This window comes from Salvelinus namaycush, chromosome 18 (assembly GCF_016432855.1).
Source record: "Salvelinus namaycush isolate Seneca chromosome 18, SaNama_1.0, whole genome shotgun sequence".
Lineage (NCBI taxonomy): Eukaryota > Metazoa > Chordata > Actinopteri > Salmoniformes > Salmonidae > Salvelinus > Salvelinus namaycush.
In genome coordinates this window covers 23,562,090-23,632,816 of record NC_052324.1, presented here as the reverse complement: position 1 = coordinate 23,632,816, position 70,727 = coordinate 23,562,090, and the positions used below count along the sequence as shown (strand labels likewise).

The window sequence follows — 70,727 nt, the reverse complement described above, 5'->3', positions numbered from 1 at the left end:
CTTGAAACATGTTGGTATTACAGACTCAATCAGGGACATGTTGGAAATGTCAGTGAAGACACCTGCCTGTTGGTCAGCACATGCCCGGAGCACATGTCCTGGTAATCCGTCTGGCCCCACAGCCTTGTGTATGTTGACTTGTTTAAAGGTCTTACTCACGTCGGCTACGGAGAGCGTGATCAACAGTCGTCCGGAACAGCTGATGCTCTCATGCATGCCTCAGTGTTGCTTGCCTCGAAGAGAGCATAGAAGTGATTTAGCTCGTCTGGTAGGACGGGTCACTGGGCAGCTCGCGGCTGTGCTTCCCTTTGTTGTCTGTAATAGTTTGCAAACCCTGCCACATAAGACGAGCGTCGGAGCCGGTGTAGTATGATTCAATCTTAGCCCTGAATTGACGCTTTGCCTGTTTGATGGTTCGTCGCAGGGCATAGCAGGATTTCTTGTAAACTTCCGGGTTAGAGTCCTGCACCTTGAAAGCGGCAGCTCTACCCTTTAGCTCAGTGCGAATGTTGCCTGTAATCCATGGCTTCTGGTTGGGGTATGTACTTAGTCTCTGTGGGGAAAACGTCCTTGATGCACTTATTGATAAAGCCAGTGACTGTGGTGTACTCCTCAATGCCATCGGAAGAATCCCAGAACATATTCCAGTCTGTCCTAGCAAAACAGTCCTGTAGCTTAGCATCTGCTTCATCTTACCACTTTTTTTATAGACAGAGTCACTGGTGCTTCCTGCTTTAATTTTTGCTTGTAAGCAGGAATCAGGAGGATAGAGTTGTGGTCGGATTTACCAAATGGAGGGCGAGGGAGAGCATTGTACGCGTCTGTGTGTGGAGTACAGGTGATCTCGAATTTTTATCCCTCTGGTTGCACATTTAACATGTTGATAAGAGATTTGGTAGAACTGATTTAAGTTTCCCTGCATTAAAGTCTCCGGCCACTAGGAGCGCCGACTCTGGGTGAGTGGTTTCCTGTTTGCTTATTTCCTTATACAGCTGACTGATTGCGGTCTTAGTGCCGGCATCTGTCTGTGGTGGTAAATAAACAGCCACGAAAAGTATAGCTGAAAACTCTAGGCAAGTAGTGTTGCCTGCAATTTATCACAATATACTCTACTTCAGGCGAGCAAAATCTAGAGACTTCCTTAGATTTCGCGCACCAGCTGTTGTTTACAAATATACACAGACCGCCCCCCCTCGTCTTACCGGAGTGTGCTGTTCTATCCATGTCGTCATTCAGCCACGATTCCGTGAAACATAGGATATTACAGTTTTTGATGTCCCGTTGGTAGGATATTCGTGATCGTACCTCGTCTAGTTTATTGTCCAATGATTGCACGTTGGTGAGTAGTATTGACGGTAACGGCAGCTTTCCCACTCGCCATTTCCAGGTCCTGACCAGGCATCCGGCTCTTTGTCCCCTGTACCTGCGTTGCTTCCTCTTGCAAATAACGGGGATGTTTGCCCTGTTGGGTGTTTGGAGAATGTCCTGTTCATCTTGCTTGTTGAGGAAAAAATCTTTGTCTAATCTGAGGTGAGTGATCACTGTCCTGATATTGTCACGCTCTGATCATAGAGAGCCTGTGATTTTCTATGTTGGTTAGGTCGGGGTGTGACTAGGGTGGGTCATCTAGGCAATTGTATATCTATGTTGGCTTGGTATGATTCCCAATCAGAGGCAGCTGTTTATCATTGTCTCTGATTGGGGATCATATTTAGGCAGCCATTTCCCCTTTGTGCTTTGTAGGATCTTGTCTAGGTATAGTTGTCTGTGAGCACTACTCTGAGCTTCACGTTTCGTTTGTTCGCTTTATTGTTTTTGTTCTTTAAGTATCTCTTCTAAATAAAAGGATGGAAACATACCACGCTGCATCTTGGTCCACTCCTTATAACGATCGTGACAGATATCCAGAAGCTCTTTTTTGCCGTAAGATACGGTTGCAGAAACATTATGTACAAAATAAGTTACAAATAAAGCAAAAAAAAACACATAATCGCACAATTGGTTGGGTGCCCGTAAAACTGCTGCCATTTCTTCCGACGCCATTTTATCCGTGATATGAGGCTTGTGTTTAGCCGTAATCAGCAAGTTTTTGACCAACCTTTACTTAGCAACACCTTCTTTGTTCTCTGAAGGCACTGGTGTCTAAAACTTGTCAAATTGCAGGTGGTATGTTGGAGTTGTGAAAATCCGACAATTAGTCTGTCTTCTCTCATTGATCGAAACAGGTGTCATTCAAAGCAACGCTTAATTTCTGAGACAAGCACATGACATGGACACATTTACATTTTAGTCATTCAGCAGAAGCTCTTAACCCTAATTGCTCCTGTAAGTCACTCTGGATAAATGCCTTTATCAAGGGCACGTCGACAACTTTTTCACCTAGTCGGCCATTAGGCTACCTACTGCCCTGACCCATCTGATCAATGAGATCACTTAATGGAGCAAAATAATGTTTTATTTAACTGAGCAAATTCTAAATGCCAACGTTCCCCCTGCAACTATCCATGGGAGTTAAGAAGAGAATGAACAAAGTATCGCTTTAGCTCTGCCGCTGAGGTTCGTGTTTACATGGCTAACATTCTGTAAGTTACACTATATATAGAAAAGTATATTTATGTGGACACCCCTTCAAATTAGTGGATTCGGCCATTTCAGGCACACCCATTGCTGACAGGTGTATAAAATCAAGCACACAGCCATGCAATCTCCATAGACAAACATTGGCAATAGAATGGCCTTACTGAAGAGCACAGTGACTTTCAATGTGGCACAGTCATAGGATGCCACCTTTCAAAGAAGTCAGTCAAATGTCTGCCCTGCTAGAGCTGCCCCAGTCAACTGTAAGTGCTGTTATTGTGAAGTGGAAACGTTTAGGACCAACAACTGCTCAGTGCGAAGTGGTAGGCCACACAAGCGCACAGAATGGGACTGCTGAAGTGCGTAAAAAATTGTATGTCCTTGGTTGCAACACTCACTACCAAGTACCAAACTGCCTCTGGAAGCAACGACAGCACAAGAACTGTTCGTCGGGAGCTTCATGAAATGGGTTTCCATGGCCGAACAGCCACAGGTAGGTAGCCTAGTGTGCGGCAGGTAGCCTAGTGGTTAGAGCGTTGGGCCAATAACCGAAAGGTTGCTAGATTGAATCCCCGAGCTGACAAGGTAAAAATCTGTTCTGCCCCTAAACAAGGCTGTTAACCTACTGTTCCTAGGCCATCATTGTAAATAAGAATTTGTTCTTAACTGACTTGCCTTGTTAAAGGTGTAAAAGAAACACACAAAAAAACAAGCCTAAGATCACCATGCGCAACACCAAGAGTCAGCTGGTGATGTGAAGCTCATCACCATTGGACTCTGGAGCAGTGGAGACACGTTCTCTGGAGTGATGAATCACACCTCACCATCTGGCAGTCCGACGGACGAATGTGGTTTGGCGGACGCCAGGAGAACGCTATCTGCCCTAATGCATTGTGCCAACTGTAAAGTTTGGTGGCGGAGGATTAATGGTCTGGGGCTGTTTTTCATGGTTCGGGCTAGGCCCCTTAGTTCCAGTGAAGGGAAATCTTAATGGTACAGCATACAATGATGACCAGTGGTGGAAAAAGTACCCAATCGTCATCTTTTAAAAGTAAATATACCTTAATAGAAAATGACTCAAGTAAAAGTCTAAAAGTAATTGGTTAAATATACTTAAGTATCAAATATAAATGTAATTGCTAAAATATACTTTATCAAAGGTTAAAGTATAAATAATTTCCTTATATTAAGCAATTCAGACGGCACCATTTTCTTGTTATTTTAATGTACGGATAGCCAGTGGCACACTCCAACACTCAGAAAATAATTTACAAACGAAGCATGTGTGTTTAGTGAGTCTGCCAGATCAGAGGCAGTAGGGATGACCAGGGATGTTCTCTTGATAAGTGTGTGAATTGTCCCTGTCCTGTTAAGCATTCAAAATGTAAACGAGAACTTTTGGGTGTCAGGGAAAATGTATGGAGTAAAAAGTACATTATTTTCTTTAGGAATGTAGTGAAGTAAAAGTTGTCAAAAATAGAAATAGTAAAGTACAGATACCCTGAAACTACTTAAGTAAAAATATTTTAAAGTACTACTTAAGTACTTTACACCACTGATGACATTGTAGACGATTCTGTGCTTCCAACTGTGGCAACAGTTTGCGAAAGACCTTTCCTGTTTCAGCATGACCATGCCCCCATGCACAATGCGAGATTCATAAAGAAATGGTTTGCTGAGATCGGTGTGGAAGAACTTGACTGGCCTGCACAGAGACTTGACCTCAACCCCATCAAACACCTTTAGGGATCATTTGGAACACCAACTGCGAGCCAGGCCTAATCGCCCAACATCAGTGCCCCACTAATGCTCTTGTGGCTGAATGGAAGCAAGTCCCCGCAGCAATGTTCCAACATCTAGTGGAAAGCTTTTCCAGAAGTGTGGAGGCTGTTATAGCAGCAAAGGGGGGATCTTTGTATTAAACAAAGTTTTTCCACTGTTTGCATGTCTCACAGAGACCAGATTTGTGAAGTATTTTTGATTTTAACACCACCATAGCTTTTATTTGTTAGCCTCTTTTGTTGCTCCAGATACATTGCTGTTGCAAATAAAACTGGTGTGGATGAGGAAATTTCTTATCCTGATTTTACACGGAACAAAAATACCAAACGCAACATGTAAAGTTTACATGTTGCGTTGATATAAAAGATCCCAGAAATTTTCCATACGCACAAAGGTTATTTCTCTCAAATTGTGTATAAATTTGTTGACATCCCTGTTAGTGAGCATTTTTCACCTGACAGGTGTGGCATATCAAGAAGCTGATTAAACAGCATGATCATTACACAGGTGCACCTTGTGCTGGGGACAATAAAAGGCCACTTTAAAATGTGACGTTTTGTCACACAACACAATGCCACAGATGTCTCAAGTTGAGTGCACAATTGGCATGCTGACTGCAGAAATGTCTACCCGAGCTGTTTCCAGATAATTAATGTTCATTTCTCTACCATAAACTGCCTCCGTCATTTTAGAGAATTTGGCAGTACGTCCCAACCGGCCTCAAAACCGCAGACCACGTGTAACCACACCAGCCCAGGACTTCCACATCCGGCTTCTTCAACGGCGGGATTGTCTGAGATAGCTGAAGAAACAGAAGTATTTCTGTCTGTGATAAAGCACTTTTTGTGGGGAAAAACTAATTCTGATTGGCTGGGCCTGGCTCTCGAGTGGGTATACCCTCCCAGGCCCACCCATGGCTATGCATATGCACAGTGGTGTAATCCATAGATTAGGGCCTAATTCATATTTCAATTGACTGACTTCCTTATATGAACTGTAACTCTGTAAAATCGTTAATTGTTGCATGTTGCATTTATACAGCTCTGACACACACCCCACCAGACATGCCACCAGGGGTCTTTTCACAGTCCCCAAATCCTGAGCAAATTCAAGAAAGCGTTTAGTATTATATAGAGACATTGTTGCATGGAATGCCCATCTCATACTGCACAAATGAACACCAAACCTGGTTTCAAAAAACATAAAGCAACAGCTCACAGCAACGCCTCCCCCCTATTTGTCCTAGATCACAGGAGGTTGGTGGCACCTTAATTGAGCAGGATGGGCTCGTGGTAATGGCTGGAGTGGAATAAGATCAAACATATGGTTTCCATGTGTTTGATGCCATTCCATTTGCTCCATTCCAGCCATTATGAGCCAACCTCCCCTCAGCAGCCTCCACTGACCTAGATAGTTTCTGTTTGTATTGATATGTAGGCTACGTGTGCCATTTTTAAATTGATGTAGTTCTGTCCTTGAGCTGTTCTTGTTTTAATATTTTGTCGTGTTTTGTGTGGACCCCAGGAAGAGTAGCTGCTGCTTTCGCAACAGCTAATGGGGATTCTAATAAAATACCCAAATAGAATACAGTATATACATAAAAGATGAGAAAAGCAGTTTGTAAAACATTTTAAACATTGAAGTGACTTGTGTCGGAATTTTTTAATTTTTTTACCCCTTTTTCTTCCCAATTTTGTGATATCCAATTGGTAGTTAGTCTTGTCTCATCACTGCAACTCCCGTACGGACTCGGGAGAGGAGAAGGTCGAGAGCCATGCGTCCTCCAAAACACGACCCAACCAAGCCGCACTGCGTCTTGACACAATGCCCGCTTAACCCGGAAGCCAGCCACACCAATGTCTCGGAGGAAACACCGTACACCTGTCAGCGTGCATGTGCCCGGCCTGCCACAGGAGTCCCTAGAGTGCGATGGGACAAGGAGATCCATGCCAGCCAAACCCTCCCCTAACCCAGACGTCGCTGGGCCAATTGTGCGCCACACAGGTCACGGCCTGGACTCGAACCAGGATCTCTAGTGGAACAGCTAGCAACTGTGATGCAGTGCCTTAGAACACTGCGCCACTCGGGAGGCTCTGTGGAATATTCTATTCAAGTGAGACTGTCATTTCTTCAAACAATCATCTTTATTCAATATCGAATAATTATTGCAATAATGAGGCTGGTCGACCCAACACTCTTGAATGTTGGACAGAGAGTCTAACCTTTACAGACAATGCTGGTTCTTATATAGCTGACACTAAAAATGCTTAGTCATGGCTGGTTCCACGCCTCCCATGCAGAGTGGGGGGCAACATAAGCCACTTTGGGTTCATCTTGCGGTTATCTGCACCTGGTGTTATTTTACTCCTCCAGGTTAAGTTTCCCAGATGCAAGGATGAGAACAAACAATTAAATGTTGTTCTATTCCACCAGACTCTCTCTCAAGTCACACATACCACATCTTATCTACGGAATGCAGGCTCAGTCAGACCGGAGACATCTCCCTCACATGCACTACTAATCATAGAATGAAATGTGGTTGTTGGTTTTATTACCTAGCCATCACTTAATCAGTTGCCAGCCCACGCTTCAAAGACTCCTCTCAGTTCACTCAGACACAGATGAGTACTCATCAAAGCTTTGATGCATAAACAGTTATAACAATCTTGTAATTTCTCTAACCCTAGTGTTCCATTATTAAAGTGGCCAGTGGTTCCAAGTCTATGTATACAGGGCAGCAGCCTCTAAGGAGCAGGGTTGCGTAACCGGGTGAGCTGTTCGGCTCTCGGTCCCATCTTTGATGCACCTGTACTGACCTCACCTTCTGGATGATAGCGGGGTGAACACCCGATGTTAAAGGAAGGCCAAAAGGATCAAGGACAACAACCATCTGAGCCACGGCCTGTTCACCCCGCTATCATCCAGAAGGCGAGGTTAGTACAAGTGCATCAAAGCTGGGACCGAGAGACTGAATAACAGCTTCTATCTTAAGGCCATCAGACTTAAATAGCCATCACTATTCGGCTTCCACCCCGTTACGCAACCCTGCATCTTTAGAGGCTGCTGCCCCATATTCATAGACTTGGAATTACTGGCCACTTTACTAAAGTGACTAGTGTTCCATTATTAATGTTTAAATAATGTTTACATACTGCTTCCCTCATCTCATATGTATATACTGTATTCTATTCTACTGTATTTTTGTCAATGCCACGCCGACATTGCTCGATCTAATATGTATATATTTTTTAATTCCATAATTTTACTTTTAGATGTGTGTATTGTTCGATACCAATGCACTGTTGAAGCTAGAAACACAAGCATTTCGCTACACCTGTAATAACATCTGCTAAATATGTGTGCGGCCAATAAAATGTTGATTTGAAAAAATAAAAATGTCAGTATATTTTTGATCTAGGTGTGACAGAAGTATTTTAATTTAACACCAACCATAGTAGTTTTTGTGTTCGGTTTTGTTGCTCCAGATGCATTTGTGTGGATGGGAAAAGTTCTTAACCTGTTAAATTTAGTTTTTGTTTTTTACAGAATGTTTGTGGGGCCATTCCCAAATGTACTGCATGTCAAAGTGATCAAAAAGCTTTCCACTTAAATGTATTGATAGTCCATTAGCTGTGATGTCCCTTCTCTGTAGGCACAGGCCTGGGGTATATTCATTACCTCTTGCAACGGAAACCTTTTAAGAACGAAACGGAAAAACACAGGGACCTACCTAAATATGTCCAATAAACTATTGTTGTTGCAAAATGTTTTCCGTTTGGAGTAAACGGTTTGTTGCAACAGACAAATATTTTGCAACAAATCGGCATAACGAGTACACAGTTGATCGTTTAAAGAAGCACTATGCAGAAATCGTGGCGGTATTTCCTGGTTGCTAAAATTCAAACACCTGATCAGGCTGTTGATTGTGGAATGTTGTCCCACTCCTCTTCAAATGGCAGTGTGAAGTTTCTGGATATTGGCGGGAACTGGAACACGCTGTCGTACACGTCGATCCAGAGCATCCCAAACATGCTCAACGGGTTACACATCTGGTGAGTATACAGGCCATGGAAGAACTGGGACATGCTCAGCTTCCAGGAATTGTGTACAGATCCTTGCGTCGTGGGGCCATGCATTATCAATAGAGATCCCTTTTATAATTGCTGGATTTAACAAAACTTGTAAGAAATAAGGTTGCAAGCAGGAAGAGGTAAGGTGAAATTTGGCGACATTGCATAATTCCTCTTTTCAAATCAAATCTAGGAGAAGTGCCATGCTTTAATTTAATTGAACTGTTCCCATTTATATAAAAACAGTTAATAGTACTACATAAGAATTCCCCAAAACCAAATTTTTCAAGGGAGAGAAATAGAAACTCATTTTCCACTGTATCGAAGGCTTTATAAAAGTCTAATAAGACAAAACTATCTTCGAAGATTAGATCAGAATAGTCTATAAAGGCCTAATACCAGTCGGATATTATTAGATATGTCTATTTCTCATGAAGCCAGATTGGGCCTCTTCTATAATTGATTCTAATGCTGCCTTCAGTATTGGAGGCTAATATTTTGTGTTTGTTATTGAGCAGACAGATTGGATGCCAATCATCGAGCAGAAGCAACTCTTTCTTGGGTTTAGGGATTAATGTAATCAGACTGAGTCAAACTGGGAGGGAGAGCATTATTTGCAATGCTTTCAGAAAAGACCAACAGAAATGGGGCCAACTGTTGAGAAAACGTTTTGTAAAACTCAGCAGATATACCACCAGTCCCAGGAGACTTATTATTTTTAAGGTGTTCAATAGAATAAATGATCTCTTCAACTATAATAGGGTCATCACACTGTTCCCTCTCAGCCTCCCCAATTGATTTCACATCCCCCAGAGAGTCAAAAAAAAAAAGAGGTGAGGAAACCTCACAATACTTAGAACTATATAAATTCCTGTAGAAGTTGCTACTAAAGTTAGAGATTAATTTGGGATCATCTGTGATGAGACCATTAATATTTACTTGTGGTATTTTTCTAACATGAAACAATATGAATTTTGTTCACCCTCTCGCCACTTCTTCCTAGATCTGACAAAGGCTCCCTCTGCTTTCAGTTTATACATATCATCCAACTTGTGTTGTAGCTCAAACAGAACAGATTTGTCCTCAGAGCTTTCAACAGGCTTTTGAACTGGAGGTGATCTTTGTAATAACACTTTCTTCTTCAGCTCTCCTCGTCTTGGCAAAAATACTCCCATATTATAGAGCTATTAAGCTTCCAGTAGGATGCTCTGCCAATGCCATCATCAGAGAAAAAGTTTCATGTCAATATAAATAGCACTATGATCAGTAAGGGGAGTGGCAAGGATGTTAACAGAAATACCCTGTTTATCAAAACATTTAGGCACCAGCCAAAAATCTGTGTGATTGTCTGGAGCGTGCCTCATTACTACATGTGAAAGACTTGTCATTAGGAAACTTTACTCTCCAAATATCTCTAATATCAAACCTTTCCATAAACTGCCTCAAACTTGTATTCATAGAAGTGGACTGTCCCGGAGGCCATCTATCAATTAAATTATTCGGAGAAATATTAAAACCCCCACCTACTATAAGTAAAGCATTAGGGAACTTGGTTAGCCAATAGAGAATATGCTTTTCAAAGACTCAAGTAACTGATCATTTTCAAGTTTGGAATTGTACCCATACATGTTGGTGGTAATAATAATGTTACAGTTGATAACAAGAAAAAGAAAGTGACCAAAAGGGTCACAGTCGGAAAGCACAATACTTCATTTGAAATTATTCTTTAGAGTGATAACGCTTGCAGACTGTTCAGAACCATAAATCATTGCCGCACTGATCTCCAGAAGTTGACGTTGGTAGAACATTCGACACTCATTGACCTCCATACAAAACACCTCGCAAAACATCCAACTGTAAAGTATGGTGGAGGGAGCATCATGGTTTGGGGCTGCTTTGCTGCCTCAGGGCCTGGATAGCTTTCATTGACTGAAAATTTTTTTCCCAAGTTTATCAAGACATTTTGCAGGAAGTTGAAGCTCAACAGATGTTGGGTGATACAACAGGACAACGACCCAAAACACAGAAGTAAATCAACAACAGAATGGCTTCAACAGAAGAAAATACGCCTTCTGGAGTGGCCCAGTCAGAGACCTGACCTCAACCCGATTTGATATGCTGTGGCATGACCTCAAGAGAGCAGTTCACACCAGACATCCCAAGAATATTGCTGAACTGAAACAGTTTTGTAAAGAGGAATGGTCCAAAATTCCTCCTGACCGTTGTGCAGGTCTGATCCGCAACTACAGAAAACGTTTGATTGAGGTTATTGCTGCCAAAGGAGGGTCAACTAGTTATTAAATCCAAGGGTTCACATACTTTTCCCACCCTGAACTGTGAATGTTTACACGGTGTGTTCAACAAAGACTTCAAAACGTATAATTGTGTGTTATTCGTTTAAGCAGGCTGTGTTTGTCTGTTGTTGTGACCTAGATGATCAGATCAAATTGTATGACCAATTTATGCAGAAATCCAGGTATTTCCAAAGGGTTCACATACTTTTTCTTGCCACTGTACGTACGCACACACACACACACACACACACAAACACACCTCGCTTCGTGAGAAAAAAAACGCCACCTGCCGGAGAAGACAGATTTTGGGCCGATTTATCATTCTCGCTTCGCCTCTTCCTCTCTAGTCTGACTTGAGAGCTGCTGCGAAAATGGCGGTGTCTCGTCGCTCATCGCAGCAACAACAGGGCAACCTGCTATCTCCGCCACGAAACGGTTCTCTTTCGGTAAGTCCGCCGGGCTCTCCCTCGCTTGATCTTGTGACAGCGACGTTAGTGCCTCCGGATGGTGAGCGTGGATGCAGCACGGGCATGGAGAACCCTTCGGCCTCCCCGGATCTTCAAACCTCGGCCCTCAGCAGTGGGAACAGCACAAGTCCGACCACAACAACCTCCGGCGGGGGGAGTAGTAGTGTCTCGAGCCCGGGTTCAGGAGACACGACCCCTGGCGACGGTAGTGGGATCGGTGGAGCTTTCAGGGAGCTATTTGAGGCCTGTCGGAATGGAGATGTGTCCCGGGTGAAGAGACTTGTAGACTCGGTGAATGTGAATGCGAAGGACATGGCTGGACGGAAATCTACCCCTCTGCATTTCGCTGCTGGTTAGTTAAGATAGCGCTAATAAGCTTTGTTTTTGTGTTGTCAGCGCGAGCTGGCAGGTTGGAGTGTTTTCAAACATCGCATGGTGCTTGTGAAAAATATCAAAATGCTGGTCTGCCACGACGAGAATGGATAACTAGTTATTAGTTAACTACTGTACTGTAACGCTGTAATGTAATGCTCATTTAATTTGCTGCTGTTAGTTAGCTAACTACTTTGCCAAGATCAAGGCCCATCGAAAACAACTAGCTTAGTTGGCTAACTAGCTAATACTAAAAACAGTTTGGCACACAGACCGATAGGGACAGAAGGCCTCAGTCTCAGCCTTCGTTGTTACTAGCTAAACGTAAACAAAAGTGCATTTTTGGGTGTTTCTCAAGCTATTCCGTGGTGAACCCCAGAGTGTACTTTTTGGTTCCAACCAAGCACTAACACACCTTTGGTTCACTAAATCAATAGTTGCTTACCAGCTGATTTGTTGAATCTGTTCTGTTGCAGGGCTGGAACCAAAATATGCATACCTTTTTTGGCATTCTAGAGCAGGGTTTCCCAAACTCTGTCCTGGGGCCCATGCAGGGTGCACTCATTGTTTTTGCCATAGTATTACACAGCAGACTCAAATAACCAACTCTTCAAGCTTTGATTATTTGAATCAGTAATGTAGTGTTAGGTCAAAAACCAAAACGAGTTTGGGAAACCATGTTCAAGAGGAACTGCTAAAAAGTAGTTTGGTGGTTGTTATTATGCTCTGTTATTATTATTTTTTAATTCATGAACTGACATTACTTTTTTTTTTGGTAATTTAACCTTTAATTAACTAGGCAAGCCAGTTTAAGGACAAATTGTTATTTACAATGACTGCCAAACCTGGACAATGCTGGGCCAATTGTGCGCCGCCCTATGGGTCTCCCAATCACGGCCGTATGTGATACAGCCTGGATTACTGTCACCCTGTATGCACTGACCATGTTTTGTCTGTCATTGTGTCAGGTTTTGGCCGGAAGGATGTGGTTGACCACCTCTTACAGACAGGAGCTAATGTGCACGCCAGAGACGATGGTGGCCTCATCCCCCTGCACAATGCCTGCTCCTTTGGCCACGCTGAGGTGGTCAGTCTACTGTTGTGCCAAGGTGCAGACCCCAATGCACGGGACAACTGGAACTACACACCTCTGCATGAGGCAGCCATCAAGGGCAAAATTGACGTGTGCATCGGTAAGGGTGGATGTCAAAAATACATTGTCTGAAGATGGAGGGTGACATCCACATCCTAAACTTAAGAATATCTGTACTTCGCTAAAAATGAATACTCTGATAAATGAGAGGCCTGCACATGGAATATTGCTGCTCCCAGTGCCTTGTTACTGCACCCAAATATACAGTTTTGTGTCTTTCAACACTCTTAAACCCTGGTAATTTGTCCAGGAAATGTTATGTTGACAATATTCAATCAATCAAATTTACATCAGCAGATGTCACAAAGTGCTTATACAGAACCCAGCCTAAAACATCAAAAAGCAAGCAATGCAGATATAGAATTGACTTTACTAAGGTGATTTATTATAGGTATGTTAAAGTACTGTAAACTGTGCAAGGTATAAGACTATAATTGAATTAAAATAATGAAACTTTCCTATGTCTCCTTCACACAGTGCTTCTCCAGCATGGCGCTGATCCCAACATCCGTAATACGGACGGCAAGTCTGCTCTGGATTTGGCAGACCCCTCCGCCAAGGCTGTGCTCACCGGTGAGTTTCATACAACTACTCCCTTTCAGACAGTTCTCTCCCCCATTACATTGGGTACGTTCCTATGGTGTATATTGTATTTTACGTGACTGCAACTATAATGACCTGGGCCCGCTTTCCCAAAAGCATCTTAAGGCAAAATGAATATTGGAACCATAGGATCCTATCGCTCTAACGATTAACTTAGCCATAAGATGCTTTTGTGAAACTGGGCCCAGGACTGTAACCTTTTGTCTGAATCATGGCTTGTCTTGACTTGGATCTCTGTGCTGTTCTAACCTGATATTTTGTATTCAGGTGAGTATAAGAAAGATGAACTCTTGGAAGCGGCAAGGTGAGTATCTTTATCGACTTGTTTCATTGGACTGATCTGTTTGTAGTATTAGTCTACCTACCACATCTTTAATTATTTTCTAATACAAAATATTTTCTCTCTCTTCTGTTCTCTTATGAACTGTGCTACAGGAGTGGCAATGAAGAGAAGCTGATGGCACTATTGACCCCACTAAATGTCAACTGCCATGCCAGTGATGGCCGCAAGGTAAGAAGGATATCGCCTCCACAACATTACATGCCCACACGCTATATTAATGTTGTATGATATTGTAGCATATGCTTGATTTGTTCTAAAGATTGGTGTGACCAATGGCAAGAAAAGTCTGGAGAGAGACTGTGTTTTCAGCCTACATTCCAAAACAAAGTCACTTGTGTAGGGATTAAAAACACCATCTCATCCTAGGCGGATTATTATATGTAGGACACTATGAAGAGGATTTGTCATTGGATTGGATTTAGGCAGGGGACGCTTTAACTTGACTCAACTTCTGCCCAGGCCATATTCTCTATATACTGTACTGATTTAACAGCGATATCAACATGGGTTTTTCTGATTTTTGACCTAAAGGGTACCCATCTGTCCAAATATTTTCTGTGATCGTTGTTGAAATGTAATCCTTTTCATTGTATATAAATGTATGTTACCCTATTTAACCATTCCCTGTGTGCAGAGGGTTCATTTTGGTACAATGTTTTTGTAAAAAAAACAACAACTGTTTAATGGACTATGGATAATTAGTATTTTTGTTCCTACTCCTTCAGTGTTTAGCTATTGCTCCAAATCGATTTTGCAGATGGATTTTCGTAGGAAATATTTTCACTTTTATTTGGGTCCCTCGGTTACCCCTTAATTCTAGTAACACTGATCCTCGGTCTTCTGCACATCAAACATTTGCTATAACCAAGTTGTCGCCAATATCGATCAAATTTTCCTATCAAAGCTGTTATTTGAATATACTAGCTTGAAGCTCTCAGATCTTTGTTTTTGTTTATCACATCATTAATATTCTATCATGTAGTGCAGAGTTTCCCAACCCTCTCCTTGGGGGTTGTTTTGTTTTAACCCTAAACTGGCACACCTGATTCAATTAGTCAAAGGAGTGATGATTAGTTAACAAATTTAATCAGGTGTGCCAGTTTAGGGTTAAAACAAAAATGTGAAACATCTGGGGGGGTGGGGTGAGGACAGGGTTGTTAAACCATGATGTTGTGCAGTGATTCCCAACTCTGGTCCTTGAACTCCTAACAGTAAAAAAAAAAATATATATATATATTTGTGGCCCATGACAAGCACACCTGATACTACTTGTCAACTAATCATCAAGCCCTTGACAAATTGAATCAGGTTTTCAAAAATGTGCTGTTGGGGTACTCGAGGACCGGAGTTGGAAACATGTATTGCAGCGTGTATATTTTATGGAAATTCAATTTTAGCTTAATGCATTGAATCTCTAGAACTTTCACTGACCACGTTTACATGCACACTAATATCTCATTATTCAGGATACTCATGTATTTGAGTTGACGCATATAAATATCATATCCCGTTTACAATAACCTGAAAAGGCTTGTATCCTGGTTATGAGAAACCTGGATAAGTTGCCTGGGATTTGCTGATCTTAGATGGGATACTGTGGCATGTAAACATCTTATCCCATTTACTGTTGTTTTTCACAGTCTGTGCAGGCTCAGTTTCACATTTCATGGGTGTTGGGCGATGTTTTCTTCTCATTGTCAAACAAATCACTTCAAAATGTAGGCTACCTGCGGAATTCGATCAACCATAATTCCATCATTTATTTTGCTGATACTCTGTACTGAACTATATAGCCTACTGGCTATATAGCCTATAAGTTTCTGCTTATAATTTCCAACATTTGGTAGGCCATTTTGTTTGTCAACTATAGTTAGATACATGCAGCTTCTCTTCTGTCAACGTATTGCACCAGACGACTAAATAAAGTAGTGCTCACCAGAATGTCTTGCATCGATAGAATGAATGCATTAGTAACCTGGTTAACATCGGTTAAGTTGTCTGTTTCGTTTAGGAACTGAAGAGAATATGCAATAACTCAAACACTGTAAAGATTGGTCCTGTGCAAAATGTCCTAATGTCATCAGTTTGACCGGTTTTAAGGAAATGTAAAGCTGAGGACTATGAAACACGTTTCCGATAAGACTTCAGTTCGTCTTGGTTGAAATACTGTCTGCTTGCGTAAGTGTCAAAGATGACAAAGTCATTCGCATTTTCTTGAGATGCTGAAAGAAATCATATTTTCCTGTTTGAGACAAAATTAACATTTGTTGTATAATTTTACTGCAAAAAATGCATAATTCTGCAGGAGTTAATATGATATTACGCTACATGTGAGGTTATAGTCCTACAGTCCGTGTCCATATTTCAGTTACTATTCCATTTAACCCCTATGAACTTAAATTATGAATATTTTGTTCATTCATAGATACAGGGATACTCGTGAGTGGGATATCGAAGGTGAAAGGTAACGGCTTATCCCGAAAAAGACCTCTAGTGGGATATGAGCTACTATCCGGAATACTGTGCACATGTGAACATGGTCATTGGCTTACTGTCATGAATGACTTGTGGTAATAGGATGGTTGTTTAGGATTATTTTAATCTTTGAATTGTTATTAGCTGTTGATGAGTTTAGTGTTTGGATCAGAGGATATTGTGTTTCACCAGAGCACTCCTCTCTCTACTCAGGGTGTCATGACTTGACAATTAACTTCAGTCTGAGGAAAGTGTACTTAAAGTCAAGGCTCTACTTTGCATTGGTAATTGTGGAATAGTATTGGCTCATTAGTAATTGTATTTACCCCTCGTCTTGTTTGGCACCAGTTGTAATTATTCAGTTTATTCAGTTTTTGGCAATGACTTCTCTACTCATGAGAATGCATTGGGCATTCTCATGAGTAGAGAAGTCATTGCCAAAAAGCTAGAATCCATCTCTGAGTTGGCAAGAAACCATATCTTTCTCCTTTTCATAATTTTGAATAATGCATAATCTAGAGTCTATTGGCTAGGATGAGCAGTATTTTTCTGTCATCATAATTCACTCTGGCTAACCAGGTCCATAAAGTGTATATTTTAAAATCCTACTCATTATTCTTTGACATTTAGGTTTTCCAAGCACATTACCTTGTTCCTAACTGACATTTAGGAAATCCTCAACAACAACAAAATGTTATCATAACTGTGTTTCCTCCATCTGTTTTGTTTGGGTTTATATGAATGGGCTGTTTTGTTAAGAAGACTCTTGGGCACACTGTGGTGACAACAAAGCACTCACTGCCTGCACCTCCTGTGTGCCTGTGCCAGTCTGAGGACTTGTGTGGGTGTAGGATAAGCACTTTGGCTTTTCCCGAGGGGATAACCAGGGAGCCTGTATGCCTTATTAAGAATAATACGGCACAACAGTGAGAGTAGTCACATTTCCCTAAAGCTGTGTACTCATTGTACCTGGTGTCACTGAATTTATATGAATGGTTAATTCCGGTGTGTTTCTCACTTCACTTTAAAGGGTGATAGGCTAAAAGTATTCTTTTTTGCTGTGAAATTAAAAATACTAAAATTTTGTAATTTTTTGTTTTGTTTTTTGTGTGACTGGCAACATTGTCGATCAGTCAACATCCCAAAAAATGCTGGTAAGTTTCTCGATAACTGCCACCTGATTGTTGCACTGTTGTGATTTGTATTTTTTCTTTAATCCTTGTTTTATTTGACCAATACGCTGGCTCTCACTTGTAATTGCGCATCATGGAAATGGGTCTACTGGTCACGTTCATATTTCCCACCCCAATGCTCCTGTCCTGTGAATATGTGTGGGTGGGTATATGTGTGCCAGACCTGGGTTTAAATAGTATTTGTTGTCTTTCAAATACATTAGCTGTGCTTGATTTGAGCTTTCCTGCTGCAATGGTACAGATGGAATAGTCCCCAAAGTGGACTACCAAAACCATGCCCATCAAGCACTCCAGCAAGGCTCGATCACATGCTGAAAGGATTTAAAAGAAAACAGATGGGCCAACCTACTATTTGAACCCAGGTCTGGTGTGTGTGTGGTGGAGGTGAGTAAGTGGTTCTGAGGCCACGGCCCGCTTCGCTCGTTGGTTTTGGAAAGGAGCTCGAATATACCACATTGCCTGCTTTTCCAGAGTGCCACCCTCCCCTTTCTGCACTCCTAACTACTTTACACACTCCCACCTCTGCTAAGTTTCAATCACTTCTTTCTCTTCAATCAATATATTTATTGTAGGACTGTGACTTTTCTGTTATGGTCACATGTGCATGTCTGGATGCCGGCACCTGCATTTTGTCAATTGATTCTTGTACTATATTGTATGTTTGTGATTTGACACTGTCCGCTTGTCACGTCTCGTCTTGAATGGGTCATATTCCTTGGTTGAAGAAAAAATATAATTCCTCATCTTTAAGTGCTGTGTCGTCGTTGCTGCTCATGCTTTTTGTATTATTCGATTTCTTTCCGTGTGATTGCCTTCATCAAACATGAATGATATTGTTAGTCTGTCCTGTCTGAGTTGTTCAGTGGTCTTATTTTGTCTTGATACCTACCAGTGCATGAATGCTACTGTTTCTTCCTTTCTGTCCGTGAGGTAAACTGTTGCTAAACTCCTGGGTGGAAAACTATTCCACAGCTTTGTGTACACTAACATTATTATGCTTGGCTCACAAAGGCACTATGTGATTTGGAATGGCCAAACAGATCTACGCAACATATTTTTATGAATAAACAGATTCAAACCGTAGCCATCTTTTTAGCCTCCTGTATATTATGTTTAGGAAGGAAGGGGTCTAGTTGAGGGACAAGTCAGATTTCCATTTTTCATAACTTGTTTGAGGTAAGCAAGCGTTAGTGTGTGGCCTAAGAAATATATTTTAAGATTGATGATCTGAGAGTTCTGTCAGACTTACATAGACAGGGTGGTTGAGAACAGGTTGATTTTGTTTTGGGGTGTAATAGTCAAGAACCATTCTGATCTTGCATCCTTCCACCATTCAACTGCAATGAGAACTCAGACCGCTCGTCCATGCAATTTGCTTCCTAGCATAATCAGCCATTCACTCTCTCTGGCTCCCTGAAGGCAGTGTGTTCTGATGTGCATTGACTCTGAGCTCTGTGTGTCTAATGACATGTCCTCTGTTCCAGTCCACCCCACTGCACTTGGCGGCTGGCTACAACCGAGTCCGTATCGTCCAACTACTGTTGCAGCACGGGGCAGACGTCCATGCCAAGGACAAAGGGTAAGACCAAACTCAATACAGTCCCATTGAAGGCCTGTTTTCCACTGTTTCTTCGTCTAAGACCATTCTCAGCTGAGAAGCGTCTCAACCACAGATTCATAGAATACAAGAACTGTTCATTTGAATGACTATCTCTCTGGCAGTGGCCTGGTCCCTCTCCACAACGCCTGCTCCTATGGACACTTTGAGGTCACAGAGCTTCTGCTCAAGGTAAGGGCTCTAAAAGATTCTAGTTCATTTTACAAAATTGATTTCTGGAGACCCGTCATTGATGCCCCTTTTAATTAGACAATTGTAGAATGTTGGTTTTATTGATGGAGAACAATTAATAAACTCTCCTGTCTGTCTACAGCATGGAGCGTGTGTGAATGCCATGGACCTATGGCAGTTCACTCCTCTCCATGAGGCTGCATCTAAGAACCGTGTGGAGGTGTGTTCGCTGCTGCTGAGCCATGGTGCCGACCCCACCCTTCTCAACTGCCACAGCAAGAGCGCCGTGGACATGGCCCCCACCCCCGAACTCAAAGAGAGACTAACCTGTGAGTTCATTGGGAGACTGGAGAGAACACATGTGCGTGCATACATACGTGCATACATATATGGATACAGTGGCAAGAAAAAGTATGTGAACCATTTGGAATTACCTGGATTTATGCATAAATTGGTCATCAAATTTGATCTGATCTTCATCTAAGTCACAACAATAGACAAACATAGTGTGCTTAAACTAATAACACACAAATTATTGTATTTTTCTTGTCTATATTGAATACATCATTTAAACATTCACAGTGTAGTTTGGGGAAAGTATGTGAACCCCTAGGCTAATGACCTATCCAAAAGCTAATTGGAGTCAGGAGTCCGCTAACCTGGAGTCCAATCAATGAGATATTGGAGATGTTGGTTAGAGCTGCCTTGCGCTATAAAAAACACTCACAGAATTTGAGTTTGCTATTCATATTCCATGCCTCGAACAAAAGAGATCTCAGAAGACCTAAGATGAAGTATTGTTGACTTGCATAAAGCTGGAAAGGGTTACAAAAGTATCTCTTAAAAGCCTTGATGTTCATCAGTCCACGGTAAGACAAATTGTCTATAAATGGAGGAAGTTCAGCACTGTTGCTACTCTCCCTAGGAGTGGCCGTCTTGCAAAGATGACTGCAAGATCACAGCACAGAATGCTCAATGAGGTTTAGAAGAATCCTGGAGTGTCAGCTAAAGACTTACAGAAATCTCTAACATGCTGACATCTCTGTTGACAAGTCTACGATACGTAAAACACTAAACAAGAATGGTGTTCATGGGAGGACAGCACAGAAGAAGCCACTGCTGTCCAAAAAAAACATTGCTGCACATCTGAAGTTTGCAAAAGTGCACCTGGATGTTTGACAGCACTACTGGCAAAATATTCTGTGGACAGATGAAACTACAGTTGAGTTGTTTTGGAAGGAACACACAACACTATGCGTGGAGAATAAAAGGTACAGCACACCAAAACATTTTTGTATTTTTATTTCACCTTTATTTAACCAGATAGGCTAGTTGAGAACAAGTTCTCATTTACAACTGCGACCTGGCCAAGATAAAGCAAAGAAGTTCGACACACACAACAACAGAGTTACACATGGAATAAACAAACATACAGTAGAAAAGGTCTATTAACAGTGTGTGCAAATGAGGTAGGATAAGGGAGGTAAGGCAATAAATAGGCCATGGTGGCGAAGTAATTACATTATAGTAATTAAACACTGGAATGGTAGATGTGCAGAAGATGAAGGTGCAAAGGAGCAAGATAAATAAATACAGTGGGGATGAGGTAGTTGGATGGGCTATTTACAGATGGGCTATGTGCAGTGATCTGTGAGCTGCTCTGACAGCTGGTGCTTAAAGCTAGTGAGGGAGATATGAGGCTTCAGTGATTTTTGCAGTTCGCTCCAGTCATTGGCAGCAGAGAACTGGAAGGAGAGGCGGCCAAAGGAAGAATTGGCATTGGGGGTGACCAGTGAGATATACCTGCTGGAGCGCGTGCTATGGGTAGGTGCTGCTATGGTGACCAGTGAGCTGAGATAAGGCGGGGCTTTACCTAGCAGAGACTTGTAGATTACCTGGAGCCAGTGGGTTTGGCGACGAGTATGAAGCAAGGGGCAGCCAACGAGAGCGTACAGGTCGCAGTGGTGGGTAGTATATGGGGCTTTGGTGACAAAACGGATGGCACTGTGATAGACTGCATCCAATTTGTTGAGTAGAGTGTTGGAGGCTATTTTGTAAATGACATCGCCGAAGTCAAGGATCGGTAGGATGGTCAGTTTTACGAGGGTATGTTTGGCAGCATGAGTGAAGGATGCTTTGTTACGAAATAGGAAGCCGATTCTAGATTTAATTTTGGATTGGAGATGCTTAATGTGAGTCTGGAAGGAGAGTTTACAGTCTAACCAGACACCTAGGTATTTGTAGTTGTCCACATATTCTAAGTCAGAACCGTCCAGAGTAGTGATGCTGGACGGTCGGGCAGGTGCGGGCAGCGATCGGTTGAAGAGCGGAAGGAGAGTTGTATGGCATTGACGCTCGTCTGGAGGTTAGTTAACAGTGTCCAAAGTGTCCCAACTGTAAAGTATGGTGGAGGGAGCATCGTAGTCTGGGGCTGCTTTGCTGCCTCAGGGCCTGGATAGCTTGCTATCATTGACAGAAAAATTGTTTCCCAAGTTTATCAAGACATTTTGCAGGAAGTTGAAGCTCAACAAATGTTGGGTGATGCAACAGGACAACGACCCAAAACACAGAAGTAAATCAACAACAGAATGGCTTCAACAGAAGAAAATACACCTTCTGTAGTGGCCCAGTCAGAGTCCTGACCTCGACCCGACTGAGATGCTGTGGCATGACCTTAAGAGAGCAGTTCACACCAGACATTCCAAGAATATTGCTGAACTGAAACAGTTTTGTAAAGAGGAATGGTCCAAAATTCCTCCTGACCGTTGTGCAGGTCTGATCCGCAACTACAGAAAACATTTGGTTGAGGTTATTTCTGCCAAAGTTATTAAATCCAAGGGTTCACATACCTTTCTCACCCTGCACTGTGAATGTTTACACAGTGTGTTCAACAAAGACTTGAAAACGTATAATTGTTTGTGTGTTATTAGTTTAAGCAGACTTTTGTCTGTTGTTGTGACCTAGATAAAGATCAGATCAAATTTTATGACCAATTTATGCAGAAATCCAGGTATTTCCAAAGGGTTCACATACTTTTTCTTGCCACTGTATGTACATACATACACACACACCACACATTCGTAAAGTATTCAGACCCCTTCCCTTTATCCACATTTTGTTACATTACAGCCTTATTCTAAAAAGGTTTAAATAAAAAAAAATACCTCATCAATCTATACACAATTCACCATAATCACAAAGCAAAAACTTTTTATTTTTTGCAAATGTATTACTATTTTTTTTTTAAACGTATTTACATGAGTATTCAGAACCTTTGCTATGAGACCCAAAATTGAGCTCAGGTGCCTCCTGTTTCCATTGATCATCCTTGAGATGTTTCTACAACTTGGTTGGAGTCCACCTGTGGTGAATTGTTTGGACATGATTTGGAAAGGCACACACCTGTCTATGTAAGATCCCACAGTTGACAGTGCATCTCAGAGCAAAAACCAAGCCACGAGGTCGGAGGAATTGTCCATTCAGCTCTGAGGCGGGATTGTATCAAGGCACCATCCCTATGGTGAAGCATGGTGTGAGGATATTTTAAGGGCGGCGGGGACTGGGAGACTAGTCAGGATCGAGGGAAAGATGATCGGAGCAAAGTACAGAGAGATCCTTGATGAAAACCTGCTCAGGACCTCAGACTAGGGCGAAGGTTCACCTTCCAACAGGACAACGACCCTAAGCACACAGGCAAGACAACGCAGGAGTGGCTTCGGGACAAGTCTCTGAATGTCTTTGAGTGGCTCAGCCAGAGCCCGGAATTGAACCCGATCGAACATCTCTGGCGAGACCTGAAAATAGCTGTGCAGCGACGCTCCCCATCCAACCTGACAGAGCTTGAGAGGATCTGCAGAGAAGAGAGGGAGAAACTCCTCATACAGGTGTGCCAAGCTTGTAGCGTCATACCCAAGAAGACTCGAGGCTGTAATCGCTGCCAATTGTGCTTGAACAAAGTAATGAGTAAAAGGTCTGAATACTTATGTAAATGTGATATTTCAATTCTTTATAATTAAAAATTCTCCCCAAATTCGTGGTATCCAATTGGTAGTTAGTCTTGTCTCATCGCTGCAACTACCGTATGGACTCGGGAGAGGCGAAGGCCATGCATCTTCCGAAACACGACCAAACCAAAGCCGCACTGCTTCTTCCGCTTAACCCGGAAGCCAGCCACACCAAAGTGTCGGAGGAAACACCGTACACCTGGCGACCGTGTCAGCGTGCATGCGCACGGCCCGCCACAGGAGAACCTAGAGCGCGATGGGACAAGGACATCCTTGCCGGCCAAACCCTCCACTAACCTGGACGATGCTGGGCCAATGTGCGCCGCCCGATGGGTCTCCTGGTCGCGGCGGCTGCGACAGAGCCTGGACTTACACCAGGATCTCTAGTGGCACAGCTAGCGACCTTGATGCAGTGCCTTAGACCACTGCGCCACTCGGGATGCCCTCAGTTCTTTATTTTGTCTAATTATTTCCTTTTTCATTATGGGTTAATGTGTGTAGATTGAGGCAAAATACCTTCCGAATGCACTGTATACATGTGCACACTTTTTATACCTGATAATGAAATTAACATGTGCACAGACTACTCTCACAATTCACAAAGACTATATACAGATGAGAATGTCTACGTGGGCCCATAGCTTTTCTCACATTTCAATCTCCTTTCCGCCATCCAGATGAGTTTAAAGGTCATTCACTGCTCCAGGCAGCTCGGGAGGCAGACATGGCCAAGGTGAAGAAGACCCTGGCTCTGGAGATCATCAGCTTCAAACACCCACAGACAAATGAGACAGCCCTGGTGAGATCATCCCTGTTCCTTCTGGCTGATGCTCAATGTCACAGTGCTGACATCTAACGTTACGTCATAATCAACAGCTATGGATGTCACAAATGGCACCCTATTTCCTATATAAAAAGTTATGGGCCGTGATCAAAAGTAGTGTACTATATAGGGAACAGGGTGCCATGTTGGACGTATCCTATGTCTGTCAGAATACATTTGTGTAACATACATAACCTTGCTCCCTTTGTGACATGCATGACCTAGGATGACCACTATAAAAACAAGCACAAAACCTGAGAAGGCATTCACACACGCTCCATACAGTGATTTCATTGAAGGTATTGTCCTTTTGTTTCAGCACTGTGCCGTTGCCTCCCCTCACCCCAAACGGAAGCAGGTGACAGAGCTGCTGCTGCGTAAAGGTGCCAACATCAACGAGAAGAACAAAGAGTAAGACACCATGTCCGTGTTTCCAATAACATTGTATCGGAGGGGTGCCCCCCCCCCCCCCCACCAAAAATAGTTTGGCATCTATTGGTTTCAATTGAGAATGTTGGCTTGTTAAACTGCAGAATGAAAATCCTATGAGGCTGATTCCAGCACAAGTAAAGCGATACCTTTGTCTCTGTCTCTCTTCTGTCTGTAGCTTCATGACGGCCCTGCATGTTGCGTCTGAGAGAGCACACAACGACATCCTAGAGGTGCTGCAGAAACATGGAGCCAAGGTACACACTGCAGGCTTCTTCAGTCTCACAAATACCACTTCATTTAATTTATCTTGTCATATCTCTCTCACTGGCTCACAGCCTCCATATCTGATAACTTCACCAAAAAATATTTTATGAAATACGTGTATCACATTTAGTTTTGAGTCTGTTGCTGTTTGTCACTGACTATTCCCTCTGTCATTCTCCCTCACTCCTCCATCCCTCCAGGTGAATGCGGTGGACACCCTGGGTCAGACGTCCCTCCACCGGGCAGCCCTGGCGGGCCACATCCAGACATGCAGACTACTGCTGAGCTACGGGGCTGACCCTGCCATCGTCTCCCTGCAGGGCTTCACTGCCTCACAGATGGGCAACGAGGCCGTACAGCAGATCCTCAATGGTACAGTAGTAGAGCGTCTTGGGTTAAATACAAAGATTCTCTTTTTATATTCTCCGCTCTACATTGGGATTGACAATGGTGCCTGTGTGCATCTAAGATGTTTTATGAACTTGGATGAAAGCTGCATTACGTACATACAGTATGGCCTTTAAATCTAGCCTATGCAGTTATGGTAAGTTAGCAGGATGTATAACAAAGAAATTATCGACTATCTTGCCCATAAATATTACATAGTGCTTTGTCAAATTTCCCAGTATGTTTTATTTCATGATGTTGGTCCATTTCATACAGAAAATGTTCCAACTCGTAACTCTGACGTGGACTACCGGTTTCTGGAAGCCGCTAAGGCTGGAGATTTGGACACTGTGCAGGTAAGTTGATCAGCTACATCGTCTCGGAGTCATGAATTCAATCACGTTACATGCATCAACCATCGACCTACCATCATGAATCCAAGATATCTTCCTCTGTCACTTTTGATATTCTGTCTATGTTGTCTCGTCTGTGTGTTGTAGCAACTGTGCACTCCTCAGAACGTGAACTGTCGGGACCTGGAGGGTCGTCACTCCACCCCTCTGCACTTTGCTGCAGGCTACAACCGTGTGGCCGTGGTGGAGTACCTGCTACATCATGGAGCTGACGTACACGCTAAAGACAAAGGGTACGTGTTGTCTTACTAGTCCACCCTACTACCTCTGTCTTCCTTACTGTCTTTGCTGAGACTTTTGCTTTCACTTCAGATAGTCAGCAAAAAGGCTTTCACTTTGTATTGAATACATATCTTTACATTTGCTTTCATTCTGCATTGAATACCTCTTTATCATTGGATTACATTTTGCATTCAATACATACAATACTTGAAAACATTAGTCATAGAATTACATTATTTATAGGATCTCTGTGCTTTTACTGGTTTAACTAGTCTTTTGTCTGTCCTGCAGTGGTCTGGTGCCCCTCCACAACGCCTGCTCCTATGGTCACTATGAGGTGGCTGAGCTGCTGGTCAGACACGGGGCGTCAGTGAACGTAGCTGACCTCTGGAAATTCACCCCTCTCCACGAGGCTGCTGCCAAGGGCAAATACGAGATCTGCAAACTGCTGCTCAAGGTTAGTCTAGCTGTGCCTTTCATATCAACTCTTCAGAAATGATCAGGTCGCAAAGGCATAAGGCTATATATACTGAGGCAAACGGAAGTATTTATTGTGATAGCTTTTTATAGACTTTGCTCAAAGCGCCAAAGTGTCTCTGTGTAGCTATGTGTATAGCTAAAAGAGATTTTCAGCGCCAGAACAAAGTATTTAACATTTTTTTTATTTTTAATGTATATTCAAGATGATGTATTTGTGTGTTTCTTCAGCATGGAGCAGACCCCACCAAGAAGAACCGAGACGGTAATATGCCTCTGGACATGGTGAAGGATGGAGACACGGACATCCAGGACCTGCTAAGAGGAGACGCTGCCCTGCTGGATGCTGCTAAAAAGGGCTGTCTGGCTCGCGTCCAGAAACTCTGCAGCCCAGAGAACATCAATTGTAGAGACACACAGGGACGCAACTCCACTCCCCTGCACCTTGCAGGTACTGTACCTACCAGAATCAATTCGTGGAATCAATCAATCAATACATTTTCATATTTTATAAAGCACTTTTTACATCAGCAGTTGTCACAAAGTGCTTTACAGTTACCCAGCCTAAACCTCAAATAGCAAGCAAAGCAGTGGAATCAATTTATTGAATGGCAAATGTGGAACCCAGACACAGACTTTTACCACCCAAACAGGCAACTCATTAAACCCTGGACACTTTGATAATTTGGAGCTATACTATTACTTTGACAAATTACATAAAGATCTTTCATTCATTGTTTTTTTGTAAGGTAGACTGCCATGTTGTTTCATGTTGTCATCCGTCTTGTTTCCCACCTCTGTAGCTGGCTACAACAACCTGGAGGTGGCGGAGTATCTCCTGGAGCACGGGGCTGATGTCAACGCACAGGACAAAGGAGGCCTCATCCCCCTGCACAACGCTGCCTCCTACGGGGTGAGTCGGCACAAATATTACGCCAGGCCGCGGAAGACATTGTACATGCTGTATGGTTTGGCCTAACGTTTTATAACATAGACAATACATAAATACCTATGCTATGTAACAGCTTGGATGATGACTCAGAAGATATTGTTTGGGTTACAAAACCTTATAGAAAATCCGTACAGCAAATATAAGGACAAAACACCCACACTGTGATGAAAGTGACCTTGTGGAAAGCTTAAGATATGTAACAGTGTGGATGTCATCAGTTTCTGGTCATATCGTGTTATTAATTTCGTGTCTCCTCTAATCTGCTACTCCTATCCTCTGCTCCTCTCCTGTCTCTTCTCTCCTACAGCACGTGGACATTGCTGCCCTCCTGATAAAGTTCAACACGTGTGTGAATGCTACAGACAAGTGGGCCTTCACCCCCCTCCATGAGGCGGCTCAAAAGGGCCGGACCCAGCTGTGTGCTCTCCTGCTGGCCCACGGAGCAGACCCCACCATGAAGAATCAGGAGGGACAGACGGCACTGGACCTGGCCACGGTAACACGCCTTGATCTCTTACTGTTAGAGCAGCTAGCAATGCCACAAAATGAAGTGTTGTTTTTTTGCTGTTACTGGCAGACATTTGCTCAAATGGCGAAGGTGCATAAAGATAGGAATTCAGATATGACTCCATCGTTTGAACACTATCCACAGTTTAACTACGACGTGCGACGTAGTTCTGATTTATAGGCAGATTGAACCATCTAATTTTTATTTTTTTCCTAATTGCCGCCGTCTTGGAGCTAGAATTGGGATCATGTACAGTGCATTCGGAAAGTATTCAGACCCTGTGGCTTTCCAAAAAAATGACGTTACAGCCTTATTCTAAAATGTATTCAATCATTTTTTTCCCCTCATCAATCTGCACACAATACCCCATAATGACAAAGAAAAAAACAGGTTTGTAGAATGTATTAAAAATTAAAAAAACATAACGTATACATAAGTATTCAGACCCTTTGCTATGAGACTCGAAATTGAGCTTGGGTGCATCCTGTTTCCATTGATCATCCTTGATGTTTCTACAACTTGATTGGAGTCCACCTGTGGTAAATTCAGTTGATTGGACATGATTTGGAAAGGCACACACATGTCTATATAAGGTCCCACAGTTGACAGTGCATGTCAGAGCATAAACCAAGTCATGAGGTCAAAGGAATTGTCCGTAGAGCTCCGAGACATGATTGTGTCGAGGCACAGATCTGGGGAAGGGTACCAAAACATTTTTGCAGCATTAAAGGTCCCCAAGAACACAGTGCCCTCCATCATTCTTAAATGGAAGAAGTTTGGAACCACTAAGACTCTTCCTAGAGCTGGCTGCCCGGCCAGACTGAGCAATCGGGGGGGAAAAGGGCCTTGGTCAGGGAGGTGATCAAGAACCTGATGGTCACTCTGACAGAGCTCCAGAGTTCCTCTGTGAAGATGGGAGAACCTTCCTAAAGGACAACCATCTCTGCATCCCTCCACCAATCATTCCTTTATGGTAGAGTGGCCAGATGGAAGCCACTCCTCAGCAAAAAGCACATGACAGCCCGCTGGGAAAGACTCTCTGGTGAAACCAAGATGGAACTCTTTGGCCTGCATGTAAAGCATCATGTCTGGAGGAAACCTGGCACCATCCCTACGGTGAAGAATGGTGGTGGCAGCATGCTGTGGGGATGTTTTTCAGCGGCAGGAACTGGGAGATTAGTCAGAATCGAAGGAAAGATGAACGGAGAAAAGTACAGCGATCCTTGATGAAAACCTGTTCCAGAGCGCTCAGGACCTCAGACTGGAGTGAAGGTTCACCTTCCGACAGGACAACGACCCTAAGCACACAGCCAAGACAACGTAGGAGTGGCTTCGGGACAAGTCTCTGATTGTCCTTGAGTGGCCCAGCCAGAGCCCGGACTTGAACCCAATCGAACATCTCCTTGAGAGACCCCAAAATAGGTGTGCAGCGACACTCCCCATCCAACCTGACAGAGCTTGAGAAGAATGGGAGAAACTCCCCAAATACAAGTGTGCCAAGCTTCTAGCTTCATACACAGAAGACTTGAGGCTATAATTGCTGCCAAAGGTGCTTCAATAAAGTACTGAGTAAAGGGTCTGAATACTTAGGTAAATGTTATATTTCAGTTTATTTTTATACCTTTGGAAACGTTTCTAAAAAACAGTTTTGTCATTATGGGGTATTATGTGTAGATTGAGGATTAAAAAATATATAATTTTTTTTTAGATTAAGGCTGTAACGTAACAATGTGGAAAAAGTCAAGGGGTCTGAATACTATCTGAATTCACTGTATACTGTGCTAATGTCCATACATAAAAAAGAGTAACGATACATTTCGGTGAACATGGCAAATGAGCCGTTTGTTATATGAGTACATGGGGGCTGCCGTCTTTATGCACCATACCATAATACACTGCTCAAAAAAATAAAGGGAACACTTAAACAACACAATGTAACTCCAAGTCAATCACACTTCTGTGAAATCAAACTGTCCACTTAGGAAGCAACACTGATTGACAATAAATTTCACATGCTGTTGTGCAAATGGAATAGACAACAGGTGGAAATTATAGGCAATTAGCAAGACACCCCCAATAAAGCATGAGACGGAGTCTACAACCCACACAAGTGGCTCAGGTAGTGCAGCTCATCCAGGATGGCACATCAATGCGAGCTGTGGCAAGAAGGTTTGCTGTGTCTGTCAGCGTAGTGTCCAGAGCATGGAGGCGCTACTGAGACAGGCCAGTACATCAGGAGACGTGGAGGAGGCCGTAGGAGGGCAACAACCCAGCAGAAGGACCGCTACCTCCGCCTTTGTGCAAGGAGAGGCAGGAGGAGCACTGCCAGAGCCCTGCAAAATGACCTCCAGCAGGCCACAAATGTGCATGTGTCTGCTCAAACGGTCAGAAACAGACTCCATGAGGGTGGTATGAGGGCCCGACGTCCACAGGTGGGGGTTGTGCTTACAGCCCAACACCGTGCAGGACGTTTGGCATTTGCCAGAGAACACCAAGATTGGCAAATTCGCCACTGGCGCCCTGTGCTCTTCACAGATGAAAGCAGGTTCACACTGAGCACATGTGACAGACGTGACAGTCTGGAGACGCCGTGGAGAACGTTCTGCTGCCTGCAACATCCTCCAGCATGACCGGTTTGGCGGTGGGTCAGTCATGGTGTGGGGTGGCATTTCTTTGGGGGGCCGCACAGCCCTCCATGTGCTCGCCAGAGGTAGCCTGACTACCATTAGGTACCGAGATGAGATCCTCAGATCCCTTGTGAGACCATATGCTGGTGCGGTTGGCCCTGGGTTCCTCCTAATGCAAGACAATGCTAGACCTCATGTGGCTGGAGTGTGTCAGCAGTTCCTGCAAGAGGAAGGCATTGATGCTATGGACTGGCCCGCCCGTTCCCCAGACCTGAATCCAATTGAGCACATCTGGGACATCATGTCTCGCTCCATCCACCAACGCCACGTTGCACCACAGACTGTCCAGGAGTTGGCGGATGCTTTAGTCCAGGTCTGGGAGGAGATCCCTCAGGAGACCATCCGCCACCTCATCAGGAGCATGCCCAGGCGTTGTAGGGAGGTCATACAGGCACGTGGAGGCCACACACACTACTGAGCCTCATTTTGACTTGTTTTAAGGACATTACATCAAAGTTGGATCAGCCTGTAGTGTGGTTTTCCACTTTAATTTTGAGTGTGACTCCAAATCCAGACCTCCATGGGTTGATAAATTTGATTTCCATTGATAATTTTTGTGTGATTTTGTTGTCAGCACATTCAACTATGTAAAGAAAAAAGTATTTAATAAGAATATTTCATTCATTCAGATCTAGGATGTGTTATTTTAGTGTTCCCTTTATTTTTTTGAGCAGTGTATATTCTTAAAATTTTTCCCATTTTATATATTTTGACACTTAGCAGAAACTAGGGATTTGGTCCACAGCCTGAAATTCAAACTTTTAGAACAACCAGTTCTCACATGGTTTTGCCATCTAATTATGTCCTCCTCTCAGGCTGATGACATCCGGGCCCTGCTGATGGATGCCATGCCCCCAGACGCCCTGCCCAGTTGCTTCAAGCCCCAGGCCACAGTGGTCAGCGCCGGCTCGGTCATCTCCCCGGCCTCCACGCCCTCCTGCCTGTCTGCAGCAAGCAGCATTGACAACCTGGCCGGGCCCCTCAACGACCTGGGGGCCGCAGGGACATCCGGGGTGGCCGACGGGGCCACGGGCTCCGATAGGAAGGAGGGAGAATGTGAGTAGAGAGAGAGAGAGAGAGCCAGGAAGGAAACTGGGGCCGGGGTTTTAGCATGAAGCTGATATTCTACTCGTTTTGATATTCTTGAAGATTCAACAGCTCCGTCAACAGCTTTGACTCACTGGTTGAAGTCTAACATGCTGACTAGACCAGGTTCTGGCGTGCGCTATCGCACACATGTCGATTTTTGTCCAGTCACACCAGACGTGATCAGGACATGCAGGTTGAAATATCAAAACAAACTTTGAACCAACTACATTAATTTGAGGACTGGTTGAAACTCATTAAACATTCATGGCAATTTTGCTTGCTAATTTGTCCTGGGATATAAACATTGGGTTGTTATATTACCTGAAATGAGCTATGTTCTCTACTCCAACAATTAATCCACATATAAAAGGGTAAACCTAGTTTTAGTTTTCTAGTCTCTCCTCCTTCAGTCTTCTGACTTTATATTGGTTGGCAACCAACTTTAAGGTGCATTACCACCACCGACTGGAGTGTGGATCTCAGTTCATCTTTCAATCACCCATGTGGATATATGCTCCTAAAAACCAATGAGGAAATGGGAGAGGCGGGACTTGCAGCGCATCAAGCGTCTCAAATAGAACCAAGTTCTATTTTGGCACGTGGCTATGCAGACGTGTGTGTGTGAGCAGTTTGGATAAAATTATTGAAAAACATGTATGTGGTCAGCATGTAAATCAATACAGATGAATCAATGTGGCCCATTCATTTCAGATACTGAATCTGCTCTTTGTATTCCAGTGGCCATGTTGGACATGAACATCAGTCAGTTTTTGAAGAGCTTGGGTCTGGAGCATCTGAGGGACATCTTTGAGAGAGAACAGGTGAGTGTTTAATGATTGAGTTTTATGCTATATCGTAACTTATTTAATAGGGCATCTAATTAGTCTGACATTTCATGTGTCTTTTTCCCACTCTTGAAGTAGCTGTTGTCATGACACAGTTTAGGATCCCTGCTCTGTACTGAATGTTCTGTTCTCTCCCAGATCTCTTTGGATGTGCTGGCTGACATGGGTCATGAGGAGCTGAAGGAGATTGGGATCAACGCCTACGGCCACCGACACAAACTCATCAAGGGAGTGGAGAGGCTGCTGGGAGGACAACAAGGTCTGGACCAATATTCCCTCAAAAGATATTCGCCACTGAGTACATTTCAGGTCTGCTGAGCGCAAACTTGAACGTTGTGAAAATTCTGTGTAACTTCCAGCGCACATTTACTGTGAACACTGAGGCTGTACCTGCTTTAAGTTATAGTTTTAACAGTGGCCAAGTAGGCTACTGTGGCTATTTGATCATAATGTAGGCCTACCAGAGTGGAGACAAACAATGGAGAAAATACATCCCATAACATTTTAACATGGAAATAGCTGTTCTATCATTCAGCCAACAGTAACAGTCAATATGTGGTGCTCAATGTAGGCCTACATTCCATGAGACTTTAGAAAAAAACATGTAGTGCTTGACATTAACCTGTTTATCCACTTGTCCTTCAGACAAGGTGACTGACAAAATGTTGTTTGATGCAAGAAACCACTTTACAAAATAAAATGCATTATTTTTCCCATACCATTTATTACAGCGAATCAGACAAATTATGCTAGCTACCCTCTGCCTATTGGCTACTTAACTTATTCAAGCCTGTCTCAAAATACAACACTGCCTCTTAACATAAAAAAAAGCTTTTTACCTGACTTGCTTTTCAAAGTTTTGTGCTCTTGTAGGAAGAAATCACTCCCCTCACTAACTAGCAAAAGATATTAACAAAATGTGCACACGTGACTACATGCAGCTCCTGCTTTGATCTCAAAGCAAGCACATCTACTCACGACCGCTCATGCTGTAAATGGTCCAGATCCATATATGGCAATGGTCTATTTGCATATCGGTCTACTGCAGCTCTGATTGGTTACGCTGCACTGGGCTGAGTCTTGTGCATCAATGCAATAGAATCCTACTCCGATGCGTTCTGCCTACAACAACATTTCTTGCGTAGTTTTGCATACGAAGTCTTTCATAGTTTGTTTTGTTGCGGTATGTTGCATTTAAAGTGGCTAATATTGTGTTGATTCGATCATAATTGCCAGAGTAAAGGGAAACATTGATAGTGTTAACTAACAGAGAAATCTCAAGAAAATTGAGTGAAGTTCAATCTTGTGCTTCTTTCCGTGGGCTGATATTTCTTTTGCCCGGCAGTCTCGGAGCGACTGCGCGAGGGAACATTGGTCAGGACATTCCCGAGAAATCTCTGAGGAGCTGATGTGGCTTTTCCCATTTATTGCTGCCTCAAATACTTAGACTATTCCTCCTATTCCTGGAATGGAGATTCTCTATTGAAAGTTATTTTTAGTCCAGGACTAGACCTAATATACGTGTGGGAAACTGGCACTGAAAGTATAGGTGGGAAGCCAACCCAATGTATAACCAAGTATGAGTGCGTAACAAGTTATTTGTTTGTTCTCCAGGTGCCAACCCATACCTGACATTCCACTGTGCCAACCAGGGCACGGTCCTCATTGACCTTGCCTCTGACGACAAGGAGGGACAATCAGTGGAGGAGGAGGTGGGTACACCCATACAGAGAGTGATACACTGAGTGTACAAAACATTAGGAACACCTGCTCTTTCCATGAGACTGACCAGGTGAAAGCTATGATTTGTTATTGATGTCACTTGTTAAATCCAATTCAATCAGTGCAGATGAAGGGTAGGAGACAGGTTAAATAAGGATTTTCAAGCCTTGAGACAATTGAGACATGGATTGTGTTTGTGTGCCATTCAGCAAGACAAAATATTCGTGCCTTTTGAACGGCATATGGTAGTAGGTGCCAGGAGCACTGGTTTGAGTGTGTCAAGAACTGCAACACTGCAGGGTTTTTCACGCTCAACAGTTTCCTGTGTATATCAAGAATGGCCCACCACCCAAAGGACATTCAGCGAACTTGACACAACTGTGGGAAGCATTGGAGTCAACATCGGCCAGCATCTCTGTGGAATGCTTTTGACACCTTGTAGAGTCCATGCTCCAACAAATTGAGGCTGTTCTGAGGGCAAAAGGGGGTGCCACTCAATATTAGGAAGGTGTTCTATGTTCTATTATGTACACTTGTGTATAATGTATACGTACATACGTATTCTATTTGATTCTGTGAGTTGACCTCATCACACTGGTCTGAATGCTGATAAAAACGGAGCCTTTAACAACACTGATCCACAGCATCCTAATGAAGCTGAGTGAAGGTTCTGTACCAACTGTCGCTCAGGGGAGAAAGAGTACCATGTTAAGAGAAATCTAATAATTCTGTGATATTTTTTTTTTTTTAACCTGTTTTAAGACGTTTCATGTATGTTTTTCTTCTCTCTGCTCCAGATGCAAAGTACCATCCGAGAACACAGGGATGGAGGCAACGCAGGAGGTGTGTTCAGCAGATACAACATCATCAAGGTCAGCTTTACATTATATTACAGTACTACACGCTCTACTCTACATTTGTTCATAGGATGGATCTCTTTGAGATAGAAATATACCCATATCTTCAATTTGATACCACCCTCGATCAGTTATTGGTTGTTAAGAATGCACTATGGCAGGGGTCGGCAATAGGCGGCCCAAAACTTGCCTGCAAGTGGATTATTTAAAAAATATATATATAATTTAATAAGAGACGTGTTTTTAATGTAATCAACGTATGAAATTACTGTTATTTTCAAATTGTCTCTTTTTGGGCTTAGTTGTGGTCAGTTTGCAGTGTACAAATTATTATAATTATGTTCCGGCCCCGATCATCCACTCCGACAAAAATCAGCATCGGGCTGAATCTAGTTGCCTACCCCTGCACAATGGTTTCAGGAATTTTGATCCCATCTTTTGAAAAGGAAGGAAGATTAGAAGTTATTAGTATTGCTGCTATAGTTGATTCCTGTCTGTGTGTCCATGCAGATCCAGAAGGTGGTCAATAAGAAGCTGCGAGAGCGATACACACACCGCCAGAAGGAGATCTCCGATGAGAACCATAACCACCACAATGAGCGCATGCTCTTCCATGGTAACAAGACATATTCCATATTACAACCTGTTTTTTTATTTTTTTAAACCACGCTTCTTATTTCAACAACAAAAATGTCTTAACTGATTATCACTAGAGAAATGTTAACCCTGTGTCATTATTTTTATTTTTTTTACAAATCAATTTCATTCGTATTTCACATTGTTCTTGTTTCATGTCTTTTGGTTCTCCAGGTTCTCCGTTCATAAATGCCATCATCCACAAAGGCTTTGACGAGCGGCATGCATACATCGGAGGGATGTTTGGAGCAGGGATCTACTTTGCTGAGAACTCCTCTAAGAGTAACCAGTATGTGTATGGCATCGGGGGCGGCACCGGATGCCCCACTCACAAAGACCGCTCCTGTTACCTGTGCCACAGGTGAGACATGATTGATGGAAAGAACACATATTTAGGTGAATTGAGGGTTTACTGCTATTACTCATGAATAGACTTTTGCCAAACTAGTGGCTCTCTCTCAATCAATTAATCCATCAATCAATCACGGCTTTCATCAGAGCTATGATAATTGTGAAACCTCATTACTGAACCATTATTTGACCCCGGTTCTCCGTGACTTCCAGGCAGATGTTATTCTGCCGTGTGACCCTGGGGAAGTCCTTCCTCCAGTTCAGTGCCATGAAGATGGCCCACGCCCCCCCTGGACACCACTCTGTGATTGGTCGGCCCAGCGTCAACGGCCTGGCCTACGCAGAGTACGTAATCTACAGAGGGGAGCAGGTGAGACTTAAATTGAATACTATTTTATTTATCCCCTCAAAGGCAAGTCCAGGCAGAAGTTTTACAAATTAGGGGCTGGTTTCCCAGACAGATTTAAGCCTAGACCTGGACTAAAACATCCACAATGGAAAATTTGCTTTGAAATCCAGTACTGATTATTTGCTCTTATTGCTCTTCACTGTCTCATGTTTGTTGGCAGGCCTACCCAGAGTATCTCATCACCTATCAGATCCTTAAGCCGGAGAGCACAGCCACGTCTGCTGCAGGAGAGGATCAGAAGTCCTAGTCCTGCGCCACCAGACCAATCTTTCTCTCTCTCACACACACATATTCTCCTGACCCACAACATTATTGTAATGCCTAAACCTTTTTCAGACTTGAGTTCCATTCTTCTTGTCCAGTAACAGTAAACTGGACAGATGACATTAAATATATTGTAATATACTGTAATATATTATGAAATGTACTGTAATATATTTATGCAATAAGGCCCGAGGAGGTGTGGTATAGGGCCAATATACCATGGCTAAGGGCTGTATTCAAGCACTCTGTGTTGTCGTGCTTAAGAACAGGCCTTAGCTGTGGTATATGTCCAATATACCACAGCTAAGGCCTGTTCTTATGCACAACGCAACGCAGAGTGCCTGAATACAGCCCTTAGCCATGGTATATTGGCCCTATACCACAAACCCAGAGGTGCCTTATTGCTATTATAAACTGGTTACCAACCTAATTAGAACAGTAAAAATTGTTTTAATCTTAACCGTGGTATACGGTTTGATATGCTACGACTTTCAACTAATCAGGATTCAGGGCTCAAACTACCCAGTTTATAATTAAGTAGTAAGGCACGAGGAGGTTTGGCATATGGCCAAAATACCTAGGCTAAGGGTTGTTCTTAAGCACGATGCAAAGCAGAGTGCCTGAATACAGCCCTTAGCCGTGGTATATTTGCCATATACCACAAACCCCCAAGGTGCCTTATTGCCATTATAAACTGGTTACTAACCTAATTAGAGTAGTAAAAATTGTTTTTGTCATACCCGTGGTATACCACGGCTTTCAGCCAATCAGCATTCAGGGCTCGAACCACCCAGTTTATAATATTAAATTTACTGTTGTATATTATCTCCTGCTTGTGGTGATAGTCTTTCAGTTTCCTTTGCATTGGGTGCATGTATTGACAGGTGCATGTATGGCCAATATTGGGTGTGGGTTCCCCACTAGCTACCCTTGGAGAGTGGGTTGTAGAGATTCACTCTCTCATCTGCCCTGCAGTGTCAGAATAATTGGCTACCATTCTCACCTAATCGTGACTTGGAGAATCACCTATTTTCAACCCTGTTGTTCTCAACCAGTCTGTAACCCCTGTAATACTGCCCCCCGCCCACCATCCTTACATGCATACATACATAATGTATAGCCGTAGAATAGCTTATGAGACTTGTGATTTATAATGATGCAGATAACACTAGTACCACATGGAATACTCAATATTATTAATAGGATTGTTTTTCTTAACTCTTCTTGAATTACCTTACTACATGCCTGAGGTATATTCCAGATAAAGCTAGAGAACCGTAGAATTAGGATGAGGAATTCTATGAGGAGAACACACATGATTTGGAAGAGAACAGTCATCTACTCTGACATATTATTTGTTGTACAAGAAATGTGAACTCCACAACCCAGATTGCCCTGGTCTTATTCATGGACTTCTTCAAATTCATGAGTAAAGATTTGCGCTTTTAAATAGATACTATTTAAGTTATTTGACATTAATTGCAAATGTTATGGTAAAAAAGAATTATGTACAGGTTGTGTATAACTGTTTAACAATGTCATTTGGAGTTTATTGTAAATTAAGTCTAAATTCCTTTCTGGCCTTGATTCTCTTTACTTTTTTGAATAAACGTTGTCCATGTAAGAGCAGTTTGTTGGACATTTTGTTTTCATGTTGGCTCTGATTATTCTTTACAGTTGGTAAGATACAGTAATATGCAATTAGTATAGCCAAACACGTTACAAAACACATGTCTATCTTATCTTTAATGATGTATGAAGAAGTTAAACATGATTTAGTAGGAGAGAAAAGTAATTACAGCACTGATAATGCTTTTAAAAGCACTGAATTTGAAAGATGTATGAGGTATGGATACCTTGAAAAAAAAATACAAATAAATCCCAACCGCTTGATCAGTTCAACCCCTGACTTTTAGTTATTACAGCTCCATAGATAAAATAAAGTCATACATAAAAAGAAACAAGTCAATATTTCAACTAGAACCATTACTAAATAACAGCTACTGGACTTTAGTTTTCTGCAATGAGCGTTCTGTTTCAGTCGAGTGGAGGTCAACTTTTATCTGGCAGTCGGTCACTGTGGCTGGTGCTGGAGTAGGGACTATGGTCAGAGTACTGGCTGGTCTCTCTAGGATTATGATAGGCTGTACTCCAATAGTTGGAGATACAGAGAACCTGTTTACATAATAGGGATTCAAGTTGTTGGGAAACCGGTTATAGATGTTATCCATGGTGTACATAGGGTTGGGGTACGAGGGTTGGTTCCAACGGTTCCTCGCTGCTGACCCATCTGTCAGTATAATACTTAGATCCTGGAACATTAATAGTTAGGGGTTGGGGTCACCAATGAAAATGTAAAACCAAATATAATGCCATGAGAAGCAATATTTTTCAAATACAGTTTTGAAAGTAAAATCCTTTTAACACTACCAATATTTGGCCTGGCTAGTGCAATAAAACATAGCTTACCACAGAACTCAAACTTCTGGCCTTTCTGACATGGCTTGATCCACCTAAATAACAAAACAAGTTTTAAAGGAGACTTGGATACAGATTAATATAATAAAGACATTTAATCTGGTTATCATGTATATTTTCACTTACTGTAACTGCCAAACAAAGGTATAAAGACCCAAGCAGCAAAATGAAGGTATTCATATCGGACATTCACCTGTCAGACAATGATTGTTTATTCACAGATATGACTAGTTTTGATAACTTAGCTTGTGCATTTAAATGCATTTCCAATCACAAAGCAAAATCAAGCATGCCATGCATAAATCATATATCAAAAGTAATTAAAAACTGATGAGAATGGTCCTCTCATCAAAAGCTTTTTTTTAACCTTTGAATGTGTATTTAGGTGTCTCTTGCAGACTCCTGAGTTATATTTCTGATATACCAATACACTTTACCCCTTTTCAAATAAAATTATGGCCTTTGAGCCAATCAAAATAGCACACACCTACAGTTGAAGTCGGAAGTTTACATACACTTAGGTTGGAGTCATTAAAACTCGTTTTTCAACCACTCCACAAATTCCTTGTTAACAAACTATAGTTTTGGCAACAATTGTTTACAGACAGATTATTTCAATTATAATTCACGGTATCACAATTCCAGTGGGTCAGAAGTTTACATACACTAAGTTGACTGTGCCTTTAAACAGCTTGGAAAATTTCAGAAAACGATGTCATGGCTTTAGAAGCTTCTGATAGGCTAATTGACATAATTTGAGTCAATTGGAGGTGTACCTCAATTGGAGGTGTGGATGTATTTCAAGGCCTACCTTCAAATTCAGTGCCTCTTTGCTTGACATCATGGGAAAATAAAAATAAATCAGCCAAGACCTCAGAAAAAAAAAGTAGACCTCCACAAGTCTGGTTCATCCTTGGGAGCAATTTCCAAACGCCTGAAGGTACCACGTTCATCTGTACAAACAATAGTACGCAAGTATAAACACCATGGGACTATGCAGCCGTCATACCGGTCAGGAAGGCGACACGTTCTGTCTCCTAGAGATGAACGTACTTTGGTGCAAAAAGTGCAAATCAATCCCAGAACAACAGCAAAGGACCTTGTGAAGATGCTGGAGAAAACGGGTACAAAAGTATCTATATCCACAGTAAAACGAGTCCTATATCGACATAACCTGAAAGGCCACTCAGCAAGGGAGAAGCCACTGCTCCAAACCCTACGGGTTGCAACTGCACATGGGGACAAATATGGCACTTTTTGGAGAAATGTCCTCTTGTCTGATGAAACAAAAATAGAACTGTTTGGCCATAATGACCATCGTTATGTTTGGAGGAAAAAGGGAGCCGCTTGCAAGCCGAAGAACACCATCCCAACCGTGAAGCACGGGGGTGGCAGCATCATGTTGTGGTGGTCCTTTGCTGCCGGAGGGACTGGTGCACTTCACAAAATAGATGGCATCATGAAGATGGAAAATTGTGGATATATTGAAGCAACATCTCAAGACATCAGTCAGGAAGTTAAAGCTTGGTCACAAATGGGTCTTCCAAATGGACAATGACCCCAAGCATTCTTCCAAAGTTGTGGCAAAATGGCTTAAGGACAACAATGTCAAGGTATTGGAGTGGCCATCACAAATCCCTGACCTCAATCCTATAGAAAATGTGTGGCCAGAACTGAAAAAGCGTGTGCGAGCAAGGAGGCCTACAAACCTGACTCAGTTACACCAGCTCTGTCAGGAGGAATGGGCCAAAATTCACCCAATTTATTGTGGGAAGCTTGTGGAAGGCTACCAGAAAAGTTTGACCCAAGTTAAACAATTTAAAGGCAATGCTACCAAATACTAATTGAGTGTATGTAAACTTCTGACCCACTGGGAATGTGATGAAAGAAATAAAAGCTGAAATAAATCATTCTCTCTACTATTATTCTGATATTTCACATTCTTAAAATAAAGTGGTGATCCTAACTGACCTAAAACAGGGAATTTTTAATAGGATTAATTGTCAGGAATTGTGAAACTGAGTTTTATTGTATTTGGCTAAGGTGTATGTAAACTTCCGACTAAAACTGTACCACATCTACACTGGTGTTATCAGAGTTCTTGTGTTGACTTGTTAAATTTCTAATTAACTTTAGATTTATAACTCCACAAATAAGTTTGTCACATTATAACTCCCCACATTGGTATCTTGGTGTAACAGGTACTACCCAATTGTTTTATGTCACCATCCTCTAAATTAAGATTTATGTCAACCTCTTTAGCGTCCAGAATTTGTGCCAGATGAAGCTGGGAAACTGTTTCATGAGTTAGATTTATTTATGCTACGAAGAAATGGAGTAGGCAAGAGTAAATGTCGCTGGTGTTTTACGTCGGCACAATCAGCTGAGCGAGCGGAACTGCTACGTTGACATATGACAACAAACTACTGTACTTAGCTAGCTATCGTTAAAGTGCTGAGATATATAATTTTAAATGCTCCTTTATTTCAAGGAAGATGCCTAGCTGCTAAACATGTCATGACATTTGCAGCCATTACTTGTGCGACTATGTTTATCTACGTTTTTGTTAGTAGCTTGAGCTAGCTGTCTTGCTAACATGTTCAGTTTGATGCATCCTGTAAACTTGTTTGTCTTTGCATTGTTGATGACAATACCCAATGCTGTAGGCTCTTCATATGAGATCACAGTGGATGTCGGGAAGCCATCAGGACATCTGAAACATTTCTGGAGGAGCACTGGTTTCTGGTAGGATGATGCACCTTTTTGATTTAGTTTAGAATCATGTCATATTTTGTGGCTATGCTACCTTTCATGGCTACTTTCTGTTAGTCATTGACCACTTTGCACTAGTGTTAAAACACAATATACAACTAAAACTACCTTATTATTAAAATAACGGCAGGACCACATGCAAAAAAACTATTTGTCATAGCCTATTTTGTATTCGTATTTATTTAGGATCCCCATTAGCAGCTACTCTTCCTGGGGTCCAACAACATTAAGGCAGTTAAACAATTTAAAATATTACTATAACACTTTTCACAACACATTAACTGTGTTCCCTCAGGTCACTACTCTACTATCGCATATCTACAATACCAAATCTGTGTGTAGAGTGCGTTTTTATCATGTGTATGTGTAACCGATGTGAAATGGCTAGCTAGTTAGCGGTGGTGCGCGCTAATAGCGTTTCAATCGGTGACATCACTTGCTTTGAGACCTTGAAGTAGTGGTTCCCCTTGCTTTGCAAGGGCCGTGGCTTTTGTGGAGCGATGGGTAACGATGCTTCGTGGGTGACTGTTGTTGATGTGTGCAGAGGATCCCTGGTTCGCGCTCGGGTCGGGGCGAGGGAACGGACTAAAGTTATACCGTTACAAACTGTCTCTTCACAGTGCCTGCTGTTCCATAAGGTGTATTTTTCTGTTTTTAAAAATCTGATTGACTTTGGTAAACACAGGGATTCCCAATGGGGCAACCACAGAGGAGGCTCAATTTCCCCGACTACTCAGTTAATTGTAAACACATGCTTTCTACCCCTCTCCAGCCCCCCTCTTCCACACACCCAGTCCAACCAGTATGACCTGAGCAGGGACCAGGAGCTGAACCTGGCCTACGTGGGCTCTGTCCCCCATGGAGGGATTCAGCACGTTCGGATCCACTGGATGCTGGAGCTGATCACAGCACAGTGAGTATGGGGGTGCCTGCTTTAGGGCCTTGTGGTGGGTTAGTAAATCAAATATGTAAATGTTGTGACCTTTGTATGTTGTATATCCCATTGTGATATGTCGCATTAATCTAATTCAAAGTATTGTTTTGTAGTATTGACAAAGGAGAACTCCAGTACAACTTTAGCCAACTGGACCAGCTGATTGACCTCTTGTGGATAAATGGACTACTCCCAGGTACAGTACTTTAACCCACCTGATCTGGTGAAATTTTATATATATATTACATTACAGTTGAAGTCGGAAGTTTGCATACACCTTAGCCAACTACATTTAACTCAGTTTTTCACAATTCCTGACATTTAATCCAGGTAAAAATTCTCTGTTTTAGGTCAGTTAAGATAACCACTATTTTAAGATTGTGAAATGTCAGAATAATAGTAGAGAATGATTTATTTCAGCTTTTATTTCTTTCATCACATTCCCAGTGGGTCAGAAGTTTACATACACTCAATTAGTATTTGGTAGCTTTGCCTTAAACAATTTAAACTTGGGTCAAACTTTTCTGGTAGCCTTCCACAAGCTTCCCACAATAAATTGGGTGAATTTTGGCCCATTCCTCCTGACAGAGCTGGTGTAACTGAGTCAGGTTTGTAGGCCTCCTTGCTCGCATATGCTCTTTCAGTTCTGCCCACAGATTTTCTATGGGATTGAGGTCAGGGCTTTGTGATGGCCACTCCAATACCTTGACTTTGTCTTTAAGCCATTTTGCCACAACTTTGGAAGTATGCTTGGGGTCATTGTCCATTTGGAAGACCCATTTGCGACCAAGCTTTAACTTCCTGACTGATGTCTTGAGATGTCGCTTCAATATATCAACATAATTTTCCTACCTCATGATGCCATCTATTTTGTGAAGTGCACCAGTCCCTCCTGCAGCAAAGGACCCCCACAACATGATGCTGCCACCCCCGTGCTTCACGGTTGGGATGGTGTTCTTCGGCTTGCAAGCCTCCCCCTTTTTCTTCCAAACATAACGATGGTCATTATGGCCAAACAGTTTAAAAAAAAAATTCATCAGACCAGAGGACATTTCTCCAAAAAGTGCCATATTTGTCCCCATGTGCAGTTGCAAACCGTAGTCTGGCTTTTTTATGGCAGTTTTGGAGCAGTGGCTCTTCCTTGCTGAGCGACCTTTCAGGTTATGTCGATATAGGAATCGTTTTACTGTGGATATAGATACATTTGTACCGGTTTCCTCCAGCATCTTCACAAGGTCCTTTGCTGTTGTTCTGGGATTGGTTTGCACTTTTCGCACTGAAGTACGTTCATTTCTAGGAGACAGAACGCGTCTCATTCCTGAGCGGTATGACAGCTGCATGGTCCTTTGGTGTTTATACTTGTGTACTATTGTTTGTACAGATGAACAGGGTACCTTTAGGCGTTTGGAAATTGCTCCCAAGGATGAACCAGACTTGTGGAGGTCTACATTTTTTTTTCTGAGGTCTTGGCTGATTTCTTTTGATTTTCCCATGATGTCAAGCAAAGAGGCACTGAGTTTGAAGGTAGGCCTTGAAATACATCCACAGGTACACCTACAATTGACTCAAGTGATGTCAATTAGCCTATCAGAAGCTTCTAAAGCCATGACATCATTTTCTGGAATTTTCCAAGCTGTTTAAAGGCACAGTCAACTTAGTGTTTGTAGGCTTCTGACCCACTGGAATTGTGATACCGTGAATTATAAGTGAAATAATCTGTCTGTAAACAATTGTTGGAAAAATTACTTGTGTTATGCACAAAGTAGATGTCCTAACTGACTTGCCAAAACTGTAGTTTGTTAACAAGGAATTTGTGGAGTGGTTGAAAAACGAGTTTTAATGACTCCAACCTAAGTGAATGTAAACTTCTGACTTCAACTGTATATATATATATATATATATATATATATATATATATATATCTTGTGGCAGACCAGGGGGTTGGGTCAAGACGTTTACACAGATCAGACACGGACAGAGTAGGATTAGCTCGGTTTCAAGGGTGTTTATTAAATAATAAATCAAAAGGATAGTTCTCCCCCATGAGACCCTCTCCGGGACACCGTCTTCAACTACTCGGAAGTCACCTTACTTCCCCCAGTCCTCCCCTGTGTGCTGCCCATTCGGCAGCTTTATGGGGCTTTTACAGCTGGTTAGCAATCAGCCCCAATTAGTCCTGGGCGGGGAGCCCGTCGAGACCTGGCACGTCCAGCAGATGGAGCCATCGCCACGTGATGTATACTCCGTCTGTCACCAGGCTTCAACGAGTCTCCCCTTGGTGGCTGACCTGCTGTACGCCACTATATATATGTATATATATGTATATATATGTGTGTATATATATATATATATATATATATATATATATATATACTAAACAAAAATATAAACGCAACAATTTCAAAGATTTTACAGAGTGCATGTAAGGAAATTGATTTCACAAGACTGGGAATACAGATATGCATATGTTGGTTTCAGATACACACCCCTACTTTTTTTTTTTTAAAGGTATCAGAAAACCAGTCAGTACCACAATTTGCCTCATCCAGAGCGACACATCTCCTTCACAGAGTTGATCGTGGCCTGTGAAATGTTGTCCCATTCCTCTTCAATAGCTGTGCGAAGTTGCTGGATATTAGCGGGAACTGGAACACGCTGTCGTACATGTCGATCCAGAGCATCCCATCATGCTCAATAGCTTACATGTCTTGTGAGTATGTAGGCCACGGAAGAACTGGGACATTTTAATATTCCAGGAATTGTGTACAGATCCTTGTGACATGGGGTTATGCATTATCATGCTGAAACATGAGATGATGGCAACAGATGAATGGCACGACAATGGGCCTCAGGATCTCGTCACGGTATCTCTGTCCATTCAAATTGCCATCAATAAAATGAAATTGTGTTTGTTGTCCGTAGCTTATGCCAGCCCATACCATAACCCCACCACCACGGGGCACTCTGTACACAACATTGACATCAGCAAACTGCCTGTCCACACGACGCAATACACGTTGTCTGCTATCTGCCTGGTACAGTTGAAACTGGGATTCATCTGTGAAGAGCACACTTCTCCAGCGTGCCAGCGGCCATCGAAGGTGAGCATTTGCCAACTGAAGTTGGATACGACGCTGAATTGCAGTCATGTCAACACTCTGGTAAGGACAAAGAGAATGCAGATCAGCTTCCCTGACAGCTTGTGCAGAAATTCTTCAGTTGTCCGGGTGATGGTCTCAGATGATCCCGCAAGTGAAGAAGCCGGATGTGGAGGTCCTGGGCTGGCGTGGTTACAAGTGGTCTGCAGTTGTGAGGCCGGTTGCACGTACTGCCAAATTCTCTAAAATGACTTGAGGCGGCATATGGTAGAGAAATGAACATTAAATTCTCTGGCAGCAGATCTGGTGGACGTGCCAATTGCATGCTCCCTCAACTTGAGACATCTGTGGCCTTGTGTTGTGTGACAAAACTGCACATTTTAGAGTGGCCTTTTATTGTCCCCAGCACAAGATGCACCTGTGTAATGACCATGCTGTTTAATCAGTTTCTTGATATGCCATACCAGTCCAGTCAGGGGGATGGATTATCTTGGCAAAAGAAAAATGCTCACTAACAGGGATGTGCAAACATTTGTTAATAACAGTTGAGAAAAATACAATTTTTGTGTGTATAGAAAATGTCTGGGATCTTTTTTTTCAGCTCATGGAACCAAAACTTTACATGTTGCATTTATATTTTTGTTCAGTATATGCTTTCTCAGTAGTATTTTTCTCTTTGACTATGGTTCATATTGAGTTTTTTTCTACTTGTTTGTTGCAGGTTTTGAATTGATGGGCAGTGTGAACAACTACTTCACCAACTTTGAAGACAAAATGCAGGTGGTGGAGTGGAGAAACCTGGTGCATCTCATTGCAAAGAGGTATATTGGTGAGTATACTGTTCAGTGATAGGGGAACACACAGTAACGTATGTAATCTTATGGATCATATAAATGGTATACTCACTAACACTATTCATCCTGAATTACAGAGAAGTATGGCTTGGGAAGTGTATCTCTGTGGAACTTTGAAACATGGAATGAACCGAACAATCATGACTTTGACAACGTCACTGTGTCTATCCAAGGTATATAAAAAAAAAAATATTCCGACAGGTGGCATCAGTCCTGTACCATCATACTTTCTGTAAGGAATGAAAGAAAGCATAATATAATCTCATCTGATGAATAATAATTCGTATGTAGTCTGTATCTCAGCACCCACTCGAGGCTATTGGTCTGCTTCCACCTCCAGGGTTCCTGAACTACTATGATGCCTGTTCGGAGGGCCTGCGGGCAGCCAGTAGGGCCCTGCGCTTGGGCGGTCCAGGAGACTCCTGCCACACCCCACCACACTCCCCCTACTGCTGGGCCATGCTGCAGCACTGCTACAATGGCACAAACTTCTTCACTGGGGAGACAGGGGTGCGGCTGGACTACATCGCCCTGCACAAAAAGGTGGGCCTGGGACTGTGGTGTGTGTAAACTGCACACCTTCATTACTATGTTTTAACCATTATTCTGTCTGACTCTAGTCTCCTAACAAGAGAACAGTGCCTAATCCTGACAATTGAAGCACTCACAGTTTCAGGATGAAAACTGGCTTGAGCTTGTGAGACTCAGTTCAAGTTTAGGTTTTGCTTTCTTTCAGGGTGGAGGCTATTCGTTACCCATCATGGAACAGGAGATCCAGACAGTGAGAGAGATCCAGGAGCATTTCCCTCTCTTCCGAACTCTGCCGGTTTACAATGATGAGGCCGATCCATTGGTGGGCTGGTCCAAACCTCTGGCGTGGAGGGCTGATGTGACATATGCAGCCATGGTGGTCAAGGTATGAAACAGTTAACTGACTTGTCTGTTGTCTGTCCTGATTGCTATCTCCTATGTCCACCAGGTTTGGGGTCAATTCCATTTAAATTCCAAACTTTCCTCATTGAAATGCTTGAGGAACATTGGAATTGGAATTTCTGTGCTTATTGAATTGACTGTATTGAAATGGAATTGACCCGAACCCTGCTGTCCACCAGGTGATCTCCCAACACCAGGACCTGCTGTTGTCTGACCAGAACAATACCATCAACTACACCCTGCTAAGCAATGACAATGCCTTCCTCAGCTACCACCCTCATCCGTTCACCCAGCGCACCCTGACGGCCCGCTTCCAGGTCAACAACACCCAGCCCCCCCACGTCCAGCTGCTCAGGAAGCCTGTACTGACCGTCATGGGGCTGCTTGCTCTGCTAGGTGAGGCTCTCTCCTGTACTGACCGTCATGGGGCTGCTCGCTCTATTTATTTACTTCACCTTTATTTAACCAGGTAGCCCAGTTGAGAACAAGTTTTCATTTACAACTGCGACCTGGCCAAGATGGAGCAAAGCAGTGCGACAAAACAGAGTTACACAAACAAACGTACAGTCAATAACACAATAGAACAAAAAATCAAATAATAATAAATAAGTAGTTATTTTCAATAGCTGTTGTCTTTTCTTGTAGTGATAAGTGTATAGAACAGTTCTTCAGTTCTTTTTTCCCCCCACCAATTTTGGTGGGACTTAATCTGTCTACCCAGATGTTATAACTTTATGAAATTGTTTAGTTTTTTATTTATTATTGTTTTGCAAAAAGGAGAGACTCAGGTACTGTCTGAGGTTGTGGAGGTTGGGGTGACTGACAACAGCACTGTGGGGGTCCTTGCCAGCACCCATGACCCCCTCATGTCCTGGACCTCTGACAGCTGGCAGGCCACTGTGCTGATCTATAACAGCGATGACACCAGCACATCTACCACCACCGACCTCATTAGGGTCTCTCTCAAAGGATTCACAGGACAGAAAGGTGGGTGTTGACAAATGTCTGAATCAGGACTAAGTTTTACTTCATATGTAGAGTGCATTCAGAAAGAATTCAGACCTCTTCCCTTTTTCCACATTGTTACGTTACAGCCTTATTCTAAAATGGATTGAATAAAAAATCCTAAATCTACACACAATACCCCATATTGACAAAGCGAAAACAGATTTTTAGAAGTCTTTGCAAATGTATAAAAAAATAAATAAACATACCTTAATACTAAATCAGACATTTTCTATGAGACTCGAAATTGAGCTTAGGTGCATCCTGTTTCCATTGATCATCCTTGATATTTCTACAACTTGGAGTCCACTTGTGGTAAATTCAATTTATTGAACATGATTTGGAAAGGCACACACCTGTCTATATAAGGTTCCACAAAACAAAGCCATGAGGTCAAAGGAATTGTCCGTAGAGCTCCGAGAAGGGATTGTGTCGGCACAGATCTGGGGAGGTGTACCAAAAGATGTCTGCAGCATGGAAGGTCTCCAAGAACAGTGGCCTCTATCATTCTTAAACGGAAGACGTTTGGAACCACCAAGACGCTTCCTAGAGCTGGCCGCCCGGTTAAACTGAGCAACCGGAGGAGAAAGGCCTTGATCAGGGAGGTGAACAAGAATCCAATCGTCACTTTGACAGAGCTCCTCTGTGGAGATGGGAGAACCTTCCAGAAGGACAACCATCTGTGTAGCACTCCACCAATCAGGCTTTATGGTAGACTGGCCAGACGGAAGCCACTCCTCAGTAAAAGGCACATGACAGCCCGCTTGGAGTTTTCCAAAAGGCACCTAAAGACTCTCAGACCATGAGAAACATGATTCTCTGGTCTGATGAAACCAAGATTGAACTCTTGGGCCTAAATGCCAAGCGCCATGTCTGGCGGAAACCTGGCACCATCCCTACGGTGGAGCATGGTGGTGGCAGCATCATGCTGTAGGGACCTTTTTTAGTGGCAGGGACTGGGAGACTAGTCAGGATCGAGGCATAGATGAACGGAACAAAGTACAGAGAGATCCTTGATGAAAATCTGCTCCAGAGCGCTCAGGACCTCAGACCGGGGGCAAAGGTTCACCTTCCAACAGGACAATGACCCTAAGCACACAGCCAAGACAATGCAGGGAGTGGCTTCGGGACAAGTCTCTGAATGTCCTTGAGTGGCCCAGCCAGAGCCCGGACCTGAACCTGATCGAACATCTCTGGAGAGACCTGAAAATATCTGTACAGCAATGCTCCCCATCCAACCTGACAGAGCTTGAGAGGATCTGCAGAGAAGAATAGGAGAAACTCCCAAAATACAAGTGTGCCAAGCTTGTAGCGTCATACCCAAATAGTCTCAATGCTGTAATCGCTGCCAAAGGTGCTTCAGCAAAGTACTGGAGTAAAGGGTCTGAATACTTATCTAAATGTGATGTTTCAGTTTAATTGTAATAAATGAGCAAACATTTCTAAAAACATTTTTGTTTTATCATTATGGGGTATTGTGTGTATATTGACACAAACAATTTAATACATTTTAGAATAAGGCTGTAACCTAACAAAATGTGGATAAAGTCAAGGAGTTTGAATACTTTCCGAAGGCACTGTATATACTCAACTTTAAATGCTTCTTTGATGTTGCAAACAAAATTGCAGTTGGATTAAAATGTATTACTCATTTTACAGTATGTTGACATACTCAGTTCCGTAAGTATTGGATTTGAACTGTGTTAGTAGATGAGCAAAAGAGTGACTTCAGCAGTTTCATGAATTGTGATTTTGACTTTAGGACTTGTGTATGTGACATATTACCTGGACAACAATGTGACCAACCCATCCCAGCTGTGGCAGAGCATGGGCAGCCCAGACTACCCCACAGCAGAGCAGTTCAGACAGCTGAGGAACATTGAGGTACAAAGAAAAACACCTTCTTCCATGAAAATAACATTTCTCTCATAACTAGTCTCACTCTCAATAAGTAAGCTTGTATTTCAGTCAATCACATCATATATTCCTCTTTGTTTTAAGTGACAGCAATGTATGAACACGGTCAGTTTTTTAATGGAATGAACTACAGCCATTGTAGCTGAGCTGAATGGTTTGTGTTGATTTAACCCCAGGATCCTCAGGTGGATGGACCTCTGCCCCTCCCTGCTGAGGGCATCCTGACCATGCGGGCCAAGCTCTATGTGCCCTCTGTCCTCCTCATACATGTGTGTGCCCAGCCTAAGGCCAAGCCAGACCAGGTCAGTGCCACCAGCTGACATGGGCTTTGATGACAGTATTATCTACACCTTGCTGATTAATTTGTCTATCATTTCTCAGGATGGTATTTTCAAACTGTCCTGTTAAATCATCAATACCCTAACTGTATTTCATTGATCTCCTATAAGGTGAATGGATTGCGATTCATCAGCATCACAAAAAGCCAAGTTATGATTGTGTGGAAAGATCATTGTGTAAATTCCAAGTAAGTACTTTTTTTTTGGGGGGGGGGGCTCTTCTACTTAGTGGTGAGTTGACATGTTTTATTTTATTTGTAGGTGCATTAAGACGTTTGAGGTGGAGTTCTCCAAAGACCAGGAAGAATTCAAGAGGGTAAACACCCGGGATACCATTTTCACATCCTATGTATATTCACCAGGTAAAAATGGTTTAGAAAGTTCAAACTTTCTTTTGTGATCTTATGCAGTAGTTGGCCTGTATTAAGCATTGTGGATTCACATTTGAAAATGTGTCATTTGATTACAGAAAACCTGGAGGTTAGTGGTAGCTACAGAGTACGAGCTGTGGACTACTGGGGAAGAACTGGAGAATATTCACTGACTGAGAAATATTCAGAGGAAAACTAGAAGTTAACTAGTGTTTCCTACATGGTACCATGACTGATTGTACAAAAGCATATTTTTGTTAAATTTTTACTTTAAGAAAATATAAATCGGCATTATTGCTGCTCCAATGTATTGTTGACTTAGTCTGAAATGTTTGTTTACATGGAATAATTTTCCCATACAAATATTGTGTAATTTCACAATCAATAAGTACAATTATTTATTTGTTTTACCATTTTGAATCTTTTTTTAATGCTCATGAGACAGTGATAACATTAGAATGCTCATGTTTTCCCCCTGGACAATGTACTCGCCAACTACGTTTCTTTAAACTGTATTGTTGCCAAAACAAACTGATGAACAGTGAATGAGCGATAACGCAGTGGTGTTATTATTCATATAGGTATTTCTGTGATGTAGAGTCTACCTCCATTGGATTGGTGCAGGCGTCATGCTCAAATGTACAATTATTTTTATATACAGTACCAGTCAAATGTTTGGACACCTACTCAATTTTTACATTGTAGAATAATAGTGAAGGCAAACTATGAAAGAACACATATGGAATCATGTAGTAACCAAAAAAGTGTTAAACAAATCAAAAGATTTTAGGTTCTTCAAAGTAGCTACATTTATCCTTTGACAGCTTTTCACACTTGGCATTCTCTCAACCAGCTTCACTTGGAATGCTTTTCCATACAATATATTTTGATTTGTTTAACATTTTTGGTTCACTATTATTCTACAATGTAGAAAATAAAGTAGGTGTCCAAACTTTTGACTGGCACTGTACATGAGGGGCATAATATAATTTTTATATAAAAGAATCTTATGCGATTTCCTCTTCAGTCATCAGTAAATATCTCTGTCCAAGCCAGGACATTGTAGGGATCCCTTGGCAGCACAACAAGTTCCTTCATAGTAGACATTCAGCAAGCTCCTGTTGAGCAGAGAAAAATCAGAAGAGGGTCAACTGGGATGCTAAATTTGTTGGACATCCCAAAAATAAACATTTGCTTTAGTTGTAGAAAGCACATTTATGCTGGTAATAAATATTTGTTGAGTAGGAGATGAGTTAAATAACTCTCAGTGAATGTTTGTAAAGGTGGCACTCAGCATTTACAGTAATGCAGACTGAACACTGATCCTTCCTCAAATGGTGTGGTCCGGATGACTGTAAAGCATTTCATAACAATTGTTGATATAAGGGCTTTATAAATAAAATAGGAAAAATGTAACCCATACCAGACTGCAGCACGGGCTCAAATTGTCCGGCCATGCAGATCTCTTCCTGCTTGGCGCGAATGCTCCTCTGGATGGCTGGTGGCAGGCCACGGGGGTTACGGGAGAATATCAGGGAGTAGCCATCCTCACAGCTTCCATCGTCCTTCAGGGTACGGCAGGCATATGTGATGGCATAGTTGTCATAGTCGGTGTCAATCACCCAGTAGTTGTCACCTGAGAGAAGAGGAGAGTATTGTGAGTATCGAGCGTGGCTTACTGGTTGTTTTTGCTGAGTCTCTTGTGTCTAAGTGTATTTGTGTATAACGGTATATTCAGAAGACGTACCTCCGCTGGACAGATAGCTTGCCAGGCCCTGGTAGTTCATGAACATCTTTCCAGGGTTGGCAGAGTCCGGCACGGTGTACTGGGCAGCCATGTCAGCGCACACAACCCAGAATCTGTAAATAGGGGTTAAGTATTTCCAATCAACTTATCATAGATACAGTATTCATGTAAAATGGCTTTAAGTTACAAACATGTAGTAGATGTAAGGTTTTCAGTTTGACCCTTATACACAGATTCGGAAAGCCATGTTCAATTTTTAAGACTATTACCGTTTCATCAGAAATAACCTCCAGGCAGCTCTTACCCGAAAAGTGTGACACGTCCCTTGGAGGCGGCGACCATGGAGCCGTCGTCACCGATGGTGTACTCAGCTGAGATGTTGTCCTGGAGGAACAGTCCCTCAGGGTCCTTCTTCTGCAGAGCGTACCACTTCCCTGCGTACTGGAGCACACACAGATAAACTGGTTGGTTGAAGAGCCTTGCAAGTAGCCTAGGCAATTATTTCCTCCATACTGGAGCAGGAGTGTTGCAACTATTTTTCTAGCTGTGTACTGTGGCACTAGCACATAAAAAACAGATAGATGTAGGGCCTTGCAGGACAGCTTGGTCTTCTATAGAGGACTGTTTGTTTTACTCACTCTCTTGGGGTCAAAGTCCTCCTTGACATTGAAGCTGTCCACCACACAGGAGGCAGCCCAACTCTGCTCCAGACCCGCCAGGAGCACCACCACAAGGGCCAGCATATGGAAGTCCATTTCTAGAGAAGAGAGAAATTCCATAAGTATAACTTTATATGTAATAAAAACAAATCAATATTTTGATAATGCTAAATAGCTGTTCTTCTCAATTGGTAACTACATTCTTATAAAAAGTCCATAACATAATATTCGCAGCAACATTTTAACATTCCCATGAAAAGTAGCAAAAACGTACCTACAAAGCAAGAGGTTAAGCTTCAATGAAGTTGCAGGTATGCGTTTCTCTTCTGTCTAGGATCCTTATATACAAGGCACAGACGAGCTCACTGATTATTTTCACATCTTGGTCCTAAATGGAGGTTTAAATCTTAATCTATTACTAATCCAGTTAACAAAATCCTGCCCATAAACTGTTGCACTCTCCCATACACAATGAAACGGCTTTATGTAATTGTAGCAAGGGTGTATACTAGTCTAAACACAGAGAAAACACGTCTAGGGAATTAGTTTACCTTAGCCAAGCCAAAGTACTGTTTACACATGGGCATGGCAACACCAAGGTATTAGATAGTTCTTTAGTGACATGGAAATGAGATGGAAATAAATGACATATATTTCTTATCAGTTGGTATCACTTTCTTTGAACTCATAAAACATATTCATTGAACAATGATAAAAAAAGAGGGATTGGATGTCAAGTTCAGGCAGTTGAAGTAAGAGTAAACAATTATTCAATTGTAAGAATACACGCTTTATGAAATTAACAGTCCACGTGGGACTTTATGTTCCTGCCCTGGGTTAAGTAACATGATCTGTTGCACCAGTTTGGTTCTGTAATCCCAGACAAAATGTTCTTGGACAGGAGACCGCTGAAGCGCATTACAAGAGGGTTGACGCCAGGTGAAATGGGTGCATAAGTGTCATTTCTGAAAATGATTTCAGTGAGCAAGGCCATACATTGGATCATCCCTTGCTAACTTATACAGTGCACTATAGATAATATACATAGTTAACAAATAAAGCTTTTGTCTTTTTCTATTATTAACCACTTCTGTCATTGTTGCTGCTTATATTTAGCCTGGGGATGAGCTTGAATTACTGCGTCTTGGCACCTTTGGCTTCGGCCATGACAACACAGTGCCAGGTTAAGGGTCTGCTCCACTCCAGTCATGACAGCAGACCACAGTCCTCCTATTTACGTGCATGGCCATGACACAGAACAGTACAATCTTGTTTCATGTAATAATCTAATAATTTTTGTAGCTTCAGTTTTAATGTCTAGAAGATTAGAAAGAACAAATATTAGAGTTGATGGTTGATGAATGACGCTTCATATAGTGTAGACTAGAGGGGGGGAAAAAATCCATAATAGCATATCCATTACTCAAAAACAAAGCAAGTGTGACAAAAAAAAGTAGTTGAAGCAAGTGCAAGGAAAAATGGAGAAAGGATGAAAGAATGAAGATTCAAAGACAGAATAAATATTTACCATTTATTTATCAAGTAGCATGTATGACATTGTCATGAAGGTGTGTAACAAGGGTACAAACATTTAACTTTACTTACAATACTGCATTTGTGATATTACAGTTCTGAATCCAAATAGCAAGCCATTATTTGATATGCCATGTAAATGACTACAAAAAACTATATTTGGTCTCCAGACCAAGTGAGGGTTTATCGGTTAGAGTGCACACGTCAGTAAAATAACTGTGCCGGAGAGTTTTGGACCAAGTATATCCAGGAAAATAAGAGTGGAAAAATACAGGAGCAGTGTGAAGAGCTTCACAGTAACTTCTCCCAGTGCCAGCTCATTTCAAAATCGACTCTTCACTGGCTGTAGTGAGAGACCAGGAAAAAAAGTAGATGTCAAGTTTATACAGAAACAATTAAGTGTTTAATAACATGAAGCAGCTGTTTTTACTGCCATATGTTGTTATTCAGGCTATTCCTATAGAACATGCAAAATACCTATTGATGGACCTATATCTAAGCATGCAAATTTGTTTACTTAAAAGAACAAACATGAGGATAGCAAATTTGCCCGTAATCTCTTAAAAACAAACATGGACCTTTACCTTCAGCTAGCGCCTTGGCAATTTTTTCTTGTTCTTCACGAACCTTCTTCTCCTCTTCCTCAATCCTTCTTTCCTCCGCAGCAATAGGCTTTAGTTCATCTAAAATTAATTTAAAGGGGGAGAGGGTGTTAAAATCAAAACTTAAAATGGAATTACTTCTGAAAAAAATCAACCATATGATGTACCGGTAATCTATTTATGTGAAGAACTATGAAGAATCCTATGTTATTGCAGGTTTTCAACAAGTTGGAGGTCCGTGTCTGCATGGCTTCAATGTTAAGGTTGCTAGCCTAGCTAACGTTAGTCTGTGACCACAGTATAGGACATTTGTACTCTAACGTTAGTATGCCACCACCTGAGGCGTCCATATGGCATGCCGCCTGTCTGCACAGTTAAGAGTCAATGCAAAACCTTTATTCAAGGTTCACAACTCACCATATCTCCTCTTGCCAAATACTATACCAGCTAACAACGCTGAGTACCTTGCTGTCTGTAATGAGAAACAAATAACGCATCAGACAGTATCACTCAGGCAATGATTTAATGCTAACATTAGACAAATGCTAGCTAATTCACGGGCTTTTTTATTTCACATTTATTTAACTAGGCAAGTCAGTTAAGAACAAATTCTTATTTACAATGACGGCCTACGCAGGGCCAATTGTGCACCGCCTTATGGGCCTCCCAATTACGGCCAGTTGTGATACAGCCTGGAATCGAACCAGGGTAGACCGCTGCGCCACTCGGTAGCCCACAACAACAATCTGCATGCAATGTCAAAGCTGTCAGCTGATGCATAACATGCGCAAATGATTGCAGGTTTGGAAGTAATAGCCATGTGTTAAAAATGTAGCTAACGTTATTGAATTATTCCACTAGCTAGGTTGTTAGTTAGCCAGCTGTCTGAGTTTGGCAGAGGTCTTGGACAATGCAGCTTTGTTATGCAACTTATTCGCTGCAAATTAGGAAACAATTCACGATTTATTTTTAAATAAAACTACTTTCAACAGCATGTTACACAAATGTGTTGGAACAAACCTTAATAAGCGGTGACACTGCCACTGGAGGGACCATTTTGCTGCTGGTTTGTGTTGGTTAGCCTGCTCCGAAATTTTGCACAACAGCAGCACCAGAGGTCACTTTACTGATGAAAAGGATTGTGGGAAAATGCCGGTGTCTAATTTTGTTAGCGCTATCTGGAATCCTTGGGATGTCCCTCCCCCTAACCATAACCCTTACCTAACCTTAATCATGGATTAAACCATTGAAAATACTGTAATGAAACCGTCCCAAGGATTCTATATAGCGTTATCAAAGCCACAATGTCAAAAACCCCGCCTATTTCTACAATGTCTCTTTTTAAAATACATTTTTAAACCTAATCCTAAACTCAAAAACATTGCTAACTTTATGCCTAATCCTAACCTTACATTAAGACCAAAAACCTCATGTTTGTTGTCAAATTTTACGATATGGACATTTTAACTTTGTGGCTGTGATAACTAGTGAAAACCCCTTCACGTTCACTTGTGGTTCATGTTTTATAAAATTACAAAAAATATCTTGATTTTATCAAACTTTATAATCCTCAACTTCATAACCGAGTATTTACCTACATGTTCTAGATTATCAAGTGTGACGTATTAAACTCGCCCACCACTTTCTGCTCTATCAACACTAACCACAAGATGCCAGCAGCTGCAAGCTTTTGTGGGTCTTTGCTTCAGACAGGGAGCAGGCTAATTGGGCAGGATCAGACAGGACATTATTAAGCAAAGTAGCGTGTTTCAATCATTAAATGCATACAAATATATAAAAAAGGAGCAATAGAATCAACTTGACCTGACAGGGCAAGTTGCTTCATAGCTGTGGAGCTCTTTATGACAATGCACTGTCTATATGGTATTGTTAACAGGCCTACCCTTTGGGGGAGAAGCACTCTCATTAGGTAATATGTGTGAAGTGCAGGGGTAGAAATGGAGAAAGAAAATCACTCCTGGAACCCTTCAATGTAAAATCTATGAATTCAATGTGAATTGCAAAATTTTACATCACAAAATGTTTTCATGCCCAGAACCCCCTTCCCCCAGACCCCCTCCCATTTCCACCCCTTCCACCCCAGAACCCCCCACCCCCATGCATATCTGACGGGTAAGACAAGAGGGTGCATGGGTTTTCAGCAGTTTCAAAGTTAACATTACTTTATTCAACCCGATACTATATATGTTGCCAATGTAAGGAAGATCAGGCAGATGTGTCTTACAAAGTCCTAAACAGTTAGCTGTAGCATCATGTAGTGTGTCCAACTCCACAACAAAGTGAGATCTTCATTGCTGTCCTTTTGGCAAACCTAATTTTGCCCCGGTTCTTCATGTTTGCGGTGTACTCGTGGGATTTCAGTTTGGCGTAGTAGTCTGAGAACTTGTTGAAGAGGATGGAGATGGGCAGTCCGTTCAGTATGATTCCAAAGGAAATACAGAAGAAAGCAAAGAGACGCCCCAGGATGGTCTCTGGATACATGTCTCCATAGCCCACGGTAGAGATGCTCACCTGGAGTGCAGAAATTACAAGAGTTATGGAACTTGAACCCCTTTCACAGTGAAAATGTAAAAGTGTTATCTGTCCCACTTCAGTCACAACTTAAGAAATTCATATGAATACCCTTTCAGAGAGAGGTATACAGGGCCTAAAAGTGGCCTGACTTTATGTCCAGAGTGTTGATCATAATTAAGCACATACGGCATGCTTCATGTGAACAGGCACGGACATGGACAGATACACATATTCTAATGGAGGTGCGCTGACCTAAAGTCCACCCTGTAATAGCATTATGGTATTAAGACACTATCCAGGAACCATATAAACCATCCATTTAAATAATGTCAGACCATGTAGTTCATATGAAAAGGTTACTGGTACTTTGATCAGTGTTTAAGCGTATCATTCAGTTAGTGGCCACTGACAGCCATTAGTACACAGTGCAGTAGGTAGTATTATGAGGTGACTACAGAGCGAGCCATAGACCGGACACACTACAGACCTGAAGCCAGACCTGAGCCTCACTGCATCATCGCTGGAAGATCACCAGAAACATAGCTGAATATAAAGCTACAAAGAATGAAAGTTAGACTTTTTAAAAACTCCTAATGGCCTATTGTGAACTAATATACTTACAGCAGCCCACCACCATGCATGGGGGATGCTTGTGAAGTTGGTTTGGGGCACGTCATGCTCCACAGTGTAGACCATGGCAGAGAAGGCGAAGATTCCCATGGCGATGAAGAGGAAGAGGCAGCCCACCTGCTGGTAGCACTGGCGGAGTGTGAAGCCAAACGCCCTCAGTCCGGTGGAGTGGCGCGCCAGCTTCAAGATACGAAATATACGCATCAGCCGCATGATCCGCAACACCTGGCCCAGCTTCCCCACCTGCCCAACTGTCCTCATGTCATGTTCGTGCTTCACGTAGTCATTGTTTTCAAAGCACTCCAAAGCCAGCTGCAAGTACTGAGGTAGAATAGCGATCAGGTCCACCGTGTTGAGCATGCTCCTGGCGAAAGTCTGGAGGTCAGGTGTGGACACCAGCCTGAGCAGATACTCCATGGTGAAAAAAGCAATGCACAGAGACTCCACAAATTCACAGTAGGTCTTCCCGCTCAATTGGCCAGAGGGAGTCTTGTACTGCATATCCTCTACTGTGTTGAGTGTCATGGCCACCAGGGATACCAGGACAAACAGGCTGGAGACCAAGGCCATGAGCTTGGCAGGGACAGAGGAGAAAGGTTTTTCCATTAGGTTCCAGATCACTCTGCGGTTATGGCCCATGAACATGTCCTGAAACAGCTCCTCATTCTCCTCGATCTCCACCTCAGCCTCCAGCTCTCTCTGGATGTTCAGCTGCTCGTTTATTTCGTCCTGTCGCTCCTCAAAGGAAATCCGGCAGCAGCGGTGGGTGTTCTTGATCCTCACGCCCCAGTAGTTGATCTCCTCCAGAAAGTTTCTGGGACACAGCTCGTCTTTTATCCACAGCACCCCAGTTCTGTAGAAGGTGAAGATGTTGTTGAAAATCTCTGGGTCCCTGTCAAAGAAGTACTCATTTTTCTTGACTTGGTAATCGTCACACAGGTCCAGTTTCTTGTTGTGGTCTGTATAGGTGGCAAGCCGTCCTATCCTAGTTTTGGGGTACCTGGCCGCCAACCGGTAAGCTATCTGATAGGACTTCCCCCCAACATTGATGTTGAGATTGTAATTCTTGGTGGGTGAAGCCAGCCTTGAAAGAAGAGCCAAAGGCTTCTCATCTTCCTCATCCTCATACTCAGAGTAGATGTCATAAATGTCCTTGCTCAGTTCCTGCATGGAATTCCACTCTTTTATACAGCTGTCCTTGGTGAATGGAAGGGTGCTGTCTTCTGAGGGTCTTCTAAGTTCAGCATTAGGCCCAGTGACTTTGTAGTTAGGGAAGAGGCTCTGCCTCCTGTTCCAAAGGTTGAGCATCCTCCCGGTGCTTCCCATGTCGTTGCCTTCCGTGGGCTATACAGCAGACGGCAGATTCAAATCTGGGAGCATTACTGTTCTACTTTAATACCCCCCTCTGATTAAGCACATGCAGAGGATGTTAGCAGGATGCATTGCGTGCCACGGCCCCATCAATGATGCTGACAGAGGATCCATGTGCTTACAGAACATTTACATACCATTATCCCCTCCCAAGCTCCTCTGGCCCTGTGTGTAATGTAAGTGCTTTAATGTGTTTGGACCCCAGGATGAGTGGGGATCCCTAATAAATACAAATACGTCTGTCAGTGAACACACTTCATCAACTCACTTCCTTAGAGTCTGTAAACAAGTCTGTATACGGTATGTGTCATCAAACTGAGTATATGAAGACAAACTGATACATGAACTCTCCCCTTCATGAATTCATCAATAGGTTTGCTGTAGTGTTGTTTTGGGCAGAGTAAGGACTGCCGTTTCATCAACTGCATCCTTGTCGACTGATACTGCTGAGCACATGCGTTCATGAACGCTGGCCAAACACTGCTCCAATTGAGTAATCTAGGTGTAGGCTAATCCATTGTCTCTTAAGAATGTAAAGATTAGGTGATAGTTTCCTTAGGCTTAGGGGACAAATTAAGAATTTGAATTAATGACTCTCCAACGAGGGGATTTTTGTATTCTCTTGCGATACAATACATTCATTTTGGTTTTCACATAATTCCAGAAAATAGTCTGAAAGTTATTGTTAATTGTTTATTGCCAGATTGTAATGACACAGAGACCCCTGTGCTGCATGAGAACAAAGAGGGTGTGGGGGTGTTTAAAGAGGATAAGGACTTTAAGACGTTAACATGCTTCCTGTCAGAGTGGACAACATGTGTCTGTGGTCTCTCTTAGCCTATTAGAATCAAGGCCACAAGCTCACTTTGACAAGATATTCAATTACATTAATTATGTTACAACTACACATGGAGAACAATTATATACAATAACACTGACAAGAAGACTGATAGTGATGGTGATCGTAGAGAAGATAATCATTCTATAAAAGAACTCATCAGCCATTTTATTGTCTGACATAACTTGGCTTGGAAAAGGAATCCTCTTATAGGATATCAGATTATTGACCTGCTGATTAAAAGTTCTACACACAGACCTTCAGTCAAACACTTGTACTGGGTCAGTTTCAATATAATGTATTTCCTTTTTTCTCCTCTGTTCCCATACCAGTCTATTGGTTAAAGCAATTAAGGACTTAAGCTGAACTTGTTATAGCCTTGATGTTTGAATAGAGCTGCCAGGCTCCGGAGAACAATGTTAGTGTTTCACAAAAAAACATGTTTATATGAACTAGTGCGCTGAGGGTCGGGGACGGGTCAATCTAAATTGAAATTTAATTGAAACTGTTCTGACAAACTATAATTGACCTTATCCCTAGGAACAAGCATTTTTTTATTTTTTTTTCACTACAATGTTTTTGTATTTAAGTGAAGAACATGCAGAAATAGTGTTTGTTGTTGACTAGACAGACCTGGTCATTACAGTAATTAGACACACATCAAGACTTATTAGGGTGTAGTACTCAGTCACAAGCAGTATCATACCATAGGATTACGTGGATTTCAATAGGACCTCTAAATGGATTGTAAAGAGTGTTTAATCTATGTACAGTAGATTCAAATTATTAATATTATACATCTTCACAGGTACTTGAATAAGAGGCTTTGAAGTCAATCAACATTTTATAAATGTTAATAAATACAATTCCCAACTTACTTATTTCAGTTGGGAGTTTTGAAAAACATTGCCTAATAAGTGCTACAAAATAGAGGTAATTTCTGACCAGGCTATTAATGTTAGTATGGTGTTCTGTCCACATTATCAGATGAGTATGAATTTTACACCGCAAGTGGTTTTAAGCAGCTCAAGAGCTTAACATTCGCAATGCATCAGATTACAGACTGTTATCATCTCAGGACAACAGGGGGCTAACCTGGTTGCAGGTTATAATCTAAACAACGTGGCAGATGCATTTAGCTACCTTCTGCTGCCTTTTGTATGGTAGGCTGACCATTAAGGGTCGAGTTTGGTCTAGGGTTCCTATACGTTCCATGTAGGAATATGAAAAAGTAAAACTTTAAAATGTTTATTTGGGGTCCAAGTAGTGAAGCTATTTGAAAAATATTTTTCTGTGTCTGTGTGTCACAAGTAAATGATCAATGTGTGTTGTGCGGTGGCAAACATACTTCATGCCATGAGCTTTGGTATCTCTCAACAACAGTGTCTCTGTAATATCGGAAAAAAACAACAACACCCACTTGTTCACTCACTGCATTGCATTCATACCAGAAGTTAAACGCCATCTGCTCCAGGGTCTGTGTCTTTCTGGGTCAGACTTTCAATTGTATACAAGACAAGCTTTACAAAATTAAACCAGGAATGTATCATCATTCATTCATTCAATGATAACTGAGGACACAATGGGAGTCACAAAGAATGCCCAACAGCTGGCATTATCTGCAAATCGCCTGTAATAAGTTTTGCAGTATAATCAAAAGCCCCAAAATATCCTGCATCACATGAAAAGGTACTCTTTCTGACTTCCATCCTTTTTCTAAATGTTTAAAGAGCATTTATTTACAGATGGTGGATCCTCTTTTGCAAATAGACTAAAATGTTGTTGACAGTGTTAATGCAATCTGTGTCACCTTTCAAAATAAATCAGATAAAATATGGGAAAAAATACAAATACATGTGAGACTGACTCATGGAAGACACTGAGCAATATAAAGTACAGTACATCTACATATTTATCACTTATATGGTGCAAAATATTATAGTGAATCATTTTCATGAGCGTTTCAGCCAGTTGCAGCACAGGCGCCCCTCCAGCTCACTATGTGGCTGCAATGTGCTCATATGTTCATAAAGACAAATGAAAAAAAGAAGCCAGCTTTTATGTCTGACTTTAATCAAAGATATAATAACTTCCGCTCTGCTTTAAATGTTATCAACTCTAGCAGGAACTGGCTGAGCATGAGGGCTGGTTATGTATACTACAGTAAAACAACCTGGCACACCAGCTATGTCATCAGTGGTTCCCAATGGAACTGGCTGCTGGGGAGTTAGGCTTGGTATTGGGGAGACTGGTGGAGGTGTTGGCTGCTCCATAATGGGTATGGGCCCGGGGGAGGAGTTGTGTCCACATAGAATGTTTGAATTGTGGCTGTGTCAGTGATTGATGGCAGAGCCGTTGTGACCATAGACCGTATATGGGTTGTGACATTATCAGAAGTCAGACTGGGAGAATCAGTCAATGCGACAATGACTGGATGCTGTGAGGTAGCCTCAGTTTCTGTCCCATTTAGTGCATCTGCTGATGAGGCATCAGTTTGAAGTGCGGTTTGTGAAGCAATTAAAGCATCATCAACTTCTGAGGCTGTTTGAGGCTATAGCTTCGCTGTCTGGTGGGTCTGTCTCCTCCTGAGTGTCTGGTATTGCGGTCTCAGTGCCAGCGACCATTGGCAGACCATTCTCTGAGGAAGACTTGCTTGTCTCCGAGGACTCAGACGATTCCAGGCTGTCAGCCATCATGCTTCTGAATTGGAATCCATGTAGACTGACCTGGTTTCACAAATATAAATACTATTTGAGTGTAGAAACATAGAATAGCACACTTTTGACACAGTCTCTATTCACTGACTTTGTCATTGTGCACATTATAATAATTACAGATTTATCAGAATAAAGATGATGGAAAACAGCATGCAGGGGCACTCTTACTGGTATTGGAGATGCTACTGTTGCCACAAATAAAATATAGAAAGCGGTCCTCAAAATCTCCAATTTCTTTCCTGAAAGAGTAAAATAAATGTCACTGTTTTTAACATAGTAAACTTGACAAACAATATTGAGTACCAAAGGTTTATTGAATACATTATAATTTAACATAATTCATTCTATAGGGCCATGTGTTTTGAACTATCATGTCTCATGACCTAGATTTTAACTGTTATTTTAAGCCAGGAATTAGAATTACACCAAAAATTAAAGCAATTATCTGAGGATGGAGCTGGACCATCTGACATAAAAAGAAAAGGGGACAGGTTGTTGAAAAAGCTTTAAATAAAGGTTCAAATCCAGGTCATGTGATATGATTGTCCAAAACACAGGACCATTTGACCATTCAACACTATATGGCAAAGAATAGTAGAAAATCTATTTTATTCTAAGCATTACCTTGATTAGGTTGAGTACCCTCTCGTTTTCAGCATAAAAAGGAAGGGGTATACAGTCCCAATGAATACAAATTAAAAGTTCCTGTTCCTGCTGTATATCCAGTGCTAATAAGAATACTATAGAATCAAATGGGATGTATGAACGAACAATAGACACTGTATGAATGGGGTATGCTTATATGCATGATTTGGTGCGTGGGATTAACCAAGTGTCACTCCATGATAATTCATTACATTTGCTGACACATTTACATGGCAATACTGGTATATACTTTAGTCTTGTCTATATTTGAAGATTAGAAAATTCAACATTATATCCCCCAATCAGAGAGTAACGGAAATAACATACAGACAGATGAACCAATGTAATTTGAAGAAAAAACTATAAGCCCGGTAAACAACTACTAAAACACAATCTGTCTGGTTAGCCACTGGGGGCAGAGGGCAGAATGAATACTCTGGGCTGCTCCTTATCAGAGGCTGTGAAAACATAGACAGGAGGGATTCCGTTTCCTTGTATGGGCACACGGGGGAGGCCTCCACTTTGGTCTGTGTCCCCGCGTGTGGAGTCTGAGGGTTGGGTGCACGGGGCTAGGGCTGGTGGGGGGAAGGGCAGAGGGCCACATAAGTGATCACAGTTTCCACTAAGAAAACAGGGAGGATATACAATACCTGTGATAGGTGGGACAGTGCCTTTGAAAGGAGGGACAGAGGGACCAGAGGTATTAGGTGGCTTAATGGGCCTGAAAGGGTCCTCGTCTGGGGGTGGGGGTGGTGGTGTGGGTCGGAGCAGTGGAGGAGGGACAGGTTTGGGGGTGCGGTGAGGGGGAAATAGAGGGTCCTCAAAGTAAAAGGTGGGAGTGAAGGAGTCATAGTCCTTGTCCCTCTGATCCAAGGGTCTTGACAGCATCCTTCTGTAAAAATAGAAAAAGGAAACGCTGGAGTTTACGGCCTATAGAAATACATCAACAAAAGTATCAAATGAACCACAAAGTCATCTGTATAATTGAAGATATAATAATTAAATCAGAATGGAGGGCTATCCGAGAGAGAGAAATTTGTGTTCATTGATTTTGGAATCGTAAAAGCCATTGCCTTGTATAATTAAACAAATATTGTATTTTCATTATACAATGTGGTCAGAACCAAAGCAAGATGTGATGCGTGTTTTACATTTTTCATTACCTAAAGGTCTGAAATCTGGAAAGTCTCTCCATGAGGATGATGCTTGTAAGTACATTTTCATATATTAGTATATATATATATATACACATTTCCATATTGACATAGCATCTCTGTTTCACTGACACTAAAACGGCTCCATGCAAAGTTTAAAGTTGTGTTTTTTTGCATGCCTCCTTTCATTGTGGTTGTGCCACCCTACTCCACTATTTAAATCAATTTAGTCCTACTTCAGGCCAACAACCTGAAAGGATGGGACACCACCACTTAACACACCCTGTAACTCTTCTGATGTCAAGTCTCGTGCACCCAAATACCTCTCTGCAGCTGCCACCACAACCTACATTTTCTGTGACTTACGTTCCATCCATGCAGTACAGTTGATAACCATTGCTATAAATGTCTTATGTTTCAGCCAATATATTTTTCAGCCAATCTTACTGAAACATATATCACTTGTTGGCCTCTCCCTCTGTACTGGTACAGATCTTCTACTTACACCACTCCTCTCAGGATCCCTCCCCCTTGACCCATCTTCCTCTACTTTCTTCACTGCCTCAGCATATGACAACTTCTGCACTACTCTAACCCTGGAAACATCAACGTGCCTCTCTCGCACGGGACATTTCTGATCCCCAGCCACATGGGCACCACTACAATTAACACATACCACTACTTTCCCCAATGCTACACATTCCTTTGTCTCATGTCCTTCTGCATACTTCTCACACCTAGGAACCTCCCTCCTACACACTTCTGCCACATACCCATAAGCTTCACACCTGTAACAATGTAATGTATTCGGCACAAAAGCTCATACAAGATAACTTATTTATCTTAAAATCACTTTGTCGGGCAAAGACTCAACATCAAAACTAAAAATAACAGACAATGACTCTTCTGTCTCACCACTCACGCCACCCTGTCTGCGTCGCACCAAACGACGAGCATCACAAACATCAAGAATCTTCCCCTTCAGTTGGTCAACTTTTACATTTACTTCTACGCCAGTAATCACGCCCTTCACTTGAGAGCAAAACAATTCACATTTCTTTCCCCCATTCATTTAACGCGGATCGCCTTCTCCCTCTGACCAGCAGAAACACAAACAATTATCACAAGACCACTTCTGGTTACCCTCACCGATTCCACTGCACCCAACTCTGTTTTCACCAACCCTGAAACCACAAATGGATCAGAAAAAAGGCAAGTGTCCACTTTTTCCAAAAACTTCACTCCTACTGTCACAGACTCATCTTTATCCTGACCCTCGGTGCAAGCCTCAGGCTCCGAGAACTTCACCACATCACCCACCTCCGATACTTCGACCTCATTTATTTCCACTTCTCCTGTCAGCTCACTCTGCTTCCACTTTCTACCATTCTTCTTTAACAAACCATCTCCCTTTTTCCCGCCATTTTTTACTGACTCAAGCTGTTAGGGTTGCGAAAGTTCAACTGAGATAGGAACAGTAGCACACCTGAACTTGGTTAAAATAATTGTTTAATTCAAAAGTTAATAAATGGCAAATACAATTTCCGTATATACGGGTTCAATGTTTCATCACGCAGGATAAGACAGAGAACTGATTTGTTTCTGACAAAGATAGTATATTATACTCGTGACAGAGGTTAGTTCCCACTTCCGAGCCGGCCTGTCAGAGTAGAGACTGGGCGTGGTTTAGACTCACCCAGCCTATCGTTGATGTTGGCACATAAGCTGGTCCCAGCTTCTTTGCGCTTTCTGGTGTCCTTTCGCTGTTGCTGTGTAGATTATGCTCCCTCACCCCAGAGACTGGGGTCAGACAGTTTTATAACATTGTCTGAGATATCTGCACCTGTATACATTGTCCACTGTTCTCGCTCAAGGCTAACTACAGCTTCCCAGCACTCTTATCTGAGCTAACTGTTACTTCCAGCACACACACACAGACATCCAGGCGCCCAGGCCAACAGTTAGCTAATATTCAATCACATTTAATACAGTTACTAATCTTCAATCACGTGTGTTATAGTATTACTCAGAACCTCACATATGTTCTTCGTGTGTATAGCTTATCTGTTATTGTCCATTGTACACCACAGTCAGCAGTCTCCTGATTCACCCCCTCCTGTGTCTCCCTAAGATTAGCACAGTCTCGGTCACACAGTACAGCTTCACACTACTGATACATTTGTTGCATACACACATATTTCACACAGTACAGCTCTCTTTTTAACACACACACATTTCAGGCTGTGGCCTCATGGTTAGGCCCTGAGCACTGGTAAGAGTAGAGACTAATGGAAAATACAGGTTCACATGAGTCAGTAATTCAAACTTTAATGCATAAGAAGCCCTACTAGCTTATAGTTAGTTAAGCATGTCAAAAAACCTTATAAAACCCCACAATCCCCCGTTTGACACCTAAAAGGTGTCAACATAGACATTTTTGATTAACATAGACATTTTTGATTCCCCTGTTTGACACCTGAAAGGTGTCACATACAATAAACATTTCATCCCTTTTTCCATATACTAGGTGGGCTCGTTACCACCCAGGAACTTAAAACCTTCTTAGGGAGAACAGTTTTATTCATAAACCTCTTTTACATAGAAATTTTGATTCCCCCTTTTGACACCCACAAGGGTGTCACTCATTATAGTAATATGTTAATAGCATTTCATGAAAATAATAAAAAGTTTATTATTAATTAATTAATTAATTTTATTTTTTAATCAACAAAGAAAAAATCAACAAATGTTATACGCTAAGTTGCATTTCGACTCCTCCTTTTGATCTCAGAATACAAAGATGAAAAGAAACACACCTTTATTGCATAGAAAATAAAAACCATCTAGTCCACCCTGCTACCCCTAACAGGTACCAGGTTGGCTACCTCCCACCCAGGAAATTTAAACCTTGACATAAGGTAGGACAATATACAGGGTAAAAGATTACAAAGATATATTGTGAAGCAAAAAATAATGAATTAAAACCAAAAATAAGCACATTTTTATTTTTATTCTTTTATAGCAAACCATGGATCATCCTCTGTCAAGACAGTCTCAGCATCCCCCCGTGAGCAAGCAGTGGCATCATAACTGCAGCGTGCGCAACATCTGTAAAAGATTTCCTCAAACAGGGGATAATACATGCAGCACAGCACATTAATATAAGAAATACAATTATTACGGTCAGAAATCCAGTAACCATCAATACAGTGTACTCACCAAACCAACCACCCAGCCAGGAGAACAGTCCACTCTCCTCCACACCTGCAAGACCCTTCATCTCCACAGATAACTTTTCCAACCCGCTCAGAGCTTTTGAAATGCTCCCATCCTGACTGGTATTGTTAGGGACAAACGTGCAACATTGTTCTCCAAACATTTTACAAACACCCCCCTGGTTGGCCAGAATCATGTCTAGTGCTAGTCTATTTTGTCTACTGGTTCGAGAGGTGGCATCCAATTGTTCAGCCATCCCCGTAAGTGCTGTGTGGGTGTAGTTAACAAATCATTGTTGATTATAGTAGATATAATTGATCCAGGCATTCTGCTTAGCATCAACAATAGCTGGGCCAATAATGGGCAATAAATGCCACAGGCCATCATTCCTGTTTAATGTCTGGAATTAGTGGGGGACCCCTATTGGGACCCCAACAGGTTGGTGTGGATGTTATCTGTACCCTTGGACCAAGGAGCGTCACGTTTCTGCCGTCTCCTGGGTTGGTCCCGAGCCTCTGTGTCATGTGCAGCTCCCAGGAGTTGGTTAGCTGTAACCTCAATAATAGTCAATGGTGTTATCAGACTGGCCAAAGCACATGTGCCCTGACAATCTCCTTTCAAAATGGGGGTCAACCGCCTGGCAGGTCCACACATCCACCATACATCAGCAACACCTCTAGTTAATAGTGACATTAGTGATGCAGGCAGTAGTAGGGAGCCTCCCATAGTCTATACCTCTACCTGTACCAGTGTTACAGCTGTAATATCCCCCATATGCCTTAACTCCCCATGGTGCCTTCTGGGGAGGGACTTCTGGGAACACAAGACTCAGAGTTTTACACAGGGTTGAATTTGGCTTATTATAATAGAAACTTTCCAATATGCACATCCAACCTTTCCCACTGCTTAGGGCAAATGGGTGAGCAGCCAGAATAGGTCTGGCATGTCCACAGATCACACAGTCTTTTCTATTAAGTGTTTTGGCTGTGTATCTCATATAGGCCAACCACATATTTTCCCTTCCCTCATAACCAGTTTCAGTCCCCAATTGGTCACTATCTGAGATGTCTTTCACATTTATTACCTGTACCGGATTGGAGAGCTTAGGTGATGGTGTGGGACTTGGTCTTGAAGTGGTGGAGGAGGCCGGCTGAACCTGGCCCGTTGGAACTGGTGGTGGTTCTGGCAGCACTGTGATGGTAACCATCCCCATCGTATCCTAATCAGACAGCTCAGGACTACAAGCAGTCCTGTAAAGCCCCACCATCTCCCAGAGAACACATCATCAGCCAGAGATCAAGCAACACTTTCACTTCTATGAACGTACACAGTGATGAGAGGGCGGGGTCAGGGAATCTTCATTAAGGAGTTGATCCCCGAACTCTATTAGCTACGGTTCTTCTCCTTAACTCTGTGATCATTCGGCAGTGTCAGTGTGTCTCACCCTCCAAGTGCGATATGCCCCCAGGTCGAGTGAATCACCTTCTCCTTTAATTCACCTGTAATGCATAAAATCTTGGACATACAGGTTTGGTTAACAAACAGTTTCTCATTTGTTCAATCTGATTATATATTTAACTTCTATGCCTATTTGTTAGCTAGAAAATTTTAATTAATTATTATTATTTTTTTTTAAAATTAGTTTATTATCCAATAGGCCCCATCCTATCCTAGACCACAATGTACCCATCCCCCTTTTGATACCTGGCTCTGGCCAGGTAACAACCTTACCTACTCTAAATAATGACTTAGGTAAGATTAGTAAAATATTCTTATGTTATGACATTATCATATAGGAACGCCCCTTTCATTTTCCACATGTTCAATTGTCCCTTGGGCTTGGGCGTCCATTCATATCTATCCTTTACCAATTATCTGTCAAGTGACTTATCTACTTTAAAATGTATCTGTGCTGCTTAT

The 70,727-nt window shown here is 42.2% G+C and overlaps 4 protein-coding genes and 1 long non-coding RNA gene across 9 annotated transcripts; 2 read left to right on the top strand and 3 right to left on the bottom strand.

Moving 5' to 3' along the window:
* The first annotated feature begins 11,052 nt into the window (after positions 1-11,052).
* LOC120063253 (poly [ADP-ribose] polymerase tankyrase-1-like) lies at positions 11,053-36,712 on the top strand. 4 transcript variants are annotated; one of them, XM_039013499.1, is made up of 28 exons: positions 11,053-11,542; positions 12,531-12,755; positions 13,193-13,288; positions 13,586-13,622; positions 13,754-13,829; positions 17,270-17,290; positions 18,814-18,908; positions 19,052-19,118; positions 19,261-19,447; positions 23,800-23,921; positions 24,265-24,356; positions 24,553-24,631; positions 24,842-25,013; positions 25,305-25,384; positions 25,529-25,674; positions 25,955-26,120; positions 26,372-26,591; positions 26,944-27,053; positions 27,400-27,588; positions 31,103-31,343; positions 32,115-32,197; positions 32,360-32,480; positions 33,836-33,933; positions 34,741-34,815; positions 35,311-35,416; positions 35,602-35,797; positions 36,001-36,157; positions 36,357-36,712. In XM_039013499.1, the coding sequence occupies exons 1-28, from the start codon at positions 11,095-11,097 to the stop codon at positions 36,441-36,443; spliced, it is 3,792 nt and encodes a 1,263-aa protein (XP_038869427.1). In that variant the 5' UTR covers positions 11,053-11,094; the 3' UTR covers positions 36,444-36,712. The 4 variants fall into 4 exon arrangements, with proteins under 4 accessions (XP_038869427.1, XP_038869428.1, XP_038869430.1 ...); XM_039013500.1 differs by having other exon boundaries at positions 35,611-35,797; positions 36,357-36,472; XM_039013502.1 differs by lacking the exon at positions 17,270-17,290 and having other exon boundaries at positions 35,611-35,797; positions 36,357-36,472.
* Positions 36,713-41,298: 4,586 nt separating this feature from the next.
* On the top strand, positions 41,299-51,716 carry idua (alpha-L-iduronidase). The gene is made up of 14 exons (XM_039013495.1): positions 41,299-41,683; positions 42,483-42,623; positions 42,758-42,840; positions 46,464-46,571; positions 46,674-46,769; positions 46,937-47,139; positions 47,333-47,512; positions 47,709-47,925; positions 48,307-48,516; positions 50,297-50,418; positions 50,628-50,753; positions 50,901-50,977; positions 51,051-51,151; positions 51,259-51,716. Exons 1-14 carry the CDS (start codon positions 41,535-41,537, stop codon positions 51,357-51,359), a joined length of 1,914 nt encoding a protein of 637 aa, XP_038869423.1. The 5' UTR covers positions 41,299-41,534; the 3' UTR covers positions 51,360-51,716.
* Positions 51,717-52,029: 313 nt separating this feature from the next.
* LOC120063251 (purpurin-like) lies at positions 52,030-54,079 on the bottom strand. Of its 2 annotated transcripts, none has more exons than XM_039013496.1 (6): positions 53,841-54,079; positions 53,546-53,664; positions 53,212-53,348; positions 52,908-53,020; positions 52,584-52,796; positions 52,030-52,278 (listed from the first exon to the last, which is right to left on the bottom strand). In XM_039013496.1, the coding sequence occupies exons 2-6, from the start codon at positions 53,660-53,662 to the stop codon at positions 52,268-52,270; spliced, it is 591 nt and encodes a 196-aa protein (XP_038869424.1). In that variant the 5' UTR covers positions 53,663-53,664; positions 53,841-54,079; the 3' UTR covers positions 52,030-52,267. The 2 variants fall into 2 exon arrangements, with proteins under 2 accessions (XP_038869424.1, XP_038869425.1); XM_039013497.1 differs by having other exon boundaries at positions 53,845-54,079.
* Positions 54,080-55,083: 1,004 nt separating this feature from the next.
* On the bottom strand, positions 55,084-56,876 carry LOC120063252. Its single transcript, XR_005478482.1, has 4 exons — positions 56,722-56,876; positions 56,119-56,173; positions 55,684-55,782; positions 55,084-55,442 (listed from the first exon to the last, which is right to left on the bottom strand). It is a non-coding gene; the product is annotated as an uncharacterized LOC120063252 (long non-coding RNA).
* Positions 56,877-57,972: 1,096 nt separating this feature from the next.
* On the bottom strand, positions 57,973-60,192 carry LOC120062881 (potassium voltage-gated channel subfamily V member 2-like). The gene is made up of 2 exons (XM_039012950.1): positions 58,858-60,192; positions 57,973-58,233 (listed from the first exon to the last, which is right to left on the bottom strand). Exons 1-2 carry the CDS (start codon positions 60,190-60,192, stop codon positions 57,973-57,975), a joined length of 1,596 nt encoding a protein of 531 aa, XP_038868878.1.
* Between the last annotated feature and the right edge of the window lie 10,535 nt (positions 60,193-70,727).

What these genes read in the sequence shown, in the direction of transcription:
- LOC120063253 (XM_039013499.1), top strand. Translation starts at nt 11,095, where the DNA reads ATGGCGGTGTCTCGTCGCTCATCGCAGCAACAACAGGGCAACCTGCTA. An exon ending in AGACAAATGAGACAGCCCTG is followed by an intron (nt 23,922 to 24,264) that starts GTGAGATCATCC and finishes CTTTTGTTTCAG; the next exon opens with CACTGTGCCGTTGCCTCCCC. An exon ending in TGAGCGCATGCTCTTCCATG is followed by an intron (nt 35,417 to 35,601) that starts GTAACAAGACAT and finishes TCATGTCTTTTG; the next exon opens with GTTCTCCAGGTTCTCCGTTC.
- idua (XM_039013495.1), top strand. Translation starts at nt 41,535, where the DNA reads ATGTTCAGTTTGATGCATCCTGTAAACTTGTTTGTCTTTGCATTGTTG. An exon ending in GGGGCTGCTTGCTCTGCTAG is followed by an intron (nt 47,926 to 48,306) that starts GTGAGGCTCTCT and finishes TTTTGCAAAAAG; the next exon opens with GAGAGACTCAGGTACTGTCT. An exon ending in AGGATTCACAGGACAGAAAG is followed by an intron (nt 48,517 to 50,296) that starts GTGGGTGTTGAC and finishes TTTTGACTTTAG; the next exon opens with GACTTGTGTATGTGACATAT.
- LOC120063251 (XM_039013496.1), bottom strand. Translation starts at nt 53,662, where the DNA reads ATGGACTTCCATATGCTGGCCCTTGTGGTGGTGCTCCTGGCGGGTCTG. An exon ending in AGGACTTTGACCCCAAGAGA is followed by an intron (nt 53,349 to 53,545) that starts GTGAGTAAAACA and finishes TGTGTGCTCCAG; the next exon opens with TACGCAGGGAAGTGGTACGC. An exon ending in GGACGTGTCACACTTTTCGG is followed by an intron (nt 53,021 to 53,211) that starts GTAAGAGCTGCC and finishes CCCTATTTACAG; the next exon opens with ATTCTGGGTTGTGTGCGCTG.
- LOC120062881 (XM_039012950.1), bottom strand. Translation starts at nt 60,192, where the DNA reads ATGGGAAGCACCGGGAGGATGCTCAACCTTTGGAACAGGAGGCAGAGC. An exon ending in ATGCATGGTGGTGGGCTGCT is followed by an intron (nt 58,234 to 58,857) that starts GTAAGTATATTA and finishes TCTGCACTCCAG; the next exon opens with GTGAGCATCTCTACCGTGGG.